Below are 68524 nucleotides of genomic sequence, written 5' to 3'. Positions count from 1 at the left end.
ACGTCTTCACCATGGGCACAACAGCGCTTCCCTTCCGTCTGACAGACGTCTCAGTGCTCTGCTCTAGACCTCTGAAGCGGGGAGACAACCGAGCCCAGCCTCCTTTCCAAGGAGTCCTGCGCCTTCGATTGCACTGAAAGGCAATAGCACGGGGAAGCCTAGGAAGGGGCTGAGTCACGTCGGACACACTTCCTCAGCCTGCTCCTTTCAGGGAAGCAACGCTGGGAGCTAGGAAAGCCTTCTCAAGCTCGGAGAGTGCAAGAGAGATGCAGGCCGCGCACCCGGAAATCTCGGTGCTTGGAGCCAATCTCAGCGTCTCCCAGGGGCAAAGCGAATGCCTCTCTGCCAAATCCAGCTGTGCAGACGCAGGCCGCTAGGCTGCCTCTGCATTGGCGAAGGAAGCTCTCTCCTCCCGCTTCCTACGAAATCTGCTTCTCAGCCTTAGCGAATCTCAGTGGGAACGGTCTTTCCTCTGGGGCCGTTGCTCCTGGGCCTGGGGCTGCCGCAAGGGCACCACCCTCCCAGGGAAAGGCCAAACACACCCCACATGTCTTTGCTCCTCTGGAGAGCTGCAGCCAACCTCAAACTCTCAGGAAGCTTCTGGGCTGAGACGCAGAAGCACTCTGGCTGGGATCTCGCATCCCCTGCCTGGAGGCCCATGGTGCCTGTCTCTCCCTGGGCGTTGCTTCACCAGAGCGGCCAGGCAACCTCTGCCCCATCTACCCTTCTGCTCTTCCCTTCCAGCTGACAGAGTTCTCCCTGCTCTACTCTAGCCCTAGGAAGTTTGGAGACAACCGGGCTCCTCCTCCTGTGCAAGGAGTCCTGGGGCCCAGTTGGAGTGGAAAGGCGAAACCACAGGCAAGCCCAGGAAACTGCTGAGTCATGTCTGACACACTCCCTCAGCCTGCTCCTTCATGGCTAGCGAGGCTGTGAGCTAGGAAAGTCTTTGGAAGCTCAGCAAGTGGCAGCGAGATGCAGGCCCCAACCCAGCAATCCCGGTGCTTGGAGCAGGTCTCACAGCCTCCCAGTGCCAAAGCGAGCTCCTCTCTGCCAAATGCAGCTGTGCACACGCAGGCCGCTCTGCTGCCTCTGCATCCACGAAGGAAGCTCTCTAGGCCCGCTTCCTGCGAAATCTGCTTCAGCCTGAGGGAAAAGCCCTTGGAGAGGTCTTTGCTCAGGGGCAGTTGCTCCTGTGCCTGGGGAAGAGGGAAGGGCACCACACTCACAAGGAAAGGCCAGACACACTCCACACGTCTTTGCTCCTCTGGAGGGCGGCATGGAGCCTCCAACTGGGAGGTCGCTTCTCAGCGGAGACGCAGGGGCATTCTGGCTGTGATCCCGCAGCCCCTGCCTGGAGGCCCACGGTGCCTGTTTCTCTCTGGGCGTTGCTTCCACAGTGCGGCCAAGCAACATCTTCACCATGGGCACAACAGCGCTTCCCTTCCGCCTGACAGACGTCTCAGTGCTCTGCTCTAGACCTCTGAAGTGGGGAGACAACCGAGCCCAGCCTCCTTTCCAAGGAGTCCTGCGCCTTCGATTGCACTGAAAGGCAATAGCACGGGGAAGCCTAGGAAGGGGCTGAGTCACGTCGGACACACTTCCTCAGCCTGCTCCTTTCAAGGAAGCAACGCTGGGAGCTAGGAAAGCCTTCTCAAGCTCGGAGAGTGCAAGAGAGATGCAGGCCGCGCACCCGGAAATCTCGGTGCTTGGAGCCAATCTCAGCGTCTCCCAGGGGCAAAGCGAACGCCTCTCTGCCAAATCCAGCTGTGCAGACGCAGGCCGCTAGGCTGCCTCTGCATTGGCGAAGGAAGCTCTCTCCTCCCGCTTCCTGCGAAATCTGCTTCTCAGCCTCAGCGAATCTCAGTGGGAACGGTCTTTCCTCTGGGGCCGTTGCTCCTGGGCCTGGGGCTGCCGCAAGGGCACCACCCTCCCAGGGAAAGGCCAAACACACCCCACATGTCTTTGCTCCTCTGGAGAGCTGCAGGCAACCTCAAACTCTCAGGAAGCTTCTGGGCTGAGACGCAGAAGCACTCTGGCTGGGATCTCGCATCCCCTGCCTGGAGGCCCATGGTGCCTGTTTCTCCCTGGGCGTTGCTTCACCAGAGCGGCCAGGCAACCTCTGCCCCATCTACCCTTCTGCTCTTCCCTTCCAGCTGACAGAGTTCTCCCTGCTCTACTCTAGCCCTAGGAAGTTTGGAGACAACCGGGCTCCTCCTCCTCTGCAAGGAGTCCCGGGGCCCAGTTGGAGTGGAAAGGCGAAACCACAGGCAAGCCCAGGAAAGTGCTGAGTCATGTCTGACACACTCCCTCAGCCTGCTCCTTCATGGCTAGCGAGGCTGTGAGCTAGGAAAGTCTTTGGAAGCTCAGAAAGTGGCAGCGAGATGCAGGCCCCAACCCAGCAATCCCGGTGCTTGGAGCAGGTCTCACAGCCTCCCAGTGCCAAAGCGAGCTCCTCTCTGCCAAATGCAGCTGTGCACACGCAGGCCGCTCTGCTGCCTCTGCATCCACGAAGGAAGCTCTCTAGGCCCGCTTCCTGCGAAATCTGCTTCAGCCTGAGGGAAAAGCCCTTGGAGAGGTCTTTGCTCAGGGGCAGTTGCTCCTGTGCCTGGGGAAGAGGGAAGGGCACCACACTCCCAAGGAAAGGCCAGACACACTCCACACGTCTTTGCTCCTCTGGAGGGCGGCATGGAGCCTCCAACTGGGAGGTCGCTTCTCAGCGGAGACGCAGGGGCATTCTGGCTGTGATCCCGCAGCCCCTGCCTGGAGGCCCACGGTGCCTGTTTCTCTCTGGGCGTTGCTTCCACAGTGCGGCCAAGCAACGTCTTCACCATGGGCACAACAGCGCTTCCCTTCCGCCTGACAGACGTCTCAGTGCTCTGCTCTAGACCTCTGAAGTGGGGAGACAACCGAGCCCAGCCTCCTTTCCAAGGAGTCCTGCGCCTTCGATTGCACTGAAAGGCAATAGCACGGGGAAGCCTAGGAAGGGGCTGAGTCACGTCGGACACACTTCCTCAGCCTGCTCCTTTCAGGGAAGCCACGCTGGGAGCTAGGAAAGCCTTCTCAAGCTCGGAGAGTGCAAGAGAGATGCAGGCCGCGCACCCGGAAATCTCGGTGCTTGGAGCCAATCTCAGCGTCTCCCAGGGGCAAAGCGAACGCCTCTCTGCCAAATCCAGCTGTGCAGACGCAGGCCGCTAGGCTGCCTCTGCATTGGCGAAGGAAGCTCTCTCCTCCCGCTTCCTGCGAAATCTGCTTCTCAGCCTCAGCGAATCTCAGTGGGAACGGTCTTTCCTCTGGGGCCGTTGCTCCTGGGCCTGGGGCTGCCGCAAGGGCACCACCCTCCCAGGGAAAGGCCAAACACACCCCACATGTCTTTGCTCCTCTGGAGAGCTGCAGGCAACCTCAAACTCTCAGGAAGCTTCTGGGCTGAGACGCAGAAGCACTCTGGCTGGGATCTCGCATCCCCTGCCTGGAGGCCCATGGTGCCTGTTTCTCCCTGGGCGTTGCTTCACCAGAGCGGCCAGGCAACCTCTGCCCCATCTACCCTTCTGCTCTTCCCTTCCAGCTGACAGAGTTCTCCCTGCTCTACTCTAGCCCTAGGAAGTTTGGAGACAACCGGGCTCCTCCTCCTCTGCAAGGAGTCCCGGGGCCCAGTTGGAGTGGAAAGGCGAAACCACAGGCAAGCCCAGGAAAGTGCTGAGTCATGTCTGACACACTCCCTCAGCCTGCTCCTTCATGGCTAGCGAGGCTGTGAGCTAGGAAAGTCTTTGGAAGCTCAGAAAGTGGCAGCGAGATGCAGGCCCCAACCCAGCAATCCCGGTGCTTGGAGCAGGTCTCACAGCCTCCCAGTGCCAAAGCGAGCTCCTCTCTGCCAAATGCAGCTGTGCACACGCAGGCCGCTCTGCTGCCTCTGCATCCACGAAGGAAGCTCTCTAGGCCCGCTTCCTGCGAAATCTGCTTCAGCCTGAGGGAAAAGCCCTTGCAGAGGTCTTTGCTCAGGGGCAGTTGCTCCTGTGCCTGGGGAAGAGGGAAGGGCACCACACTCCCAAGGAAAGGCCAGACACACTCCACAAGTCTTTGCTCCTCTGGAGGGCGGCATGGAGCCTCCAACTGGGAGGTCGCTTCTCAGCGGAGACGCAGGGGCATTCTGGCTGTGATCCCGCAGCCCCTGCCTGGAGGCCCACGGTGCCTGTTTCTCTCTGGGCGTTGCTTCCACAGTGCGGCCAAGCAACGTCTTCACCATGGGCACAACAGCGCTTCCCTTCCGTCTGACAGACGTCTCAGTGCTCTGCTCTAGACCTCTGAAGTGGGGAGACAACCGAGCCCAGCCTCCTTTCCAAGGAGTCCTGCGCCTTCGATTGCACTGAAAGGCAATAGCACGGGGAAGCCTAGGAAGGGGCTGAGTCACGTCGGACACACTTCCTCAGCCTGCTCCTTTCAGGGAAGCAACGCTGGGAGCTAGGAAAGCCTTCTCAAGCTCGGAGAGTGCAAGAGAGATGCAGGCCGCGCACCCGGAAATCTCGGTGCTTGGAGCCAATCTCAGCGTCTCCCAGGGGCAAAGCGAACGCCTCTCTGCCAAATCCAGCTGTGCAGACGCAGGCCGCTAGGCTGCCTCTGCATTGGCGAAGGAAGCTCTCTCCTCCCGCTTCCTGCGAAATCTGCTTCTCAGCCTCAGCGAATCTCAGTGGGAACGGTCTTTCCTCTGGGGCCGTTGCTCCTGGGCCTGGGGCTGCCGCAAGGGCACCACCCTCCCAGGGAAAGGCCAAACACACCCCACATGTCTTTGCTCCTCTGGAGAGCTGCAGGCAACCTCAAACTCTCAGGAAGCTTCTCGGCTGAGACGCAGAAGCACTCTGGCTGGGATCTCGCATCCCCTGCCTGGAGGCCCATGGTGCCTGTTTCTCCCTGGGCGTTGCTTCACCAGAGCGGCCAGGCAACCTCTGCCCCATCTACCCTTCTGCTCTTCCCTTCCAGCTGACAGAGTTCTCCCTGCTCTACTCTAGCCCTAGGAAGTTTGGAGACAACCGGGCTCCTCCTCCTCTGCAAGGAGTCCCGGGGCCCAGTTGGAGTGGAAAGGCGAAACCACAGGCAAGCCCAGGAAAGTGCTGAGTCATGTCTGACACACTCCCTCAGCCTGCTCCTTCATGGCTAGCGAGGCTGTGAGCTAGGAAAGTCTTTGGAAGCTCAGAAAGTGGCAGCGAGATGCAGGCCCCAACCCAGCAATCCCGGTGCTTGGAGCAGGTCTCACAGCCTCCCAGTGCCAAAGCGAGCTCCTCTCTGCCAAATGCAGCTGTGCACACGCAGGCCGCTCTGCTGCCTCTGCATCCACGAAGGAAGCTCTCTAGGCCCGCTTCCTGCGAAATCTGCTTCAGCCTGAGGGAAAAGCCCTTGGAGAGGTCTTTGCTCAGGGGCAGTTGCTCCTGTGCCTGGGGAAGAGGGAAGGGCACCACACTCCCAAGGAAAGGCCAGACACACTCCACACGTCTTTGCTCCTCTGGAGGGCGGCATGGAGCCTCCAACTGGGAGGTCGCTTCTCAGCGGAGACGCAGGGGCATTCTGGCTGTGATCCCGCAGCCCCTGCCTGGAGGCCCACGGTGCCTGTTTCTCTCTGGGCGTTGCTTCCACAGTGCGGCCAAGCAACGTCTTCACCATGGGCACAACAGCGCTTCCCTTCCGTCTGACAGACGTCTCAGTGCTCTGCTCTAGACCTCTGAAGTGGGGAGACAACCGAGCCCAGCCTCCTTTCCAAGGAGTCCTGTGCCTTCGATTGCACTGAAAGGCAATAGCACGGGGAAGCCTAGGAAGGGGCTGAGTCACGTCGGACACACTTCCTCAGCCTGCTCCTTTCAGGGAAGCAACGCTGGGAGCTAGGAAAGCCTTCTCAAGCTCGGAGAGTGCAAGAGAGATGCAGGCCGCGCACCCGGAAATCTCGGTGCTTGGAGCCAATCTCAGCGTCTCCCAGGGGCAAAGCGAACGCCTCTCTGCCAAATCCAGCTGTGCAGACGCAGGCCGCTAGGCTGCCTCTGCATTGGCGAAGGAAGCTCTCTCCTCCCGCTTCCTGCGAAATCTGCTTCTCAGCCTCAGCGAATCTCAGTGGGAACGGTCTTTCCTCTGGGGCCGTTGCTCCTGGGCCTGGGGCTGCCGCAAGGGCACCACCCTCCCAGGGAAAGGCCAAACACACCCCACATGTCTTTGCTCCTCTGGAGAGCTGCAGGCAACCTCAAACTCTCAGGAAGCTTCTGGGCTGAGACGCAGAAACACTCTGGCTGGGATCTCGCATCCCCTGCCTGGAGGCCCATGGTGCCTGTTTCTCCCTGGGCGTTGCTTCACCAGAGCGGCCAGGCAACCTCTGCCCCATCTACCCTTCTGCTCTTCCCTTCCAGCTGACAGAGTTCTCCCTGCTCTACTCTAGCCCTAGGAAGTTTGGAGACAACCGGGCTCCTCCTCCTCTGCAAGGAGTCCCGGGGCCCAGTTGGAGTGGAAAGGCGAAACCACAGGCAAGCCCAGGAAAGTGCTGAGTCATGTCTGACACACTCCCTCAGCCTGCTCCTTCATGGCTAGCGAGGCTGTGAGCTAGGAAAGTCTTTGGAAGCTCAGAAAGTGGCAGCGAGATGCAGGCCCCAACCCAGCAATCCCGGTGCTTGGAGCAGGTCTCACAGCCTCCCAGTGCCAAAGCGAGCTCCTCTCTGCCAAATGCAGCTGTGCACACGCAGGCCGCTCTGCTGCCTCTGCATCCACGAAGGAAGCTCTCTAGGCCCGCTTCCTGCGAAATCTGCTTCAGCCTGAGGGAAAAGCCCTTGGAGAGGTCTTTGCTCAGGGGCAGTTGCTCCTGTGCCTGGGGAAGAGGGAAGGGCACCACACTCCCAAGGAAAGGCCAGACACACTCCACACGTCTTTGCTCCTCTGGAGGGCGGCATGGAGCCTCCAACTGGGAGGTCGCTTCTCAGCGGAGACGCAGGGGCATTCTGGCTGTGATCCCGCAGCCCCTGCCTGGAGGCCCACGGTGCCTGTTTCTCTCTGGGCGTTGCTTCCACCGTGCGGCCAAGCAACGTCTTCACCATGGGCACAACAGCGCTTCCCTTCCGTCTGACAGACGTCTCAGTGCTCTGCTCTAGACCTCTGAAGTGGGGAGACAACCGAGCCCAGCCTCCTTTCCAAGGAGTCCTGCGCCTTCGATTGCACTGAAAGGCAATAGCACGGGGAAGCCTAGGAAGGGACTGAGTCACGTCGGACACACTTCCTCAGCCTTCTCCTTTCAGGGAAGCAACGCTGGGAGCTAGGAAAGCCTTCTCAAGCTCGGAGAGTGCAAGAGAGATGCAGGCCGCGCACCCGGAAATCTCGGTGCTTGGAGCCAATCTCAGCGTCTCCCAGGGGCAAAGCGAACGCCTCTCTGCCAAATCCAGCTTTGCAGACGCAGGCCGCTAGGCTGCCTCTGCATTGGCGAAGGAAGCTCTCTCCTCCCGCTTCCTGCGAAATCTGCTTCTCAGCCTCAGCGAATCTCAGTGGGAACGGTCTTTCCTCTGGGGCCGTTGCTCCTGGGCCTGGGGCTGCCGCAAGGGCACCACCCTCCCAGGGAAAGGCCAAACACACCCGACATGTCTTTGCTCCTCTGGAGAGCTGCAGGCAACCTCAAACTCTCAGGAACCTTCTCGGCTGAGACGCAGAAGCACTCTGGCTGGGATCTCGCATCCCCTGCCTGGAGGCCCATGGTGCCTGTTTCTCCCTGGGCGTTGCTTCACCAGAGCGGCCAGGCAACCTCTGCCCCATCTACCCTTCTGCTCTTCCCTTCCAGCTGACAGAGTTCTCCCTGCTCTACTCTAGCCCTAGGAAGTTTGGAGACAACCGGGCTCCTCCTCCTCTGCAAGGAGTCCCGGGGCCCAGTTGGAGTGGAAAGGCGAAACCACAGGCAAGCCCAGGAAAGTGCTGAGTCATGTCTGACACACTCCCTCAGCCTGCTCCTTCATGGCTAGCGAGGCTGTGAGCTAGGAAAGTCTTTGGAAGCTCAGCAAGTGGCAGCGAGATGCAGGCCCCAACCCAGCAATCCCGGTGCTTGGAGCAGGTCTCACAGCCTCCCAGTGCCAAAGCGAGCTCCTCTCTGCCAAATGCAGCTTTGCACACGCAGGCCGCTCTGCTGCCTCTGCATCCACGAAGGAAGCTCTCTAGGCCCGCTTCCTGCGAAATCTGCTTCAGCCTGAGGGAAAAGCCCTTGGAGAGGTCTTCGCTCAGGGGCAGTTGCTCCTGTGCCTGGGGAAGAGGGAAGGGCACCACACTCCCAAGGAAAGGCCAGACACACTCCACACGTCTTTGCTCCTCTGGAGGGCGGCATGGAGCCTCCAACTGGGAGGTCGCTTCTCAGCGGAGACGCAGGGGCATTCTGGCTGTGATCCCGCAGCCCCTGCCTGGAGGCCCACGGTGCCTGTTTCTCTCTGGGCGTTGCTTCCACAGTGCGGCCAAGCAACATCTTCACCATGGGCACAACAGCGCTTCCCTTCCGTCTGACAGACGTCTCAGTGCTCTGCTCTAGACCTCTGAAGTGGGGAGACAACCGAGCCCAGCCTCCTTTCCAAGGAGTCCTGCGCCTTCGATTGCACTGAAAGGCAATAGCACGGGGAAGCCTAGGAAGGGGCTGAGTCACGTCGGACACACTTCCTCAGCCTGCTCCTTTCAGGGAAGCAACGCTGGGAGCTAGGAAAGCCTTCTCAAGCTCGGAGAGTGCAAGAGAGATGCAGGCCGCGCACCCGGAAATCTCGGTGCTTGGAGCCAATCTCAGCGTCTCCCAGGGGCAAAGCGAACGCCTCTCTGCCAAATCCAGCTTTGCAGACGCAGGCCGCTAGGCTGCCTCTGCATTGGCGAAGGAAGCTCTCTCCTCCCGCTTCCTGCGAAATCTGCTTCTCAGCCTCAGCGAATCTCAGTGGGAACGGTCTTTCCTCTGGGGCCGTTGCTCCTGGGCCTGGGGCTGCCGCAAGGGCACCACGCTCCCAGGGAAAGGCCAAACACACCCGACATGTCTTTGTTCCTCTGGAGAGCTGCAGGCAACCTCAAACTCTCAGGAACCTTCTCGGCTGAGACGCAGAAGCACTCTGGCTGGGATCTCGCATCCCCTGCCTGGAGGCCCATGGTGCCTGTTTCTCCCTGGGCGTTGCTTCACCAGAGCGGCCAGGCAACCTCTGCCCCATCTACCCTTCTGCTCTTCCCTTCCAGCTGACAGAGTTCTCCCTGCTCTACTCTAGCCCTAGGAAGTTTGGAGACAACCGGGCTCCTCCTCCTCTGCAAGGAGTCCCGGGGCCCAGTTGGAGTGGAAAGGCGAAACCACAGGCAAGCCCAGGAAAGTGCTGAGTCATGTCTGACACACTCCCTCAGCCTGCTCCTTCATGGCTAGCGAGGCTGTGAGCTAGGAAAGTCTTTGGAAGCCTAGAAAGTGGCAGCGAGATGCAGGCCCCAACCCAGCAATCCCGGTGCTTGGAGCAGGTCTCACAGCCTCCCAGTGCCAAAGCGAGCTCCTCTCTGCCAAATGCAGCTTTGCACACGCAGGCCGCTCTGCTGCCTCTGCATCCACGAAGGAAGCTCTCTAGGCCCACTTCCTGCGAAATCTGCTTCAGCCTGAGGGAAAAGCCCTTGGAGAGGTCTTCGCTCAGGGGCAGTTGCTCCTGTGCCTGGGGAAGAGGGAAGGGCACCACACTCCCAAGGAAAGGCCAGACACACTCCACACGTCTTTGGTCCTCTGGAGGGCGGCATGGAGCCTCCAACTGGGAGGTCGCTTCTCAGCGGAGACGCAGGGGCATTCTGGCTGTGATCCCGCAGCCCCTGCCTGGAGGCCCACGGTGCCTGTTTCTCTCTGGGCGTTGCTTCCACAGTGCGGCCAAGCAACATCTTCACCATGGGCACAACAGCGCTTCCCTTCCGTCTGACAGACGTCTCAGTGCTCTGCTCTAGACCTCTGAAGTGGGGAGACAACCGAGCCCAGCCTCCTTTCCAAGGAGTCCTGCGCCTTCCATTGCACTGAAAGGCAATAGCACGGGGAAGCCTAGGAAGGGGCTGAGTCACGTCGGACACACTTCCTCAGCCTGCTCCTTTCAGGGAAGCAACGCTGGGAGCTAGGAAAGCCTTCTCCAGCTCGGAGAGTGCAAGAGAGATGCAGGCCGCGCACCCGGAAATCTCGGTGCTTGGAGCCAATCTCAGCGTCTCCCAGGGGCAAAGCGAACGCCTCTCTGCCAAATCCAGCTTTGCAGACGCAGGCCGCTAGGCTGCCTCTGCATTGGCGAAGGAAGCTCTCTCCTCCCGCTTCCTGCGAAATCTGCTTCTCAGCCTCAGCGAATCTCAGTGGGAACGGTCTTTCCTCTGGGGCCGTTGCTCCTGGGCCTGGGGCTGCCACAAGGGCACCACCCTCCCAGGGAAAGGCCAAACACACCCGACATGTCTTTGCTCCTCTGGAGAGCTGCAGGCAACCTCAAACTCTCAGGAACCTTCTCGGCTGAGACGCAGAAGCACTCTGGCTGGGATCTCGCATCCCCTGCCTGGAGGCCCATGGTGCCTGTTTCTCCCTGGGCGTTGCTTCACCAGAGCGGCCAGGCAACCTCTGCCCCATCTACCCTTCTGCTCTTCCCTTCCAGCTGACAGAGTTCTCCCTGCTCTACTCTAGCCCTAGGAAGTTTGGAGACAACCGGGCTCCTCCTCCTCTGCAAGGAGTCCCGGGGCCCAGTTGGAGTGGAAAGGCGAAACCACAGGCAAGCCCAGGAAAGTGCTGAGTCATGTCTGACACACTCCCTCAGCCTGCTCCTTCATGGCTAGCGAGGCTGTGAGCTAGGAAAGTCTTTGGAAGCTCAGCAAGTGGCAGCGAGATGCAGGCCCCAACCCAGCAATCCCGGTGCTTGGAGCAGGTCTCACAGCCTCCCAGTGCCAAAGCGAGCTCCTCTCTGCCAAATGCAGCTTTGCACACGCAGGCCGCTCTGCTGCCTCTGCATCCACGAAGGAAGCTCTCTAGGCCCGCTTCCTGCGAAATCTGCTTCAGCCTGAGGGAAAAGCCCTTGGAGAGGTCTTCGCTCAGGGGCAGTTGCTCCTGTGCCTGGGGAAGAGGGAAGGGCACCACACTCCCAAGGAAAGGCCAGACACACTCCACACGTCTTTGCTCCTCTGGAGGGCGGCATGGAGCCTCCAACTGGGAGGTCGCTTCTCAGCGGAGACGCAGGGGCATTCTGGCTGTGATCCCGCAGCCCCTGCCTGGAGGCCCACGGTGCCTGTTTCTCTCTGGGCGTTGCTTCCACAGTGCGGCCAAGCAACATCTTCACCATGGGCACAACAGCGCTTCCCTTCCGTCTGACAGACGTCTCAGTGCTCTGCTCTAGACCTCTGAAGTGGGGAGACAACCGAGCCCAGCCTCCTTTCCAAGGAGTCCTGCGCCTTCGATTGCACTGAAAGGCAATAGCACGGGGAAGCCTAGGAAGGGGCTGAGTCACGTCGGACACACTTCCTCAGCCTGCTCCTTTCAGGGAAGCAACGCTGGGAGCTAGGAAAGCCTTCTCCAGCTCGGAGAGTGCAAGAGAGATGCAGGCCGCGCACCCGGAAATCTCGGGGCTTGGAGCCAATCTCAGCGTCTCCCAGGGGCAAAGCGAACGCCTCTCTGCCAAATCCAGCTTTGCAGACGCAGGCCGCTAGGCTGCCTCTGCATTGGCGAAGGAAGCTCTCTCCTCCCGCTTCCTGCGAAATCTGCTTCTCAGCCTCAGCGAATCTCAGTGGGAACGGTCTTTCCTCTGGGGCCGTTGCTCCTGGGCCTGGGGCTGCCGCAAGGGCACCACCCTCCCAGGGAAAGGCCAAACACACCCCACATGTCTTTGCTCGTCTGGAGAGCTGCAGGCAACCTCAAACTCTCAGGAAGCTTCTCGGCTGAGACGCAGAAGCACTCTGGCTGGGATCTCGCATCCCCTGCCTGGAGGCCCATGGTGCCTGTTTCTCCCTGGGCGTTGCTTCACCAGAGCGGCCAGGCAACCTCTGCCCCATCTACCCTTCTGCTCTTCCCTTCCAGCTGACAGAGTTCTCCCTGCTCTACTCTAGCCCTAGGAAGTTTGGAGACAACCGGGCTCCTCCTCCTCTGCAAGGAGTCCCGGGGCCCAGTTGGAGTGGAAAGGCGAAACCACAGGCAAGCCCAGGAAAGTGCTGAGTCATGTCTGACACACTCCCTCAGCCTGCTCCTTCATGGCTAGCGAGGCTGTGAGCTAGGAAAGTCTTTGGAAGCTCAGCAAGTGGCAGCGAGATGCAGGCCCCAACCCAGCAATCCCGGTGCTTGGAGCAGGTCTCACAGCCTCCCAGTGCCAAAGCGAGCTCCTCTCTGCCAAATGCAGCTTTGCACACGCAGGCCGCTCTGCTGCCTCTGCATCCACGAAGGAAGCTCTCTAGGCCCGCTTCCTGCGAAATCTGCTTCAGCCTGAGGGAAAAGCCCTTGGAGAGGTCTTCGCTCAGGGGCAGTTGCTCCTGTGCCTGGGGAAGAGGGAAGGGCACCACACTCCCAAGGAAAGGCCAGACACACTCCACACGTCTTTGCTCCTCTGGACGGCGGCATGGAGCCTCCAACTGGGAGGTCGCTTCTCAGCGGAGACGCAGGGGCATTCTGGCTGTGATCCCGCAGCCCCTGCCTGGAGGCCCACGGTGCCTGTTTCTCTCTGGGCGTTGCTTCCACAGTGCGGCCAAGCAACATCTTCACCATGGGCACAACAGCGCTTCCCTTCCGTCTGACAGACGTCTCAGTGCTCTGCTCTAGACCTCTGAAGTGGGGAGACAACCGAGCCCAGCCTCCTTTCCAAGGAGTCCTGCGCCTTCGATTGCACTGAAAGGCAATAGCACGGGGAAGCCTAGGAAGGGGCTGAGTCATGTCGGACACACTTCCTCAGCCTGCTTCTTTCAGGGAAGCAAAGCTGGGAGCTAGGAAAGCCTTCTCAAGCTCGGAGAGTGCAAGAGAGATGCAGGCCGCGCACCCGGAAATCTCGGTGCTTGGAGCCAATCTCAGCGTCTCCCAGGGGCAAAGCGAACGCCTCTCTGCCAAATCCAGCTTTGCAGACGCAGGCCGCTAGGCTGCCTCTGCATTGGCGAAGGAAGCTCTCTCCTCCCGCTTCCTGCGAAATCTGCTTCTCAGCCTCAGCGAATCTCAGTGGGAACGGTCTTTCCTCTGGGGCCGTTGCTCCTGGGCCTGGGGCTGCCGCAAGGGCACCACCCTCCCAGGGAAAGGCCAAACACACCCCACATGTCTTTGCTCCTCTGGAGAGCTGCAGGCAACCTCAAACTCTCAGGAACCTTCTCGGCTGAGACGCAGAAGCACTCTGGCTGGGATCTCGCATCCCCTGCCTGGAGGCCCATGGTGCCTGTTTCTCCCTGGGCGTTGCTTCACCAGAGCGGCCAGGCAACCTCTGCCCCATCTACCCTTCTGCTCTTCCCTTCCAGCTGACAGAGTTCTCCCTGCTCTACTCTAGCCCTAGGAAGTTTGGAGACAACCGGGCTCCTCCTCCTCTGCAAGGAGTCCCGGGGCCCAGTTGGAGTGGAAAGGCGAAACCACAGGCAAGCCCAGGAAAGTGCTGAGTCATGTCTGACACACTCCCTCAGCCTGCTCCTTCATGGCTAGCGAGGCTGTGAGCTAGGAAAGTCTTTGGAAGCTCAGCAAGTGGCAGCGAGATGCAGGCCCCAACCCAGCAATCCCGGTGCTTGGAGCAGGTCTCACAGCCTCCCAGTGCCAAAGCGAGCTCCTCTCTGCCAAATGCAGCTTTGCACACGCAGGCCGCTCTGCTGCCTCTGCATCCACGAAGGAAGCTCTCTAGGCCCGCTTCCTGCGAAATCTGCTTCAGCCTGAGGGAAAAGCCCTTGGAGAGGTCTTGGCTCAGGGGCAGTTGCTCCTGTGCCTGGGGAAGAGGGAAGGGCACCACACTCCCAAGGAAAGGCCAGACACACTCCACACGTCTTTGCTCCTCTGGAGGGCGGCATGGAGCCTCCAACTGGGAGGTCGCTTCTCAGCGGAGACGCAGGGGCATTCTGGCTGTGATCCCGCAGCCCCTGCCTGGAGGCCCACGGTGCCTGTTTCTCTCTGGGCGTTGCTTCCACAGTGCGGCCAAGCAACATCTTCACCATGGGCACAACAGCGCTTCCCTTCCGTCTGACAGACGTCTCAGTGCTCTGCTCTAGACCTCTGAAGTGGGGAGACAACCGAGCCCAGCCTCCTTTCCAAGGAGTCCTGCGCCTTCGATTGCACTGAAAGGCAATAGCACGGGGAAGCCTAGGAAGGGGCTGAGTCACGTCGGACACACTTCCTCAGCCTGCTCCTTTCAGGGAAGCAACGCTGGGAGCTAGGAAAGCCTTCTCAAGCTCGGAGAGTGCAAGAGAGATGCAGGCCGCGCACCCGGAAATCTCGGTGCTTGGAGCCAATCTCAGCGTCTCCCAGGGGCAAAGCGAACGCCTCTCTGCCAAATCCAGCTTTGCAGACGCAGGCCGCTAGGCTGCCTCTGCATTGGCGAAGGAAGCTCTCTCCTCCCGCTTCCTGCGAAATCTGCTTCTCAGCCTCAGCGAATCTCAGTGGGAACGGTCTTTCCTCTGGGGCCGTTGCTCCTGGGCCTGGGGCTGCCGCAAGGGCACCACCCTCCCAGGGAAAGGCCAAACACACCCGACATGTCTTTGTTCCTCTGGAGAGCTGCAGGCAACCTCAAACTCTCAGGAACCTTCTCGGCTGAGACGCAGAAGCACTCTGGCTGGGATCTCGCATCCCCTGCCTGGAGGCCCATGGTGCCTGTTTCTCCCTGGGCGTTGCTTCACCAGAGCGGCCAGGCAACCTCTGCCCCATCTACCCTTCTGCTCTTCCCTTCCAGCTGACAGAGTTCTCCCTGCTCTACTCTAGCCCTAGGAAGTTTGGAGACAACCGGGCTCCTCCTCCTCTGCAAGGAGTCCCGGGGCCCAGTTGGAGTGGAAAGGCGAAACCACAGGCAAGCCCAGGAAAGTGCTGAGTCATGTCTGACACACTCCCTCAGCCTGCTCCTTCATGGCTAGCGAGGCTGTGAGCTAGGAAAGTCTTTGGAAGCCTAGAAAGTGGCAGCGAGATGCAGGCCCCAACCCAGCAATCCCGGTGCTTGGAGCAGGTCTCACAGCCTCCCAGTGCCAAAGCGAGCTCCTCTCTGCCAAATGCAGCTTTGCACACGCAGGCCGCTCTGCTGCCTCTGCATCCACGAAGGAAGCTCTCTAGGCCCGCTTCCTGCGAAATCTGCTTCAGCCTGAGGGAAAAGCCCTTGGAGAGGTCTTGGCTCAGGGGCAGTTGCTCCTGTGCCTGGGGAAGAGGGAAGGGCACCACACTCCCAAGGAAAGGCCAGACACACTCCACACGTCTTTGCTCCTCTGGAGGGCGGCATGGAGCCTCCAACTGGGAGGTCGCTTCTCAGCGGAGACGCAGGGGCATTCTGGCTGTGATCCCGCAGCCCCTGCCTGGAGGCCCACGGTGCCTGTTTCTCTCTGGGCGTTGCTTCCACAGTGCGGCCAAGCAACATCTTCACCATGGGCACAACAGCGCTTCCCTTCCGTCTGACAGACGTCTCAGTGCTCTGCTCTAGACCTCTGAAGTGGGGAGACAACCGAGCCCAGCCTCCTTTCCAAGGAGTCCTGCGCCTTCGATTGCACTGAAAGGCAATAGCACGGGGAAGCCTAGGAAGGGGCTGAGTCACGTCGGACACACTTCCTCAGCCTGCTCCTTTCAGGGAAGCAACGCTGGGAGCTAGGAAAGCCTTCTCCAGCTCGGAGAGTGCAAGAGAGATGCAGGCCGCGCACCCGGAAATCTCGGTGCTTGGAGCCAATCTCAGCGTCTCCCAGGGGCAAAGCGAACGCCTCTCTGCCAAATCCAGCTTTGCAGACGCAGGCCGCTAGGCTGCCTCTGCATTGGCGAAGGAAGCTCTCTCCTCCCGCTTCCTGCGAAATCTGCTTCTCAGCCTCAGCGAATCTCAGTGGGAACGGTCTTTCCTCTGGGGCCGTTGCTCCTGGGCCTGGGGCTGCCGCAAGGGCACCACCCTCCCAGGGAAAGGCCAAACACACCCCACATGTCTTTGCTCGTCTGGAGAGCTGCAGGCAACCTCAAACTCTCAGGAAGCTTCTCGGCTGAGACGCAGAAGCACTCTGGCTGGGATCTCGCATCCCCTGCCTGGAGGCCCATGGTGCCTGTTTCTCCCTGGGCGTTGCTTCACCAGAGCGGCCAGGCAACCTCTGCCCCATCTACCCTTCTGCTCTTCCCTTCCAGCTGACAGAGTTCTCCCTGCTCTACTCTAGCCCTAGGAAGTTTGGAGACAACCGGGCTCCTCCTCCTCTGCAAGGAGTCCCGGGGCCCAGTTGGAGTGGAAAGGCGAAACCACAGGCAAGCCCAGGAAAGTGCTGAGTCATGTCTGACACACTCCCTCAGCCTGCTCCTTCATGGCTAGTGAGGCTGTGAGCTAGGAAAGTCTTTGGAAGCTCAGCAAGTGGCAGCGAGATGCAGGCCCCAACCCAGCAATCCCGGTGCTTGGAGCAGGTCTCACAGCCTCCCAGTGCCAAAGCGAGCTCCTCTCTGCCAAATGCAGCTTTGCACACGCAGGCCGCTCTGCTGCCTCTGCATCCACGAAGGAAGCTCTCTAGGCCCGCTTCCTGCGAAATCTGCTTCAGCCTGAGGGAAAAGCCCTTGGAGAGGTCTTTGCTCAGGGGCAGTTGCTCCTGTGCCTGGGGAAGAGGGAAGGGCACCACACTCCCAAGGAAAGGCCAGACACACTCCACAGTTCTTTGCTCCTCTGGAGGGCGGCATGGAGCCTCCAACTGGGAGGTCGCTTTTCAGCGGAGACGCAGGGGCATTCTGGCTGTGATCCCGCAGCCCCTGCCTGGAGGCCCACGGTGCCTCTTTCTCTCTGGGCGTTGCTTCCACAGTGCGGCCAAGCAACATCTTCACCATGGGCACAACAGCGCTTCCCTTCCATCTGACAGACGTCTCAGTGCTCTGCTCTAGACCTCTGAAGTGGGGAGACAACCGAGCCCAGCCTCCTTTCCAAGGAGTCCTGCGCCTTCGATTGCACTGAAAGGCAATAGCACGGGGAAGCCTAGGAAGGGGCTGAGTCATGTCGGACACACTTCCTCAGCCTGCTCCTTTCAGGGAAGCAACGCTGGGAGCTAGGAAAGCCTTCTCAAGCTCGGAGAGTGCAAGAGAGATGCAGGCCGCGCACCCGGAAATCTCGGTGCTTGGAGCCAATCTCAGCGTCTCCCAGGGGCAAAGCGAACGCCTCTCTGCCAAATCCAGCTTTGCAGACGCAGGCCGCTAGGCTGCCTCTGCATTGGCGAAGGAAGCTCTCTCCTCCCGCTTCCTGCGAAATCTGCTTCTCAGCCTCAGCGAATCTCAGTGGGAACGGTCTTTCCTCTGGGGCCGTTGCTCCTGGGCCTGGGGCTGCCGCAAGGGCACCACCCTCCCAGGGAAAGGCCAAACACACCCCACATGTCTTTGCTCGTCTGGAGAGCTGCAGGCAACCTCAAACTCTCAGGAAGCTTCTCGGCTGAGACGCAGAAGCACTCTGGCTGGGATCTCGCATCCCCTGCCTGGAGGCCCATGGTGCCTGTTTCTCCCTGGGCGTTGCTTCACCAGAGCGGCCAGGAAACCTCTGCCCCATCTACCCTTCTGCTCTTCCCTTCCAGCTGACAGAGTTCTCCCTGCTCTACTCTAGCCCTAGGAAGTTTGGAGACAACCGGGCTCCTCCTCCTCTGCAAGGAGTCCCGGGGCCCAGTTGGAGTGGAAAGGCGAAACCACAGGCAAGCCCAGGAAAGTGCTGAGTCATGTCTGACACACTCCCTCAGCCTGCTCCTTCATGGCTAGCGAGCCTGTCAGCTAGGAAAGTCTTTGGAAGCTCAGCAAGTGGCAGCGAGATGCAGGCCCCAACCCAGCAATCCCGGTGCTTGGAGCAGGTCTCACAGCCTCCCAGTGCCAAAGCGAGCTCCTCTCTGCCAAATGCAGCTTTGCACACGCAGGCCGCTCTGCTGCCTCTGCATCCACGAAGGAAGCTCTCTAGGCCTGCTTCCTGCGAAATCTGCTTCAGCCTGAGGGAAAAGCCCTTGGAGAGGTCTTCGCTCAGGGGCAGTTGCTCCTGTGCCTAGGGAAGAGGGAAGGGCACCACATTCCCAAGGATAGGCCAGACACACTCCACACGTCTTTGCTCCTCTGGACGGCGGCATGGAGCCTCCAACTGGGAGGTCGCTTCTCAGCGGAGACGCAGGGGCATTCTGGTTGTGATCCCGCAGCCCCTGCCTGGAGGCTCACGGTGCCTGTTTCTCTCTGGGCGTTGCTTCCACAGTGCGGCCAAGCAACATCTTCACCATGGGCACAACAGCGCTTCCCTTCCGTCTGACAGACGTCTCAGTGCTCTGCTCTAGACCTCTGAATTGGGGAGACAACCGAGCCCAGCCTCCTTTCCAAGGAGTCCTGCGCCTTCCATTGCACTGAAAGGCAATAGCACGGGGAAGCCTAGGAAGGGGCTGAGTCATGTCGGACACACTTCCTCAGCCTGCTTCTTTCAGGGAAGCAACGCTGGGAGCTAGGAAAGCCTTCTCAAGCTCGGAGAGTGCAAGAGAGATGCAGGCCGCGCACCCGGAAATCTCGGTGCTTGGAGCCAATCTCAGCGTCTCCCAGGGGCAAAGCGAACGCCTCTCTGCCAAATCCAGCTTTGCAGACGCAGGCCGCTAGGCTGCCTCTGCATTGGCGAAGGAAGCTCTCTCCTCCCGCTTCCTGCGAAATCTGCTTCTCAGCCTCAGCGAATCTCAGTGGGAACGGTCTTTCCTCTGGGGCCGTTGCTCCTGGGCCTGGGGCTTCCGCAAGGGCACCACCCTCCCAGGGAAAGGCCAAACACACCCCACATGTCTTTGCTCGTCTGGAGAGCTGCAGGCAACCTCAAACTCTCAGGAAGCTTCTCGGCTGAGACGCAGAAGCACTCTGGCTGGGATCTCGCATCCCCTGCCTGGAGGCCCATGGTGCCTGTTTCTCCCTGGGCGTTGCTTCACCAGAGCGGCCAGGCAACCTCTGCCCCATCTACCCTTCTGCTCTTCCCTTCCAGCTGACAGAGTTCTCCCTGCTCTACTCTAGCCCTAGGAAGTTTGGAGACAACCGGGCTCCTCCTCCTCTGCAAGGAGTCCCGGGGCCCAGTTGGAGTGGAAAGGCGAAACCACAGGCAAGCCCAGGAAAGTGCTGAGTCATGTCTGACACACTCCCTCAGCCTGCTCCTTCATGGCTAGCGAGGCTGTGAGCTAGGAAAGTCTTTGGAAGCTCAGCAAGTGGCAGCGAGATGCAGGCCCCAACCCAGCAATCCCGGTGCTTGGAGCAGGTCTCACAGCCTCCCAGTGCCAAAGCGAGCTCCTCTCTGCCAAATGCAGCTTTGCACACGCAGGCCGCTCTGCTGCCTCTGCATCCACGAAGGAAGCTCTCTAGGCCCGCTTCCTGCGAAATCTGCTTCAGCCTGAGGGAAAAGCCCTTGGAGAGGTCTTCGCTCAGGGGCAGTTGCTCCTGTGCCTGGGGAAGAGGGAAGGGCACCACACTCCCAAGGAAAGGCCAGACACACTCCACACGTCTTTGCTCCTCTGGAGGGCGGCATGGAGCCTCCAACTGGGAGGTCGCTTCTCAGCGGAGACGCAGGGGCATTCTGGCTGTGATCCCGCAGCCCCTGCCTGGAGGCCCACGGTGCCTGTTTCTCTCTGGGCGTTGCTTCCACAGTGCGGCCAAGCAACATCTTCACCATGGGCACAACAGCGCTTCCCTTCCGTCTGACAGACGTCTCAGTGCTCTGCTCTAGACCTCTGAAGTGGGGAGACAACCGAGCCCAGCCTCCTTTCCAAGGAGTCCTGCGCCTTCCATTGCACTGAAAGGCAATAGCACGGGGAAGCCTAGGAAGGGGCTGAGTCACGTCGGACACACTTCCTCAGCCTGCTCCTTTCAGGGAAGCAACGCTGGGAGCTAGGAAAGCCTTCTCAAGCTCGGAGAGTGCAAGAGAGATGCAGGCCGCGCACCCGGAAATCTCGGGGCTTGGAGCCAATCTCAGCGTCTCCCAGGGGCAAAGCGAACGCCTCTCTGCCAAATCCAGCTTTGCAGACGCAGGCCGCTAGGCTGCCTCTGCATTGGCGAAGGAAGCTCTCTCCTCCCGCTTCCTGCGAAATCTGCTTCTCAGCCTCAGCGAATCTCAGTGGGAACGGTCTTTCCTCTGGGGCCGTTGCTCCTGGGCCTGGGGCTGCCGCAAGGGCACCACCCTCCCAGGGAAAGGCCAAACACACCCGACATGTCTTTGCTCCTCTGGAGAGCTGCAGGCAACCTCAAACTCTCAGGAACCTTCTAGGCTGAGACGCAGAAGCACTCTGGCTGGGATCTCGCATCCCCTGCCTGGAGGCCCATGGTGCCTGTTTCTCCCTGGGCGTTGCTTCACCAGAGCGGCCAGGCAACCTCTGCCCCATCTACCCTTCTGCTCTTCCCTTCCAGCTGACAGAGTTCTCCCTGCTCTACTCTAGCCCTAGGAAGTTTGGAGACAACCGGGCTCCTCCTCCTCTGCAAGGAGTCCCGGGGCCCAGTTGGAGTGGAAAGGCGAAACCACAGGCAAGCCCAGGAAAGTGCTGAGTCATGTCTGACACACTCCCTCAGCCTGCTCCTTCATGGCTAGCGAGGCTGTGAGCTAGGAAAGTCTTTGGAAGCTCAGCAAGTGGCAGCGAGATGCAGGCCCCAACCCAGCAATCCCGGTGCTTGGAGCAGGTCTCACAGCCTCCCAGTGCCAAAGCGAGCTCCTCTCTGCCAAATGCAGCTTTGCACACGCAGGCCGCTCTGCTGCCTCTGCATCCACGAAGGAAGCTCTCTAGGCCCGCTTCCTGCGAAATCTGCTTCAGCCTGAGGGAAAAGCCCTTGGAGAGGTCTTGGCTCAGGGGCAGTTGCTCCTGTGCCTGGGGAAGAGGGAAGGGCACCACACTCCCAAGGAAAGGCCAGACACACTCCACACGTCTTTGCTCCTCTGGAGGGCGGCATGGAGCCTCCAACTGGGAGGTCGCTTCTCAGCGGAGACGCAGGGGCATTCTGGCTGTGATCCCGCAGCCCCTGCCTGGAGGTCCACGGTGCCTGTTTCTCTCTGGGCGTTGCTTCCACAGTGCGGCCAAGCAACATCTTCACCATGGGCACAACAGCGCTTCCCTTCCGTCTGACAGACGTCTCAGTGCTCTGCTCTAGACCTCTGAAGTGGGGAGACAACCGAGCCCAGCCTCCTTTCCAAGGAGTCCTGCGCCTTCGATTGCACTGAAAGGCAATAGCACGGGGAAGCCTAGGAAGGGGTTGAGTCACGTCGGACACACTTCCTCAGCCTGCTCCTTTCAGGGAAGCAACGCTGGGAGCTAGGAAAGCCTTATCAAGCTCGGAGAGTGCAAGAGAGATGCAGGCCGCGCACCCGGAAATCTCGGGGCTTGGAGCCAATCTCAGCGTCTCCCAGGGGCAAAGCGAACGCCTCTCTGCCAAATCCAGCTTTGCAGACGCAGGCCGCTAGGCTGTCTCTGCATTGGCGAAGGAAGCTCTCTCCTCCCGCTTCCTGCGAAATCTGCTTCTCAGCCTCAGCGAATCTCAGTGGGAACGGTCTTTCCTCTGGGGCCGTTGCTCCTGGGCCTGGGGCTGCCGCAAGGGCACCACCCTCCCAGGGAAAGGCCAAACACACCCCACATGTCTTTGCTCCTCTGGAGAGCTGCAGGCAACCTCAAACTCTCAGGAAGCTTCTCGGCTGAGACGCAGAAGCACTCTGGCTGGGATCTCGCATCCCCTGCCTGGAGGCCCATGGTCCCTGTTTCTCCCTGGGCATTGCTTCACCAGAGCGGCCAGGCAACCTCTGCCCCATCTACCCTTCTGCTCTTCCCTTCCAGCTGACAGAGTTCTCCCTGCTCTACTCTAGCTCTAGGAAGTTTGGAGACAACCGGGCTCCTCCTCCTCTGCAAGGAGTCCCTGGGCCCAGTTGGAGTGGAAAGGCGAAACGACAGGCAAGCCCAGGAAAGTGCTGAGTCATGTCTGACACACTCCCTCAGCCTGCTCCTTCATGGCTAGCGAGGCTGTGAGCTAGGAAAGTCTTTGGAAGCTCAGCAAGTGGCAGCGAGATGCAGGCCCCAACCCAGCAATCCCGGTGCTTGGAGCAGGTCTCACAGCCTCCCAGTGCCAAAGCGAGCTCCTCTCTGCCAAATGCAGCTTTGCAGACGCAGGCCGCTCTGCTGCCTCTGCATCCACGAAGGAAGCTCTCTAGGCCCGCTTCCTGCGAAATCTGCTTCAGCCTGAGGGAAAAGCCCTTGGAGAGGTCTTCGCTTAGGGGCAGTTGCTCCTGTGCCTGGGGAAGAGGGAAGGGCACCACACTCCCAAGGAAAGGCCAGACACACTCCACACGTCTTTGCTCCTCTGGAGGGCGGCATGGAGCCTCCAACTGGGAGGTCGCTTCTCAGTGGAGACGCAGGGGCATTCTGGCTGTGATCCCGCAGCCCCTGCCTGGAGGCCCACGGGGCCTGTTTCTCTCTGGGCGTTGCTTCCACAGTGCGGCCAAGCAACATCTTCACCATGGGCACAACAGCGCTTCCCTTCCGTCTGACAGACGTCTCAGTGCTCTGCTCTAGACCTCTGAAGTGGGGAGACAACCGAGCCCAGCCTCCTTTCCAAGGAGTCCTGAGCCTTCGATTGCACTGAAAGGCAATAGCACGGGGAAGCCTAGGAAGGGGCTGAGTCACGTCGGACACACTTCCTCAGCCTGCTCCTTTCAGGGAAGCAACGCTGGGAGCTAGGAAAGCCTTCTCAAGCTCGGAGAGTGCAAGAGAGATGCAGGCCGCGCACCCGGAAATCTCGGTGCTTGGAGCCAATCTCAGCGTCTCCCAGGGGCAAAGCGAACGCCTCTCTGCCAAATCCAGCTTTGCAGACGCAGGCCGCTAGGCTGCCTCTGCATTGGCGAAGGAAGCTCTCTCCTCCCGCTTCCTGCGAAATCTGCTTCTCAGCCTCAGCGAATCTCAGTGGGAACGGTCTTTCCTCTGGGGCCGTTGCTCCTGGGCCTGGGGCTGCCGCAAGGGCACCACCCTCCCAGGGAAAGGCCAAACACACCCCACATGTCTTTGCTCGTCTGGAGAGCTGCAGGCAACCTCAAACTCTCAGGAAGCTTCTCGGCTGAGACGCAGAAGCACTCTGGCTGGGATCTCGCATCCCCTGCCTGGAGGCCCATGGTGCCTGTTTCTCCCTGGGCGTTGCTTCACCAGAGCGGCCAGGCAACCTCTGCCCCATCTACCCTTCTGCTCTTCCCTTCCAGCTGACAGAGTTCTCCCTGCTCTACTCTAGCCCTAGGAAGTTTGGAGACAACCGGGCTCCTCCTCCTCTGCAAGGAGTCCCGGGGCCCAGTTGGAGTGGAAAGGCGAAACCACAGGCAAGCCCAGGAAAGTGCTGAGTCATGTCTGACACACTCCCTCAGCCTGCTCCTTCATGGCTAGCGAGGCTGTGAGCTAGGAAAGTCTTTGGAAGCTCAGCAAGTGGCAGCGAGATGCAGGCCCCAACCCAGCAATCCCGGTGCTTGGAGCAGGTCTCACAGCCTCCCAGTGCCAAAGCGAGCTCCTCTCTGCCAAATGCAGCTTTGCACACGCAGGCCGCTCTGCTGCCTCTGCATCCACGAAGGAAGCTCTCTAGGCCCGCTTCCTGCGAAATCTGCTTCAGCCTGAGGGAAAAGCCCTTGGAGAGGTCTTCGCTCAGGGGCAGTTGCTCCTGTGCCTGGGGAAGAGGGAAGGGCACCACACTCCCAAGGAAAGGCCAGACACACTCCACACGTCTTTGCTCCTCTGGAGGGCGGCATGGAGCCTCCAACTGGGAGGTCGCTTCTCAGCGGAGACGCAGGGGCATTCTGGCTGTGATCCCGCAGCCCCTGCCTGGAGGCCCACGGTGCCCGTTTCTCTCTGGGCGTTGCTTCCACAGTGCGGCCAAGCAACATCTTCACCATGGGCACAACAGCGCTTCCCTTCCGTCTGACAGACGTCTCAGTGCTCTGCTCTAGACTTCTGAAGTGGGGAGACAACCGAGCCCAGCCTCCTTTCCAAGGAGTCCTGCGCCTTTGATTGCACTGAAAGGCAATAGCACGGGGAAGCCTAGGAAGGGGCTGAGTCACGTCGGACACACTTCCTCAGCCTGCTCCTTTCAGGGAAGCAACGCTGGGAGCTAGGAAAGCCTTCTCAAGCTCGGAGAGTGCAAGAGAGATGCAGGCCGCGCACCCGGAAATCTCGGGGCTTGGAGCCAATCTCAGCGTCTCCCAGGGGCAAAGCGAACGCCTCTCTGCCAAATCCAGCTTTGCAGACGCAGGCCGCTAGGCTGCCTCTGCATTGGCGAAGGAAGCTCTCTCCTCCCGCTTCCTGCGAAATCTGCTTCTCAGCCTCAGCGAATCTCAGTGGGAACGGTCTTTCCTCTGGGGCCGTTGCTCCTGGGCCTGGGGCTGCCGCAAGGGCACCACCCTCCCAGGGAAAGGCCAAACACACCCCACATGTCTTTGCTCGTCTGGAGAGCTGCAGGCAACCTCAAACTCTCAGGAAGCTTCTTGGCTGAGACGCAGAAGCACTCTGGCTGGGATCTCGCATCCCCTGCCTGGAGGCCCATGGTGCCTGTTTCTCCCTGGGCGTTGCTTCACCAGAGCGGCCAGGCAACCTCTGCCCCATCTACCCTTCTGCTCTTCCCTTCCAGCTGACAGAGTTCTCCCTGCTCTACTCTAGCCCTAGGAAGTTTGGAGACAACCGGGCTCCTCCTCCTCTGCAAGGAGTCCCGGGGCCCAGTTGGAGTGGAAAGGCGAAACCACAGGCAAGCCCAGGAAAGTGCTGAGTCATGTCTGACACACTCCCTCAGCCTGCTCCTTCATGGCTAGCGAGGCTGTGAGCTAGGAAAGTCTTTGGAAGCTCAGCAAGTGGCAGCGAGATGCAGGCCCCAACCCAGCAATCCCGGTGCTTGGAGCAGGTCTCACAGCCTCCCAGTGCCAAAGCGAGCTCCTCTCTGCCAAATGCAGCTTTGCACACGCAGGCCGCTCTGCTGCCTCTGCATCCACGAAGGAAGCTCTCTAGGCCCGCTTCCTGCGAAATCTGCTTCAGCCTGAGGGAAAAGCCCTTGGAGAGGTCTTCGCTCAGGGGCAGTTGCTCCTGTGCCTGGGGAAGAGGGAAGGGCACCACACTCCCAAGGAAAGGCCAGACACACTCCACACGTCTTTGCTCCTCTGGAGGGCGGCATGGAGCCTCCAACTGGGAGGTCGCTTCTCAGCGGAGACGCAGGGGCATTCTGGCTGTGATCCCGCAGCCCCTGCCTGGAGGCCCACGGTGCCTGTTTCTCTCTGGGCGTTGCTTCCACAGTGCGGCCAAGCAACATCTTCACCATGGGCACAACAGCGCTTCCCTTCCGTCTGACAGACGTCTCAGTGCTCTGCTCTAGACCTCTGAAGTGGGGAGACAACCGAGCCCAGCCTCCTTTCCAAGGAGTCCTGCGCCTTCGATTGCACTGAAAGGCAATAGCACGGGGAAGCCTAGGAAGGGGCTGAGTCACGTCGGACACACTTCCTCAGCCTGCTCCTTTCAGGGAAGCAACGCTGGGAGCTAGGAAAGCCTTCTCAAGCTCGGAGAGTGCAAGAGAGATGCAGGCCGCGCACCCGGAAATCTCGGTGCTTGGAGCCAATCTCAGCGTCTCCCAGGGGCAAAGCGAACGCCTCTCTGCCAAATCCAGCTTTGCAGACGCAGGCCGCTAGGCTGCCTCTGCATTGGCGAAGGAAGCTCTCTCCTCCCGCTTCCTGCGAAATCTGCTTCTCAGCCTCAGCGAATCTCAGTGGGAACGGTCTTTCCTCTGGGGCCGTTGCTCCTGGGCCTGGGGCTGCCGCAAGGGCACCACCCTCCCAGGGAAAGGCCAAACACACCCGACATGTCTTTGCTCCTCTGGAGAGCTGCAGGCAACCTCAAACTCTCAGGAACCTTCTAGGCTGAGACGCAGAAGCACTCTGGCTGGGATCTCGCATCCCCTGCCTGGAGGCCCATGGTGCCTGTTTCTCCCTGGGCGTTGCTTCACCAGAGCGGCCAGGCAACCTCTGCCCCATCTACCCTTCTGCTCTTCCCTTCCAGCTGACAGAGTTCTCCCTGCTCTACTCTAGCCCTAGGAAGTTTGGAGACAACCGGGCTCCTCCTCCTCTGCAAGGAGTCCCGGGGCCCAGTTGGAGTGGAAAGGCGAAACCACAGGCAAGCCCAGGAAAGTGCTGAGTCATGTCTGACACACTCCCTCAGCCTGCTCCTTCATGGCTAGCGAGGCTGTGAGCTAGGAAAGTCTTTGGAAGCTCAGCAAGTGGCAGCGAGATGCAGGCCCCAACCCAGCAATCCCGGTGCTTGGAGCAGGTCTCACAGCCTCCCAGTGCCAAAGCGAGCTCCTCTCTGCCAAATGCAGCTTTGCACACGCAGGCCGCTCTGCTGCCTCTGCATCCACGAAGGAAGCTCTCTAGGCCCGCTTCCTGCGAAATCTGCTTCAGCCTGAGGGAAAAGCCCTTGGAGAGGTCTTCGCTCAGGGGCAGTTGCTCCTGTGCCTGGGGAAGAGGGAAGGGCACCACACTCCCAAGGAAAGGCCAGACACACTCCACACGTCTTTGCTCCTCTGGAGGGCGGCATGGAGCCTCCAACTGGGAGGTCGCTTCTCAGCGGAGACGCAGGGGCATTCTGGCTGTGATCCCGCAGCCCCTGCCTGGAGGCCCACGGTGCCTGTTTCTCTCTGGGCGTTGCTTCCACAGTGCGGCCAAGCAACATCTTCACCATGGGCACAACAGCGCTTCCCTTCCGTCTGACAGACGTCTCAGTGCTCTGCTCTAGACCTCTGAAGTGGGGAGACAACCGAGCCCAGCCTCCTTTCCAAGGAGTCCTGCGCCTTCGATTGCACTGAAAGGCAATAGCACGGGGAAGCCTAGGAAGGGGCTGAGTCACGTCGGACACACTTCCTCAGCCTGCTCGTTTCAGGGAAGCAACGCTGGGAGCTAGGAAAGCCTTCTCAAGCTCGGAGAGTGCAAGAGAGATGCAGGCCGCGCACCCGGAAATCTCGGGGCTTGGAGCCAATCTCAGCGTCTCCCAGGGGCAAAGCGAACGCCTCTCTGCCAAATCCAGCTTTGCAGACGCAGGCCGCTAGGCTGCCTCTGCATTGGCGAAGGAAGCTCTCTCCTCCCGCTTCCTGCGAAATCTGCTTCTCAGCCTCAGCGAATCTCAGTGGGAACGGTCTTTCCTCTGGGGCCGTTGCTCCTGGGCCTGGGGCTGCCGCAAGGGCACCACCCTCCCAGGGAAAGGCCAAACATACCCCACATGTCTTTGCTCCTCTGGAGAGCTGCAGGCAACCTCCAACTCTCAGGAAGCTTCTCGGCTGAGACGCAGAAGCACTCTGGCTGGGATCTCGCATCCCCTGCCTGGAGGCCCATGGTGCCTGTTTCTCCCTGGGCGTTGCTTCACCAGAGCGGCCAGGCAACCTCTGCCCCATCTACCCTTCTGCTCTTCCCTTCCAGCTGACAGAGTTCTCCCTGCTCTACTCTAGCCCTAGGAAGTTTGGAGACAACCGGGCTCCTCCTCCTCTGCAAGGAGTCCCGGGGCCCAGTTGGAGTGGAAAGGCGAAACCACAGGCAAGCCCAGGAAAGTGCTGAGTCATGTCTGACACACTCCCTCAGCCTGCTCCTTCATGGCTAGCGAGGCTGTGAGCTAGGAAAGTCTTTGGAAGCTCAGCAAGTGGCAGCGAGATGCAGGCCCCAACCCAGCAATCCCGGTGCTTGGAGCAGGTCTCACAGCCTCCCAGTGCCAAAGCGAGCTCCTCTCTGCCAAATGCAGCTTTGCACACGCAGGCCGCTCTGCTGCCTCTGCATCCACGAAGGAAGCTCTCTAGGCCCGCTTCCTGCGAAATCTGCTTCAGCCTGAGGGAAAAGCCCTTGGAGAGGTCTTCGCTCAGGGGCAGTTGCTCCTGTGCCTGGGGAAGAGGGAAGGGCACCACACTCCCAAGGAAAGGCCAGACACACTCCACACGTCTTTGCTCCTCTGGAGGGCGGCATGGAGCCTCCAACTGGGAGGTCGCTTCTCAGCGGAGACGCAGGGGCATTCTGGCTGTGATCCCGCAGCCCCTGCCTGGAGGCCCACGGTGCCTGTTTCTCTCTGGGCGTTGCTTCCACAGTGCGGCCAAGCAACATCTTCACCATGGGCACAACAGCGCTTCCCTTCCGTCTGACAGACGTCTCAGTGCTCTGCTCTAGACCTCTGAAGTGGGGAGACAACCGAGCCCAGCCTCCTTTCCAAGGAGTCCTGCGCCTTCGATTGCACTGAAAGGCAATAGCACGGGGAAGCCTAGGAAGGGGCTGAGTCACGTCGGACACACTTCCTCAGCCTGCTCGTTTCAGGGAAGCAACGCTGGGAGCTAGGAAAGCCTTCTCAAGCTCGGAGAGTGCAAGAAAGATGCAGGCCGCGCACCCGGAAATCTCGGGGCTTGGAGCCAATCTCAGCGTCTCCCAGGGGCAAAGCGAACGCCTCTCTGCCAAATCCAGCTTTGCAGACGCAGGCCGCTAGGCTGCCTCTGCATTGGCGAAGGAAGCTCTCTCCTCCCGCTTCCTGCGAAATCTGCTTCTCAGCCTCAGCGAATCTCAGTGGGAACGGTCTTTCCTCTGGGGCCGTTGCTCCTGGGCCTGGGGCTGCCGCAAGGGCACCACCCTCCCAGGGAAAGGCCAAACACACCCCACATGTCTTTGCTCGTCTGGAGATCTGCAGGCAACCTCAAACTCTCAGGAAGCTTCTCGGCTGAGACGCAGAAGCACTCTGGCTGGGATCTCGCATCCCCTGCCTGGAGGCCCATGGTGCCTGTTTCTCCCTGGGCGTTGCTTCACCAGAGCGGCCAGGCAACCTCTGCCCCATCTACCCTTCTGCTCTTCCCTTCCAGCTGACAGAGTTCTCCCTGCTCTACTCTAGCCCTAGGAAGTTTGGAGACAACCGGGCTCCTCCTCCTCTGCAAGGAGTCCCGGGGCCCAGTTGGAGTGGAAAGGCGAAACCACAGGCAAGCCCAGGAAAGTGCTGAGTCATGTCTGACACACTCCCTCAGCCTGCTCCTTCATGGCTAGCGAGGCTGTGAGCTAGGAAAGTCTTTGGAAGCTCAGCAAGTGGCAGCGAGATGCAGGCCCCAACCCAGCAATCCCGGTGCTTGGAGCAGGTCTCACAGCCTCCCAGTGCCAAAGCGAGCTCCTCTCTGCCAAATGCAGCTTTGCACACGCAGGCCGCTCTGCTGCCTCTGCATCCACGAAGGAAGCTCTCTAGGCCCGCTCTCTGCGAAATCTGTTTCAGCCTGAGGGAAAAGCCCTTGGAGAGGTCTTTGCTCAGGGGCAGTTGCTCCTGTGCCTGGGGAAGAGGGAAGGGCACCACACTCCCAAGGAAAGGCCAGACACACTCCACACGTCTTTGCTCCTCTGGAGGGCGGCATGGAGCCTCCAACTGGGAGGTCACTTCTCAGCGGAGACGCAGGGGCATTCTGGCTGTGATCCCGCAGCCCCTGCCTGGAGGCCCACGGTGCCTGTTTCTCTCTGGGCGTTGCTTCCACAGTGCGGCCAAGCAACATCTTCACCATGGGCACAACAGCGCTTCCCTTCCGTCTGACAGACGTCTCAGTGCTCTGCTCTAGACCTCTGAAGTGGGGAGACAACCGAGCCCAGCCTCCTTTCCAAGGAGTCCTGCGCCTTCCATTGCACTGAAAGGCAATAGCACGGGGAAGCCTAGGAAGGGGCTGAGTCATGTCGGACACACTTCCTCAGCCTGCTCCTTTCAGGGAAGCAACGCTGGGAGCTAGGAAAGCCTTCTCAAGCTCGGAGAGTGCAAGAGAGATGCAGGCCGCGCACCCGGAAATCTCGGTGCTTGGAGCCAATCTCAGCGTCTCCCAGGGGCAAAGCGAACGCCTCTCTGCCAAATCCAGCTTTGCAGACGCAGGCCGCTAGGCTGCCTCTGCATTGGCGAAGGAAGCTCTCTCCTCCCGCTTCCTGCGAAATCTGCTTCTCAGCCTCAGCGAATCTCAGTGGGAACGGTCTTTCCTCTGGGGCCGTTGCTCCTGGGCCTGGGGCTGCCGCAAGGGCACCACCCTCCCAGGGAAAGGCCAAACACAACCCACATGTCTTTGCTCCTCTGGAGAGCTGCAGGCAACCTCAAACTCTCAGGAAGCTTCTCGGCTGAGACGCAGAAGCACTCTGGCTGGGATCTCGCATCCCCTGCCTGGAGGCCCATGGTGCCTGTTTCTCCCTGGGCGTTGCTTCACCAGAGCGGCCAGGCAACCTCTGCCCCATCTACCCTTCTGCTCTTCCCTTCCAGCTGACAGAGTTCTCCCTGCTCTACTCTAGCCCTAGGAAGTTTGGAGACAACCGGGCTCCTCCTCCTGTGCAAGGAGTCCCGGGGCCCAGTTGGAGTGGAAAGGCGAAACCACAGGCAAGCCCAGGAAAGTGCTGAGTCATGTCTGACACACTCCCTCAGCCTGCTCCTTCATGGCTAGCGAGGCTGTGAGCTAGGAAAGTCTTTGGAAGCTCAGCAAGTAGCAGCGAGATGCAGGCCCCAACCCAGCAATCCCGGTGCTTGGAGCAGGTCTCACAGCCTCCCAGTGCCAAAGCGAGCTCCTCTCTGCCAAATGCAGCTTTGCACACGCAGGCCGCTCTGCTGCCTCTGCATCCACGAAGGAAGCTCTCTAGGCCCGCTTCCTGCGAAATCTGCTTCAGCCTGAGGGAAAAGCCCTTGGAGAGGTCTTTGCTCAGGGGCAGTTGCTCCTGTGCCTGGGGAAGAGGGAAGGGCACCACACTCCCAAGGAAAGGCCAGACACACTCCACACGTCTTTGCTCCTCTGGAGGGCGGCATGGAGCCTCCAACTGGGAGGTCGCTTCTCAGCGGAGTCGCAGGGGCATTCTGGCTGTGATCCCGCAGCCCCTGCCTGGAGGCCCACGGTGCCTGTTTCTCTCTGGGCGTTGCTTCCACAGTGCGGCCAAGCAACATCTTCACCATGGGCACAACAGCGCTTCCCTTCCGTCTGACAGACGTCTCAGTGCTCTGCTCTAGACCTCTGAAGTGGGGAGACAACCGAGCCCAGCCTCCTTTCCAAGGAGTCCTGAGCCTTCGATTGCACTGAAAGGCAATATCTCGGGGAAGCTTAGGAAGGGGCTGAGTCATGTCGGACACACTTCCTCAGCCTGCTCCTTTCAGGGAAGCAACGCTGGGAGCTAGGAAAGCCTTCTCAAGCTCGGAGAGTGCAAGAGAGATGCAGGCCGCGCACCCGGAAATCTCGGTGCTTGGAGCCAATCTCAGCGTCTCCCAGGGGCAAAGCGAACGCCTCTCTGCCAAATCCAGCTTTGCAGACGCAGGCCTCTAGGCTGCCTCTGCATTGGCGAAGGAAGCTCTCTCCTCCCGCTTCCTGCGAAATCTGCTTCAGCCTGAGGGAAAAGCCCTTGGAGAGGTCTTTGCTCAGGGGCAGTTGCTCCTGTGCCTGGGGAAAAGGAAAGGCACCACACTCCAAAGGAAAGGCCAGACACACTCCACACGTCTTTGCTCCTCTGGAGGGCGGCATGGAGCCTCCAACTGGGAGGTCGCTTCTCAGCGGAGACGCAGGGGCATTCTGGCTGTGATCCCGCAGCCCCTGCCTGGAGGCCCACGGTGCCTGTTTCTCTCTGGGCGTTGCTTCCACAGTGCGGCCAAGCAACATCTTCACCATGGGCACAACAGCGCTTCCCTTCCGTCTGACAGATGTCTCAGTGCTCTGCTCTAGACCTCTGAAGTGGGGAGACAACCGAGCCCAGCCTCCTTTCCAAGGAGTCCTGCGCCTTAGATTGCACTGAAAGGCAATAGCACGGGGAAACCTAGGAAGGGGCTGAGTCATGTCGGACACACTTCCTCAGCCTGCTCCTTTCAGGGAAGCAACGCTGGGAGCTAGGAAAGCCTTCTCAAGCTCGGAGAGTGCAAGAGAGATGCAGGCCGCGCACCCGGAAATCTCGGTGCTTGGAGCCAATCTCAGCGTCTCCCAGGGGCAAAGCGAACGCCTCTCTGCCAAATCCAGCTTTGCAGACGCAGGCCGCTAGGCTGCCTCTGCATTGGCGAAGGAAGCTCTCTCCTCCCGCTTCCTGCGAAATCTGCTTCTCAGCCTCAGCGAATCTCAGTGGGAACGGTCTTTCCTCTGGGGCCGTTGCTCCTGGGCCTGGGGCTGCCGCAAGGGCACCACCCTCCCAGGGAAAGGCCAAACACACCCCACATGTCTTTGCTCCTCTGGAGAGCTGCAGGCAACCTCAAACTCTCAGGAAGCTTCTCGGCTGAGACGCAGAAGCACTCTGGCTGGGATCTCGCATCCCCTGCCTGGAGGCCCATGGTGCCTGTTTCTCCCTGGGCGTTGCTTCACCAGAGCGGCCAGGCAACCTCTGCCCCATCTACCCTTCTGCTCTTCCCTTCCAGCTGACAGAGTTCTCCCTGCTCTACTCTAGCCCTAGGAAGTTTGGAGACAACCGGGCTCCTCCTCCTCTGCAAGGAGTCCCGGGGCCCAGTTGGAGTGGAAAGGCGAAACCACAGGCAAGCCCAGGAAAGTGCTGAGTCATGTCTGACACACTCCCTCAGCCTGCTCCTTCATGGCTAGCGAGGCTGTGAGCTAGGAAAGATTTTGGAAGCTCAGAAAGTGGCAGCGAGATGCAGCCCCAACCCAGCAATCCCGGTGCTTGGAGCAGGTCTCACAGCCTCCCAGTGCCAAAGCGAGCTCCTCTCTGCCAAATGCAGCTTTGCACACGCAGGCCGCTCTGCTGCCTCTGCATCCACGAAGGAAGCTCTCTAGGCCCGCTTCCTGCGAAATCTGCTTCAGCCTGAGGGAAAAGCCCTTGGAGAGGTCTTTGCTCAGGGTCAGTTGCTCCTGTGCCTGGGGAAGAGGGAAGGGCACCACACTCCCAAGGAAAGGCCAGACACACTCCACACGTCTTTGCTCCTCTGGAGGGCGGCATGGAGCCTCCAACTGGGAGGTCGCTTCTCAGCGGAGACGCAGGGGCATTCTGGCTGTGATCCCGCAGCCCCTGAATGGAGGCCCACGGTGCCTGTTTCTCTCTGGGCGTTGCTTCCACAGTGCGGCCAAGCAACATCTTCACCATGGGCACAACAGCGCTTCCCTTCCGTCTGACAGATGTCTCAGTGCTCTGCTCTAGACCTCTGAAGTGGGGAGACAACCGAGCCCAGCCTCCTTTCCAAGGAGTCCTGCGCCTTAGATTGCACTGAAAGGCAATAGCACGGGGAAGCCTAGGAAGGGGCTGAGTCATGTCGGACACACTTCCTCAGCCTGCTCTTTTCAGGGAAGCAACGCTGGGAGCTAGGAAAGCCTTCTCAAGCTCGGAGAGTGCAAGAGAGATGCAGGCCGCGCACCCGGAAATCTCGGTGCTTGGAGCCAATCTCAGCGTCTCCCAGGGGCAAAGCGAACGCCTCTCTGCCAAATCCAGCTTTGCAGACGCAGGCCGCTAGGCTGCCTCTGCATTGGCGAAGGAAGCTCTCTCCTCCCGCTTCCTGCGAAATCTGCTTCTCAGCCTCAGCGAATCTCAGTGGGAACGGTCTTTCCTCTGGGGCCGTTGCTCCTGGGCCTGGGGCTGCCGCAAGGGCACCACCCTCCCAGGGAAAGGCCAAACACACCCCACATGTCTTTGCTCCTCTGGAGAGCTGCAGGCAACCTCAAACTCTCAGGAAGCTTCTCGGCTGAGACGCAGAAGCACTCTGGCTGGGATCTCGCATCCCCTGCCTGGAGGCCCATGGTGCCTGTTTCTCCCTGGGCGTTGCTTCACCAGAGCGGCCAGGCAACCTCTGCCCCATCTACCCTTCTGCTCTTCCCTTCCAGCTGACAGAGTTCTCCCTGCTCTACTCTAGCCCTAGGAAGTTTGGAGACAACCGGGCTCCTCCTCCTGTGCAAGGAGTCCCGGGGCCCAGTTGGAGTGGAAAGGCGAAACCACAGGCAAGCCCAGGAAAGTGCTGAGTCATGTCTGACACACTCCCTCAGCCTGCTCCTTCATGGCTAGCGAGGCTGTGAGCTAGGAAAGATTTTGGAAGCTCAGAAAGTGGCAGCGAGATGCAGCCCCAACCCAGCAATCCCGGTGCTTGGAGCAGGTCTCACAGCCTCCCAGTGCCAAAGCGAGCTCCTCTCTGCCAAATGCAGCTTTGCACACGCAGGCCGCTCTGCTGCCTCTGCATCCACGAAGGAAGCTCTCTAGGCCCGCTTCCTGCGAAATCTGCTTCAGCCTGAGGGAAAAGCCCTTGGAGAGGTCTTTGCTCAGGGGCAGTTGCTCCTGTGCCTGGGGAAGAGGGAAGGGCACCACACTCCCAAGGAAAGGCCAGACACACTCCACACGTCTTTGCTCCTCTGGAGGGCGGCATGGAGCCTCCAACTGGGAGGTCGCTTCTCAGCGGAGACGCAGGGGCATTCTGGCTGTGATCCCGCAGCCCCTGCCTGGAGGCCCACGGTGCCTGTTTCTCTCTGGGCGTTGCTTCCACAGTGCGGCCAAGCAACATTTTCACCATGGGCACAACAGCGCTTCCCTTCCGTCTGACAGACGTCTCAGTGCTCTGCTCTAGACCTCTGAAGTGGGGAGACAACCGAGCCCAGCCTCCTTTCCAAGGAGTCCTGCGCCTTCCATTGCACTGAAAGGCAATAGCACGGGGAAGCCTAGGAAGGGGCTGAGTCACGTCGGACACACTTCCTCAGCCTGCTCCTTTCAGGGAAGCAACGCTGGGAGCTAGGAAAGCCTTCTCAAGCTCGGAGAGTGCAAGAGAGATGCAGGCCGCGCACCCGGAAATCTCGGTGCTTGGAGCCAATCTCAGCGTCTCCCAGGGGCAAAGCGAACGCCTCTCTGCCAAATCCAGCTGTGCAGACGCAGGCCGCTAGGCTGCCTCTGCATTGGCGAAGGAGGCTCTCTCCTCCCGCTTCCTGCGAAATCTGCTTCTCAGCCTCAGCGAATCTCAGTGGGAACGGTCTTTCCTCTGGGGCCGTTGCTCCTGGGCCTGGGGCTGCCGCAAGGGCACCACCCTCCCAGGGAAAGGCCAAACACACCCCACATGTCTTTGCTCCTCTGGAGAGCTGCAGGCAACCTCAAACTCTCAGGAAGCTTCTCGGCTGAGACGCAGAAGCACTCTGGCTGGGATCTCGCATCCCCTGCCTGGAGGCCCATGGTGCCTGTTTCTCCCTGGGCGTTGCTTCACCAGAGCGGCCAGGCAACCTCTGCCCCATCTACCCTTCTGCTCTTCCCTTCCAGCTGACAGAGTTCTCCCTGCTCTACTCTAGCCCTAGGAAGTTTGGAGACAACCGGGCTCCTCCTCCTCTGCAAGGAGTCCCGGGGCCCAGTTGGAGTGGAAAGGCGAAACCACAGGCAAGCCCAGGAAAGTGCTGAGTCATGTCTGACACACTCCCTCAGCCTGCTCCTTCATGGCTAGCGAGGCTGTGAGCTAGGAAAGATTTTGGAAGCTCAGAAAGTGGCAGCGAGATGCAGCCCCAACCCAGCAATCCCGGTGCTTGGAGCAGGTCTCACAGCCTCCCAGTGCCAAAGCGAGCTCCTCTCTGCCAAATGCAGCTTTGCACACGCAGGCCGCTCTGATGCCTCTGCATCCACGAAGGAAGCTCTCTAGGCCCGCTTCCTGCGAAATCTGCTTCAGCCTGAGGGAAAAGCCCTTGGAGAGGTCTTCGCTCAGGGGCAGTTGCTCCTGTGCCTGGGGAAGAGGGAAGGGCACCACACTCCCAAGGAAAGGCCAGACACACTCCACACGTCTTTGCTCCTCTGGAGGGCGGCATGGAGCCTCCAACTGGGAGGTCGCTTCTCAGCGGAGACGCAGGGGCATTCTGGCTGTGATCCCGCAGCCCCTGCCTGGAGGCCCACGGTGCCTGTTTCTCTCTGGGCGTTGCTTCCACAGTGCGGCCAAGCAACATCTTCACCATGGGCACAACAGCGCTTCCCTTCCGTCTGACAGACGTCTCAGTGCTCTGCTCTAGACCTCTGAAGTGGGGAGACAACCGAGCCCAGCCTCCTTTCCAAGGAGTCCTGCGCCTTCCATTGCACTGAAAGGCAATAGCACGGGGAAGCCTAGGAAGGGGCTGAGTCACGTCGGACACACTTCCTCAGCCTGCTCCTTTCAGGGAAGCAACGCTGGGAGCTAGGAAAGCCTTCTCCAGCTCGGAGAGTGCAAGAGAGATGCAGGCCGCGCACCCGGAAATCTCGGTGCTTGGAGCCAATCTCAGCGTCTCCCAGGGGCAAAGCGAACGCCTCTCTGCCAAATCCAGCTTTGCAGACGCAGGCCGCTAGGCTGCCTCTGCATTGGCGAAGGAAGCTCTCTCCTCCCGCTTCCTGCGAAATCTGCTTCTCAGCCTCAGCGAATCTCAGTGGGAACGGTCTTTCCTCTGGGGCCGTTGCTCCTGGGCCTGGGGCTGCCGCAAGGGCACCACCCTCCCAGGGAAAGGCCAAACACACCCCACATATCTTTGCTCGTCTGGAGAGCTGCAGGCAACCTCAAACTCTCAGGAAGCTTCTCGGCTGAGACGCAGAAGCACTCTGGCTGGGATCTCGCATCCCCTGCCTGGAGGCCCATGGTGCCTGTTTCTCCCTGGGCGTTGCTTCACCAGAGCGGCCAGGCAACCTCTGCCCCATCTACCCTTCTGCTCTTCCCTTCCAGCGGACAGAGTTCTCCCTGCTCTACTCTAGCCCTAGGAAGTTTGGAGACAACCGGGCTCCTCCTCCTCTGCAAGGAGTCCCGGGGCCCAGTTGGAGTGGAAAGGCGAAACCACAGGCAAGCCCAGGAAAGTGCTGAGTCATGTCTGACACACTCCCTCAGCCTGCTCCTTCATGGCTAGCGAGGCTGTGAGCTAGGAAAGTCTTTGGAAGCTCAGAAAGTGGCAGCGAGATGCAGGCCCCAACCCAGCAATCCCGGTGCTTGGAGCAGGTCTCACAGCCTCCCAGTGCCAAAGCGAGCTCCTCTCTGCCAAATGCAGCTTTGCAGACGCAGGCCGCTCTGCTGCCTCTGCATCCACGAAGGAAGCTCTCTAGGCCCGCTTCCTGCGAAATCTGCTTCAGCCTGAGGGAAAAGCCCTTGGAGAGGTCTTCGCTCAGGGGCAGTTGCTCCTGTGCCTGGGGAAGAGGGAAGGGCACCACACTCCCAAGGAAAGGCCAGACACACTCCACACGTCTTTGCTCCTCTGGAGGGCGGCATGGAGCCTCCAACTGGGAGGTCGCTTCTCAGCGGAGACGCAGGGGCATTCTGGCTGTGATCCCGCAGCCCCTGCCTGGAGGCCCACGGTGCCTGTTTCTCTCTGGGCGTTGCTTCCACAGTGCGGCCAAGCAACATCTTCACCATGGGCACAACAGCGCTTCCCTTCCGTCTGACAGACGTCTCAGTGCTCTGCTCTAGACCTCTGAAGTGGGGACAGAACCGAGCCCAGCCTCCTTTCGAAGGAGTCCTGCGCCTTCGATTGCACTGAAAGGCAATAGCACGGGGAAGCCTAGGAAGGGGCTGAGTCACGTCGGACACACTTCCTCAGCCTGCTCCTTTCAGGGAAGCAACGCTGGGAGCTAGGAAAGCCTTCTCAAGCTCGGAGAGTGCAAGAGAGATGCAGGCCGCGCACCCGGAAATCTCGGTGCTTGGAGCCAATCTCAGCGTCTCCCAGGGGCAAAGCGAACGCCTCTCTGCCAAATCCAGCTTTGCAGACGCAGGCCGCTAGGCTGCCTCTGCATTGGCGAAGGAAGCTCTCTCCTCCCGCTTCCTGCGAAATCTGCTTCTCAGCCTCAGCGAATCTCAGTGGGAACGGTCTTTCCTCTGGGGCCGTTGCTCCTGGGCCTGGGGCTGCCGCAAGGGCACCACCCTCCCAGGGAAAGGCCAAACACACCCCACATGTCTTTGCTCCTCTGGAGAGCTGCAGGCAACCTCAAACTCTCAGGAAACTTCTCGGCTGAGACGCAGAAGCACTCTGGCTGGGATCTCGCATCCAATGCCTGGAGGCCCATGGTGCCTGTTTCTCCCTGGGCGTTGCTTCACCAGAGCGGCCAGGCAACCTCTGCCCCATCTACCCTTCTGCTCTTCCCTTCCAGCTGACAGAGTTCTCCCTGCTCTACTCTAGCCCTAGGAAGTTTGGAGACAACCGGGCTCCTCCTCCTCTGCAAGGAGTCCCGGGGCCCAGTTGGAGTGGAAAGGTGAAACCACAGGCAAGCCCAGGAAAGTGCTGAGTCATGTCTGACACACTCCCTCAGCCTGCTCCTTCATGGCTAGCGAGGCTGTGAGCTAGGAAAGTCTTTGGAAGCTCAGAAAGTGGCAGCGAGATGCAGGCCCCAACCCAGCAATCCCGGTGCTTGGAGCAGGTCTCACAGCCTCCCAGTGCCAAAGCGAGCTCCTCTCTGCCAAATGCAGCTTTGCAGACGCAGGCCGCTCTGCTGCCTCTGCATCCACGAAGGAAGCTCTCTAGGCCCGCTTCCTGCGAAATCTGCTTCAGCCTGAGGGAAAAGCCCTTGGACAGGTCTTCGCTCAGGGGCAGTTGCTCCTGGGCCTGGGGAAGAGGGAAGGGCACCACACTCCCAAGGAAAGGCCAGACACACTCCACACGTCTTTGCTCCTCTGGAGGGCGGCATGGAGCCTCCAACTGGGAGGTCGCTTCTCAGCGGAGACGCAGGGGCATTCTGGCTGTGATCCCGCAGCCCCTGCCTGGAGGCCCACGGTGCCTGTTTCTCTCTGGGCCTTGCTTCCACAGTGCGGCCAAGCAACATCTTCACCATGGGCACAACAGCGCTTCCCTTCCGTCTGACAGACGTCTCAGTGCTCTGCTCTAGACCTCTGAAGTGGGGACAGAACCGAGCCCAGCCTCCTTTCGAAGGAGTCCTGCGCCTTCCATTGCACTGAAAGGCAATAGCACGGGGAAGCCTAGGAAGGGGCTGAGTCACGTCGGACACACTTCCTCAGCCTGCTCCTTTCAGGGAAGCAACGCTGGGAGCTAGGAAAGCCTTCTCAAGCTCGGAGAGTGCAAGAGAGATGCAGGCCGCGCACCCGGAAATCTCGGGGCTTGGAGCCAATCTCAGCGTCTCCCAGGGGCAAAGCGAACGCCTCTCTGCCAAATCCAGCTTTGCAGACGCAGGCCGCTAGGCTGCCTCTGCATTGGCGAAGGAAGCTCTCTCCTCCCGCTTCCTGCGAAATCTGCTTCTCAGCCTCAGCGAATCTCAGTGGGAACGGTCTTTCCTCTGGGGCCGTTGCTCCTGGGCCTGGGGCTGCCGCAAGGGCACCACCCTCCCAGGGAAAGGCCAAACACACCCCACATGTCTTTGCTCCTCTGGAGAGCTGCAGGCAACCTCAATCTCTCAGGAAGCTTCTCGGCTGAGACGCAGAAGCACTCTGGCTGGGATCTCGCATCCCCTGCCTGGACGCCCATGGTGCCTGTTTCTCCCTGGGCGTTGCTTCACCAGAGCGGCCAGGCAACCTCTGCCCCATCTACCCCTCTGCTCTTCGCTTCCAGCTGACAGAGTTCTCCCTGCTCTACTCTAGCCCTAGGAAGTTTGGAGACAACCGGGCTCCTCCTCCTCTGCAAGGAGTCCCGGGGCCCAGTTGGAGTGGAAAGGCGAAACCACAGGCAAGCCCAGGAAAGTGCTGAGTCATGTCTGACACACTCCCTCAGCCTGCTCCTTCATGGCAAGCGAGGCTGTGAGCTAGGAAAGTCTTTGGAAGCTCAGAAAGTGGCAGCGAGATGCAGGCCCCAACCCAGCAATCCCGGTGCTTGGAGCAGGTCTCACAGCCTCCCAGTGCCAAAGCGAGCTCCTCTCTGCCAAATGCAGCTTTGCAGACGCAGGCCGCTCTGCTGCCTCTGCATCCACGAAGGAAGCTCTCTAGGCCCGCTTCCTGCGAAATCTGCTTCAGCCTGAGGGAAAAGCCCTTGGAGAGGTCTTCGCTCAGGGGCAGTTGCTCCTGTGCCTGGGGAAGAGGGAAGGGCACCACACTCCCAAGGAAAGGCCAGACACACTCCACACGTCTTTGCTCCTCTGGAGGGCGGCATGGAGCCTCCAACTGGGAGGTCGCTTCTCAGCGGAGACGCAGGGGCATTCTGGCTGTGATCCCGCAGGCCCTGCCTGGAGGCCCACGGTGCCTGTTTCTCTCTGGGCGTTGCTTCCACAGTGCGGCCAAGCAACATCTTCACCATGGGCACAACAGCGCTTCCCTTCCGTCTGACAGACGTCTCAGTGCTCTGTTCTAGACCTCTGAAGTGGGGAGACAACCGAGCCCAGCCTCCTTTCCAAGGAGTCCTGCGCCTTCCATTGCACTGAAAGGCAATAGCACGGGGAAGCCTAGGAAGGGGCTGAGTCACGTCGGACACACTTCCTCAGCCTGCTCCTTTCAGGGAAGCAACGCTGGGAGCTAGGAAAGCCTTCTCAAGCTCGGAGAGTGAAAGAGAGATGCAGGCCGCGCACCCGGAAATCTCGGGGCTTGGAGCCAATCTCAGCGTCTCCCAGGGGCAAAGCGAACGCCTCTCTGCCAAATCCAGCTTTGCAGACGCAGGCCGCTAGGCTACCTCTGCATTGGCGAAGGAAGCTCTCTCCTCCCGCTTCCTGCGAAATCTGCTTCTCAGCCTCAGCGAATCTCAGTGGGAACGGTCTTTCCTCTGGGGCCGTTGCTCCTGGGCCTGGGGCTGCCGCAAGGGCACCACCCTCCCAGGGAAAGGCCAAACACACCCCACATGTCTTTGCTCGTCTGGAGAGCTGCAGGCAACCTCAAACTCTCAGGAAGCTTCTCGGCTGAGACGCAGAAGCACTCTGGCTGGGATCTCGCATCCCCTGCCTGGAGGCCCATGGTGCCTGTTTCTCCCTGGGCGTTGCTTCACCAGAGCGGCCAGGCAACCTCTGCCCCATCTACCCTTCTGCTCTTCCCTTCCAGCTGACAGAGTTCTCCCTGCTCTACTCTAGCCCTAGGAAGTTTGGAGACAACCGGGCTCCTCCTCCTCTGCAAGGAGTCCCGGGGCCCAGTTGGAGTGGAAAGGCGAAACCACAGGCAAGCCCAGGAAAGTGCTGAGTCATGTCTGACACACTCCCTCAGCCTGCTCCTTCATGGCTAGCGAGGCTGTGAGCTAGGAAAGTCTTTGGAAGCTCAGCAAGTGGCAGCGAGATGCAGGCCCCAACCCAGCAATCCCGGTGCTTGGAGCAGGTCTCACAGCCTCCCAGTGCCAAAGCGAGCTCCTCTCTGCCAAATGCAGCTTTGCACACGCAGGCCGCTCTGCTGCCTCTGCATCCACGAAGGAAGCTCTCTAGGCCCGCTTCCTGCGAAATCTGCTTCAGCCTGAGGGAAAAGCCCTTGGAGAGGTCTTCGCTCAGGGGCAGTTGCTCCTGTGCCTGGGGAAGAGGGAAGGGCACCACACTCCCAAGGAAAGGCCAGACACACTCCACACGTCTTTGCTCCTCTGGAGGGCGGCATGGAGCCTCCAACTGGGAGGTCGCTTCTCAGCGGAGACGCAGGGGCATTCTGGCTGTGATCCCGCAGCCCCTGCCTGGAGGCCCACGGTGCCTGTTTCTCTCTGGGCGTTGCTTCCACAGTGCGGCCAAGCAACATCTTCACCATGGGCACAACAGCGCTTCCCTTCCGTCTGACAGACGTCTCAGTGCTCTGCTCTAGACCTCTGAAGTGGGGACAGAACCGAGCCCAGCCTCCTTTCGAAGGAGTCCTGCGCCTTCGATTGCACTGAAAGGCAATAGCACGGGGAAGCCTAGGAAGGGGCTGAGTCACGTCGGACACACTTCCTCAGCCTGCTCGTTTCAGGGAAGCAACGCTGGGAGCTAGGAAAGCCTTCTCAAGCTCGGAGAGTGCAAGAGAGATGCAGGCCGCGCACCCGGAAATCTCGGGGCTTGGAGCCAATCTCAGCGTCTCCCAGGGGCAAAGCGAACGCCTCTCTGCCAAATCCAGCTTTGCAGACGCAGGCCGCTAGGCTGCCTCTGCATTGGCGAAGGAAGCTCTCTCCTCCCGCTTCCTGCGAAATCTGCTTCTCAGCCTCAGCGAATCTCAGTGGGAACGGTCTTTCCTCTGGGGCCGTTGCTCCTGGGCCTGGGGCTGCCGCAAGGGCACCACCCTCCCAGGGAAAGGCCAAACACACCCCACATGTCTTTGCTCCTCTGGAGAGCTGCAGGCAACCTCAAACTCTCAGGAAGCTTCTCGGCTGAGACGCAGAAGCACTCTGGCTGGGATCTCGCATCCCCTGCCTGGAGGCCCATGGTGCCTGTTTCTCCCTGGGCGTTGCTTCACCAGAGCGGCCAGGCAACCTCTGCCCCATCTACCCTTCTGCTCTTCCCTTCCAGCTGACAGAGTTCTCCCTGCTCTACTCTAGCCCTAGGAAGTTTGGAGACAACCGGGCTCCTCCTCCTCTGCAAGGAGTCCCGGGGCCCAGTTGGAGTGGAAAGGCGAAACCACAGGCAAGCCCAGGAAAGTGCTGAGTCATGTCTGACACACTCCCTCAGCCTGCTCCTTCATGGCTAGCGAGGCTGTGAGCTAGGAAAGTCTTTGGAAGCTCAGCAAGTGGCAGCGAGATGCAGGCCCCAACCCAGCAATCCCGGTGCTTGGAGCAGGTCTCACAGCCTCCCAGTGCCAAAGCGAGCTCCTCTCTGCCAAATGCAGCTGTGCACACGCAGGCCGCTCTGCTGCCTCTGCATCCACGAAGGAAGCTCTCTAGGCCCGCTTCCTGCGAAATCTGCTTCAGCCTGAGGGAAAAGCCCTTGGAGAGGTCTTGGCTCAGGGGCAGTTGCTCCTGTGCCTGGGGAAGAGGGAAGGGCACCACACTCCCAAGGAAAGGCCAGACACACTCCACACGTCTTTGCTCCTCTGGAGGGCGGCATGGAGCCTCCAACTGGGAGGTCGCTTCTCAGGGGAGACGCAGGGGCATTCTGGCTGTGATCCCGCAGCCCCTGCCTGGAGGCCCACGGTGCCTGTTTCTCTCTGGGCGTTGCTTCCACAGTGCGGCCAAGCAACATCTTCACCATGGGCACAACAGCGCTTCCCTTCCGTCTGACAGACGTCTCAGTGCTCTGCTCTAGACCTCTGAAGTGGGGAGACAACCGAGCCCAGCCTCCTTTCCAAGGAGTCCTGCGCCTTCCATTGCACTGAAAGGCAATAGCACGGGGAAGCCTAGGAAGGGGCTGAGTCACGTCGGACACACTTCCTCAGCCTGCTCCTTTCAGGGAAGCAACGCTGGGAGCTAGGAAAGCCTTCTCAAGCTCGGAGAGTGCAAGAGAGATGCAGGCCGCGCACCCGGAAATCTCGGGGCTTGGAGCCAATCTCAGCGTCTCCCAGGGGCAAAGCGAACGCCTCTCTGCCAAATCCAGCTTTGCAGACGCAGGCCGCTAGGCTGCCTCTGCATTGGCGAAGGAAGCTCTCTCCTCCCGCTTCCTGCGAAATCTGCTTCTCAGCCTCAGCGAATCTCAGTGGGAACGGTCTTTCCTCTGGGGCCGTTGCTCCTGGGCCTGGGGCTGCCGCAAGGGCACCACCCTCCCAGGGAAAGGCCAAACACACCCCACATGTCTTTGCTCCTCTGGAGAGCTGCAGGCAACCTCAAACTCTCAGGAAACTTCTCGGCTGAGACGCAGAAGCACTCTGGCTGGGATCTCGCATCCCCTGCCTGGAGGCCCATGGTGCCTGTTTCTCCCTGGGCGTTGCTTCACCAGAGCGGCCAGGCAACCTCTGCCCCATCTACCCTTCTGCTCTTCCCTTCCAGCTGACAGAGTTCTCCCTGCTCTACTCTAGCCCTAGGAAGTTTGGAGACAACCGGGCTCCTCCTCCTCTGCAAGGAGTCCCGGGGCCCAGTTGGAGTGGAAAGGTGAAACCACAGGCAAGCCCAGGAAAGTGCTGAGTCATGTCTGACACACTCCCTCAGCCTGCTCCTTCATGGCTAGCGAGGCTGTGAGCTAGGAAAGTCTTTGGAAGCTCAGAAAGTGGCAGCGAGATGCAGTTCCCAACCCAGCAATCCCGGTGCTTGGAGCAGGTCTCACAGCCTCCCAGTGCCAAAGCGAGCTCCTCTCTGCCAAATGCAGCTTTGCACACGCAGGCCGCTCTGCTGCCTCTGCATCCACGAAGGAAGCTCTCTAGGCCCGCTTCCTGCGAAATCTGCTTCAGCCTGAGGGAAAAGCCCTTGGAGAGGTCTTCGCTCAGGGGCAGTTGCTCCTGTGCCTGGGGAAGAGGGAAGGGCACCACACTCCCAAGGAAAGGCCAGACACACTCCACACGTCTTTGCTCCTCTGGAGGGCGGCATGGAGCCTCCAACTGGGAGGTCGCTTCTCAGCGGAGACGCAGGGGCATTCTGGCTGTGATCCCGCAGCCCCTGCCTGGAGGCCCACGGTGCCTGTTTCTCTCTGGGCGTTGCTTCCACAGTGCGGCCAAGCAACATCTTCACCATGGGCACAACAGCGCTTCCCTTCCGTCTGACAGACGTCTCAGTGCTCTGCTCTAGACCTCTGAAGTGGGGAGACAACCGAGCCCAGCCTCCTTTCCAAGGAGTCCTGCGCCTTCGATTGCACTGAAAGGCAATAGCACGGGGAAGCCTAGGAAGGGGCTGAGTCACGTCGGACACACTTCCTCAGCCTGCTCCTTTCAGGGAAGCAACGCTGGGAGCTAGGAAAGCCTTCTCAAGCTCGGAGAGTGCAAGAGAGATGCAGGCCGCGCACCCGGAAATCTCGGTGCTTGGAGCCAATCTCAGCGTCTCCCAGGGGCAAAGCGAACGCCTCTCTGCCAAATCCAGCTTTGCAGACGCAGGCCGCTAGGCTGCCTCTGCATTGGCGAAGGAAGCTCTCTCCTGCCGCTTCCTGCGAAATCTGCTTCTCAGCCTCAGCGAATCTCAGTGGGAACGGTCTTTCCTCTGGGGCCGTTGCTCCTGGGCCTGGGGCTGCCGCAAGGGCACCACCCTCCCAGGGAAAGGCCAAACACACCCCACATGTCTTTGCTCCTCTGGAGAGCTGCAGGCAACCTCAAACTCTCAGGAAGCTTCTCGGCTGAGACGCAGAAGCACTCTGGCTGGGATCTCGCATCCCCTGCCTGGAGGCCCATGGTGCCTGTTTCTCCCTGGGCGTTGCTTCACCAGAGCGGCCAGGCAACCTCTGCCCCATCTACCCTTCTGCTCTTCTCTTCCAGCTGACAGAGTTCTCCCTGCTCTACTCTAGCCCTAGGAAGTTTGGAGACAACCGGGCTCCTCCTCCTCTGCAAGGAGTCCCGGGGCCCAGTTGGAGTGGAAAGGCAAAACCACAGGCAAGCCCAGGAAAGTGCTGAGTCATGTCTGACACACTCCCTCAGCCTGCTCCTTCATGGCTAGCGAGGCTGTGAGCTAGGAAAGTCTTTGGAAGCTCAGCAAGTGGCAGCGAGATGCAGGCCCCAACCCAGCAATCCCGGTGCTTGGAGCAGGTCTCACAGCCTCCCAGTGCCAAAGCGAGCTCCTCTCTGCCAAATGCAGCTTTGCAGACGCAGGCCGCTCTGCTGCCTCTGCATCCACGAAGGAAGCTCTCTAGGCCCGCTTCCTGCGAAATCTGCTTCAGCCTGAGGGAAAAGCCCTTGGAGAGGTCTTCGCTCAGGGGCAGTTGCTCCTGTGCCTGGGGAAGAGGGAAGGGCACCACACTCCCAAGGAAAGGCCAGACACACTCCACACGTCTTTGCTCCTCTGGAGGGCGGCATGGAGCCTCCAACTGGGAGGTCGCTTCTCAGCGGAGACGCAGGGGCATTCTGGCTGTGATCCCGCAGCCCCTGCCTGGAGGCCCACGGTGCCTGTTTCTCTCTGGGCGTTGCTTCCACAGTGCGGCCAAGCAACATCTTCACCATGGGCACAACAGCGCTTCCCTTCCGTCTGACAGACGTCTCAGTGCTCTGCTCTAGACCTCTGAAGTGGGGAGACAACCGAGCCCAGCCTCCTTTCCAAGGAGTCCTGCGCCTTCGATTGCACTGAAAGGCAATAGCACGGGGAAGCCTAGGAAGGGGCTGAGTCATGTCGGACACACTTCCTCAGCCTGCTCCTTTCAGGGAAGCAACGCTGGGAGCTAGGAAAGCCTTCTCAAGCTCGGAGAGTGCAAGAGAGATGCAGGCCGCGCACCCGGAAATCTCGGTGCTTGGAGCCAATCTCAGCGTCTCCCAGGGGCAAAGCGAACGCCTCTCTGCCAAATCCAGCTTTGCAGACGCAGGCCGCTAGGCTGCCTCTGCATTGGCGAAGGAAGCTCTCTCCTCCCGCTTCCTGCGAAATCTGCTTCTCAGCCTCAGCGAATCTCAGTGGGAACGGTCTTTCCTCTGGGGCCGTTGCTCCTGGGCCTGGGGCTGCCGCAAGGGCACCACCCTCCCAGGGAAAGGCCAAACACACCCCACATGTCTTTGCTCCACTGGAGAGCTGCAGGCAACCTCAATCTCTCAGGAAGCTTCTCGGCTGAGACGCAGAAGCACTCTGGCTGGGATCTCGCATCCCCTGCCTGGACGCCCATGGTGCCTGTTTCTCCCTGGGCGTTGCTTCACCAGAGCGGCCAGGCAACCTCTGCCCCATCTACCCTTCTGCTCTTCGCTTCCAGCTAACAGAGTTCTCCCTGCTCTACTCTAGCCCTAGGAAGTTTGGAGACAACCGGGCTCCTCCTCCTCTGCAAGGAGTCCCGGGGCCCAGTTGGAGTGGAAAGGCGAAACAACAGGCAAGCCCAGGAAAGTGCTGAGTCATGTCTGACACACTCCCTCAGCCTGCTCCTTCATGGCAAGCGAGGCTGTGAGCTAGGAAAGTCTTTGGAAGCTCAGAAAGTGGCAGCGAGATGCAGGCCCCAACCCAGCAATCCCGGTGCTTGGAGCAGGTCTCACAGCCTCCCAGTGCCAAAGCGAGCTCCTCTCTGCCAAATGCAGCTTTGCACACGCAAGCCGCTCTGCTGCCTCTGCATCCACGAAGGAAGCTCTCTAGGCCCGCTTCCTGCGAAATCTGCTTCAGCCTGAGGGAAAAGCCCTTGGAGAGGTCTTCGCTCAGGGGCAGTTGCTCCTGTGCCTGGGGAAGAGGGAAGGGCACCACACTCCCAAGGAAAGGCCAGACACACTCCACACGTCTTTGCTCCTCTGGAGGGCGGCATGGAGCCTCCAACTGGGAGGTCGCTTCTCAGCGGAGACGCAGGGGCATTCTGGCTGTGATCCCGCAGCCCCTGCCTGGAGGCCCACGGTGCCTGTTTCTCTCTGGGCGTTGCTTCCACAGTGCGGCCAAGCAACATCTTCACCATGGGCACAACAGCGCTTCCCTTCCGTCTGACAGACGTCTCAGTGCTCTGCTCTAGACCTCTGAAGTGGGGAGACAACCGAGCCCAGCCTCCTTTCCAAGGAGTCCTGCGCCTTCCATTGCACTGAAAGGCAATAGCACGGGGAAGCCTAGGAAGGGGCTGAGTCATGTCGGACACACTTCCTCAGCCTGCTCCTTTCAGGGAAGCAACGCTGGGAGCTAGGAAAGCCTTCTCAAGCTCGGAGAGTGCAAGAGAGATGCAGGCCGCGCACCCGGAAATCTCGGTGCTTGGAGCCAATCTCAGCGTCTCCCAGGGGCAAAGCGAACGCCTCTCTGCCAAATCCAGCTTTGCAGACGCAGGCCGCTAGGCTGCCTCTGCATTGGCGAAGGAAGCTCTCTCCTCCCGCTTCCTGCGAAATCTGCTTCTCAGCCTCAGCGAATCTCAGTGGGAACGGTCTTTCCTCTGGGGCCGTTGCTCCTGGGCCTGGGGCTGCCGCAAGGGCACCACCCTCCCAGGGAAAGGCCAAACACACCCCACATGTCTTTGCTCGTCTGGAGAGCTGCAGGCAACCTCAAACTCTCAGGAAGCTTCTCGGCTGAGACGCAGAAGCACTCTGGCTGGGATCTCGCATCCCCTGCCTGGAGGCCCATGGTGCCTGTTTCTCCCTGGGCGTTGCTTCACCAGAGCGGCCAGGCAACCTCTGCCCCATCTACCCTTCTGCTCTTCCCTTCCAGCTGACAGAGTTCTCCCTGCTCTACTCTAGCCCTAGGAAGTTTGGAGACAACCGGGCTCCTGCTCCTCTGCAAGGAGTCCCGAGGCCCAGTTGTAGTGGAAAGGCAAAACCACAGGCAAGCCCAGGAAAGTGCTGAGTCATGTCTGACACACTCCCTCAGCCTGCTCCTTCATGGCTAGCGAGGCTGTGAGCTAGGAAAGTCTTTGGAAGCTCAGCAAGTGGCAGCGAGATGCAGGCCCCAACCCAGCAATCCCGGTGCTTGGAGCAGGTCTCACAGCCTCCCAGTGCCAAACCGAGGTCCTCTCTGCCAAATGCAGCTTTGCACACGCAGGCCGCTCTGCTGCCTCTGCATCCACGAAGGAAGCTCTCTAGGCCCGCTTCCTGCGAAATCTGCTTCAGCCTGAGGGAAAAGCCCTTGGAGAGGTCTTCGCTCAGGGGCAGTTGCTCCTGTGCCTGGGGAAGAGGGAAGGGCACCACACTCCCAAGGAAAGGCCAGACACACTCCACACGTCTTTGCTCCTCTGGAGGGCGGCATGGAGCCTCCAACTGGGAGGTCGCTTCTCAGCGGAGACGCAGGGGCATTCTGGCTGTGATCCCGCAGCCCCTGCCTGGAGGCCCACGGTGCCTGTTTCTCTCTGGGCGTTGCTTCCACAGTGCGGCCAAGCAACATCTTCACCATGGGCACAACAGCGCTTCCCTTCCGTCTGACAGACGTCTCAGTGCTCTGCTCTAGACCTCTGAAGTGGGGAGACAACCGAGCCCAGCCTCCTTTCCAAGGAGTCCTGCGCCTTCCATTGCACTGAAAGGCAATAGCACGGGGAAGCCTAGGAAGGGGCTGAGTCACGTCGGACACACTTCCTCAGCCTGCTCCTTTCAGGGAAGCAACGCTGGGAGCTAGGAAAGCCTTCTCAAGCTCGGAGAGTGCAAGAGAGATGCAGGCCGCGCACCCGGAAATCTCGGGGCTTGGAGCCAATCTCAGCGTCTCCCAGGGGCAAAGCGAACGCCTCTCTGCCAAATCCAGCTTTGCAGACGCAGGCCGCTAGGCTGCCTCTGCATTGGCGAAGGAAGCTCTCTCCTCCCGCTTCCTGCGAAATCTGCTTCTCAGCCTCAGCGAATCTCAGTGGGAACGGTCTTTCCTCTGGGGCCGTTGCTCCTGGGCCTGGGGCTGCCGCAAGGGCACCACCCTCCCAGGGAAAGGCCAAACACACCCCACATGTCTTTGCTCGTCTGGAGAGCTGCAGGCAACCTCAAACTCTCAGGAAGCTTCTCGGCTGAGACGCAGAAGCACTCTGGCTGGGATCTCGCATCCCCTGCCTGGAGGCCCATGGTGCCTGTTTCTCCCTGGGCGTTGCTTCACCAGAGCGGCCAGGCAACCTCTGCCCCATCTACCCTTCTGCTCTTCCCTTCCAGCTGACAGAGTTCTCCCTGCTCTACTCTAGCCCTAGGAAGTTTGGAGACAACCGGGCTCCTCCTCCTCTGCAAGGAGTCCCGGGGCCCAGTTGGAGTGGAAAGGCGAAACCACAGGCAAGCCCAGGAAAGTGCTGAGTCATGTCTGACACACTCCCTCAGCCTGCTCCTTCATGGCTAGCGAGGCTGTGAGCTAGGAAAGTCTTTGGAAGCTCAGCAAGTGGCAGCGAGATGCAGGCCCCAACCCAGCAATCCCGGTGCTTGGAGCAGGTCTCACAGCCTCCCAGTGCCAAAGCGAGCTCCTCTCTGCCAAATGCAGCTTTGCACACGCAGGCCGCTCTGCTGCCTCTGCATCCACGAAGGAAGCTCTCTAGGCCCGCTTCCTGCGAAATCTGCTTCAGCCTGAGGGAAAAGCCCTTGGAGAGGTCTTCGCTCAGGGGCAGTTGATCCTGTGCCTGGGGAAGAGGGAAGGGCACCACACTCCCAAGGAAAGGCCAGACACACTCCACACGTCTTTGCTCCTCTGGAGGGCGGCATGGAGCCTCCAACTGGGAGGTCGCTTCTCAGCGGAGACGCAGGGGCATTCTGGCTGTGATCCCGCAGCCCCTGCCTGGAGGCCCACGGTGCCTGTTTCTCTCTGGGCGTTGCTTCCACAGTGCGGCCAAGCAACATCTTCACCATGGGCACAACAGCGCTTCCCTTCCGTCTGACAGACGTCTCAGTGCTCTGCTCTAGACCTCTGAAGTGGGGAGACAACCGAGCCCAGCCTCCTTTCCAAGGAGTCCTGCGCCTTCCATTGCACTGAAAGGCAATAGCACGGGGAAGCCTAGGAAGGGGCTGAGTCATGTCGGACACACTTCCTCAGCCTGCTCCTTTCAGGGAAGCAACGCTGGGAGCTAGGAAAGCCTTCTCAAGCTCGGAGAGTGCAAGAGAGATGCAGGCCGCGCACCCGGAAATCTCGGTGCTTGGAGCCAATCTCAGCGTCTCCCAGGGGCAAAGCGAACGCCTCTCTGCCAAATCCAGCTTTGCAGACGCAGGCCGCTAGGCTGCCTCTGCATTGGCGAAGGAAGCTCTCTCCTACCGCTTCCTGCGAAATCTGCTTCTCAGCCTCAGCGAATCTCAGTGGGAACGGTCTTTCCTCTGGTGCCGTTGCTCCTGGGCCTGGGGCTGCCGCAAGGGCACCACCCTCCCAGGGAAAGGCCGAAAACACCCCACATGTCTTTGCTCCTCTGGAGAGCTGCAGGCAACCTCAATCTCTCAGGAAGCTTCTCGGCTGAGACGCAGAAGCACTCTGGCTGGGATCTCGCATCCCCTGCCTGGACGCCCATGGTGCCTGTTTCTCCCTGGGCGTTGCTTCACCAGAGCGGCCAGGCAACCTCTGCCCCATCTACCCCTCTGCTCTTCGCTTCCAGCTGACAGAGTTCTCCCTGCTCTACTCTAGCCCTAGGAAGTTTGGAGACAACCGGGCTCCTCCTCCTCTGCAAGGAGTCCCGGGGCCCAGTTGGAGTGGAAAGGCGAAACCACAGGCAAGCCCAGGAAAGTGCTGAGTCATGTCTGACACACTCCCTCAGCCTGCTCCTTCATGGCAAGCGAGGCTGTGAGCTAGGAAAGTCTTTGGAAGCTCAGAAAGTGGCAGCGAGATGCAGGCCCCAACCCAGCAATCCCGGTGCTTGGAGCAGGTCTCACAGCCTCCCAGTGCCAAAGCGAGCTCCTCTCTGCCAAATGCAGCTTTGCAGACGCAGGCCGCTCTGCTGCCTCTGCATCCACGAAGGAAGCTCTCTAGGCCCGCTTCCTGCGAAATCTGCTTCAGCCTGAGGGAAAAGCCCTTGGAGAGGTCTTCGCTCAGGGGCAGTTGCTCCTGTGCCTGGGGAAGAGGGAAGGGCACCACACTCCCAAGGAAAGGCCAGACACACTCCACACGTCTTTGCTCCTCTGGAGGGCGGCATGGAGCCTCCAACTGGGAGGTCGCTTCTCAGCGGAGACGCAGGGGCATTCTGGCTGTGATCCCGCAGCCCCTGCCTGGAGGCCCACGGTGCCTGTTTCTCTCTGGGCGTTGCTTCCACAGTGCGGCCAAGCAACATCTTCACCATGGGCACAACAGCGCTTCCCTTCCGTCTGACAGACGTCTCAGTGCTCTGCTCTAGACCTCTGAAGTGGGGAGACAACCGAGCCCAGCCTCCTTTCCAAGGAGTCCTGCGCCTTCCATTGCACTGAAAGGCAATAGCACGGGGAAGCCTAGGAAGGGGCTGAGTCACGTCGGACACACTTCCTCAGCCTGCTCCTTTCAGGGAAGCAACGCTGGGAGCTAGGAAAGCCTTCTCAAGCTCGGAGAGTGCAAGAGAGATGCAGGCCGCGCACCCGGAAATCTCGGTGCTTGGAGCCAATCTCAGCGTCTCCCAGGGGCAAAGCGAACGCCTCTCTGCCAAATCCAGCTTTGCAGACGCAGGCCGCTAGGCTGCCTCTGCATTGGCGAAGGAAGCTCTCTCCTCCCGCTTCCTGCGAAATCTGCTTCTCAGCCTCAGCGAATCTCAGTGGGAACGGTCTTTCCTCTGGGGCCGTTGCTCCTGGGCCTGGGGCTGCCGCAAGGGCACCACCCTCCCAGGGAAAGGCCAAACACACCCCACATGTCTTTGCTCGTCTGGAGAGCTGCAGGCAACCTCAAACTCTCAGGAAGCTTCTCGGCTGAGACGCAGAAGCACTCTGGCTGGGATCTCGCATCCCCTGCCTGGAGGCCCATGGTGCCTGTTTCTCCCTGGGCGTTGCTTCACCAGAGCGGCCAGGCAACCTCTGCCCCATCTACCCTTCTGCTCTTCCCTTCCAGCTGACAGAGTTCTCCCTGCTCTACTCTAGCCCTAGGAAGTTTGGAGACAACCGGGCTCCTCCTCCTCTGCAAGGAGTCCCGGGGCCCAGTTGGAGTGGAAAGGCGAAACCACAGGCAAGCCCAGGAAAGTGCTGAGTCATGTCTGACACACTCCCTCAGCCTGCTCCTTCATGGCTAGCGAGGCTGTGAGCTAGGAAAGTCTTTGGAAGCTCAGCAAGTGGCAGCGAGATGCAGGCCCCAACCCAGCAATCCCGGTGCTTGGAGCAGGTCTCACAGCCTCCCAGTGCCAAAGCGAGCTCCTCTCTGCCAAATGCAGCTTTGCACACGCAGGCCGCTCTGCTGCCTCTGCATCCACGAAGGAAGCTCTCTAGGCCCGCTTCCTGCGAAATCTGCTTCAGCCTGAGGGAAAAGCCCTTGGAGAGGTCTTCGCTCAGGGGCAGTTGCTCCTGTGCCTGGGGAAGAGGGAAGGGCACCACACTCCCAAGGAAAGGCCAGACACACTCCACACGTCTTTGCTCCTCTGGAGGGCGGCATGGAGCCTCCAACTGGGAGGTCGCTTCTCAGCGGAGACGCAGGGGCATTCTGGCTGTGATCCCGCAGCCCCTGCCTGGAGGCCCACGGTGCCTGTTTCTCTCTGGGCGTTGCTTCCACAGTGCGGCCAAGCAACATCTTCACCATGGGCACAACAGCGCTTCCCTTCCGTCTGACAGACGTCTCAGTGCTCTGCTCTAGACCTCTGAAGTGGGGAGACAACCGAGCCCAGCCTCCTTTCCAAGGAGTCCTGCGCCTTCCATTGCACTGAAAGGCAATAGCACGGGGAAGCCTAGGAAGGGGCTGAGTCATGTCGGACACATTTCCTCAGCCTGCTCCTTTCAGGGAAGCAACGCTGGGAGCTAGGAAAGCCTTCTCAAGCTCGGAGAGTGCAAGAGAGATGCAGGCCGCGCACCCGGAAATCTCGGGGCTTGGAGCCAATCTCAGCGTCTCCCAGGGGCAAAGCGAACGCCTCTCTGCCAAATCCAGCTTTGCAGACGCAGGCCGCTAGGCTGCCTCTGCATTGGCGAAGGAAGCTCTCTCCTCCCGCTTCCTGCGAAATCTGCTTCTCAGCCTCAGCGAATCTCAGTGGGAATGGTCTTTCCTCTGGGGCCGTTGCTCCTGGGCCTGGGGCTGCCGCAAGGGCACCACCCTCCCAGGGAAAGGCCAAAAACACCCCACATGTCTTTGCTCGTCTGGAGAGCTGCAGGCAACCTCAATCTCTCAGGAAGCTTCTCGGCTGAGACGCAGAAGCACTCTGGCTGGGATCTCGCATCCCCTGCCTGGACGCCCATGGTGCCTGTTTCTTCCTGGGCGTTGCTTCACCAGAGCGGCCAGGCAACCTCTGCCCCATCTACCCCTCTGCTCTTCGCTTCCAGCTGACAGAGTTCTCCCTGCTCTACTCTAGCCCTAGGAAGTTTGGAGACAACCGGGCTCCTCCTCCTCTGCAAGGAGTCCCGGGGCCCAGTTGGAGTGGAAAGGCGAAACCACAGGCAAGCCCAGGAAAGTGCTGAGTCATGTCTGACACACTCCCTCAGCCTGCTCCTTCATGGCAAGCGAGGCTGTGAGCTAGGAAAGTCTTTGGAAGCTCAGCAAGTGGCAGCGAGATGCAGGCCCCAACCCAGCAATCCCGGTGCTTGGAGCAGGTCTCACAGCCTCCCAGTGCCAAAGCGAGCTCCTCTCTGCCAAATGCAGCTTTGCACACGGAGGCCGCTCTGCTGCCTCTGCATCCACGAAGGAAGCTCTCTAGGCCCGCTTCCTGCGAAATCTGCTTCAGCCTGAGGGAAAAGCCCTTGGAGAGGTCTTTGCTCAGGGGCAGTTGCTCCTGTGCCTGGGGAAGAGGGAAGGGCACCACACTCCCAAGGAAAGGCCAGACACACTCCACACGTCTTTGCTCCTCTGGAGGGCGGCATGGAGCCTCCAACTGGGAGGTCGCTTCTCAGCGGAGACGCAGGGGCATTCTGGCTGTGATCCCGCAGCCCCTGCCTGGAGGCCCACGGTGCCTGTTTCTCTCTGGGCGTTGCTTCCACAGTGCGGCCAAGCAACATCTTCACCATGGGCACAACAGCGCTTCCCTTCCGTCTGACAGACATCTCAGTGCTCTGCTCTAGACCTCTGAAGTGGGGAGACAACCGAGCCCAGCCTCCTTTCCAAGGAGTCCTGCGCCTTCGATTGCACTGAAAGGCAATAGCACGGGGAAGCCAAGGAAAGGGCTGAGTCATGTCGGACACACTTCCTCAGCCTGCTCCTCTCAGGGAAGCAACGCTGGGAGCTAGGAAAGCCTTCTCAAGCTCGGAGAGTGCAAGAGAGATGCAGGCCGCGCACCCGGAAATCTCGGGGCTTGGAGCCAATCTCAGCGTCTCCCAGGGGCAAAGCGAACGCCTCTCTGCCAAATCCAGCTTTGCAGACGCAGGCCGCTAGGCTGCCTCTGCATTGGCGAAGGAAGCTCTCTCCTCCCTCTTCCTGCGAAATCTGCTTCTCAGCCTCAGCGAATCTCAGTGGGAACGGTCTTTCCTCTGGGGCCGTTGCTCCTGGGCCTGGGGCTGCCGCAAGGGCACCACCCTCCCAGGGAAAGGCCAAACACACCCCACATGTCTTTGCTCCTCTGGAGAGCTGCAGGCAACCTCAAACTCTCAGGAAGCTTCTCGGCTGAGACGCAGAAGCACTCTGGCTGGGATCTCGCATCCCCTGCCTGGAGGCCCATGGTGCCTGTTTCTCCCTGGGCGTTGCTTCACCAGAGCGGCCAGGCAACCTCTGCCCCATCTACCCTTCTGCTCTTCCCTTCCAGCTGACAGAGTTCTCCCTGCTCTACTCTAGCCCTAGGAAGTTTGGAGACAACCGGGCTCCTCCTCCTCTGCAAGGAGTCCCGGGGCCCAGTTGGAGTGGAAAGGCGAAACCACAGGCAAGCCCAGGAAAGTGCTGAGTCATGTCTGACACACTCCCTCAGCCTGCTCCTTCATGGCTAGCGAGGCTGTGAGCTAGGAAAGTCTTTGGAAGCTCAGCAAGTGGCAGCGAGATGCAGGCCCCAACCCAGCAATCCCGGTGCTTGGAGCAGGTCTCACAGCCTCCCAGTGCCAAAGCGAGCTCCTCTCTGCCAAATGCAGCTTTGCACACGCAGGCCGCTCTGCTGCCTCTGCATCCACGAAGGAAGCTCTCTAGGCCCGCTCTCTGCGAAATCTGCTTCAGCCTGAGGGAAAACCCCTTGGAGAGGTCTTTGCTCAGGGGCAGTTGCTCCTGTGCCTGGGGAAGAGGGAAGGGCACCACACTCCCAAGGAAAGGCCAGACACACTCCTCACGTCTTTGCTCCTCTGGAGGGCGGCATGGAGCCTCCAACTGGGAGGTCGCTTCTCAGCGGAGACACAGGGGCATTCTGGCTGTGATCCCGCAGCCCCTGCCTGGAGGCCCACGGTGCCTGTTTCTCTCTGGGCGTTGCTTCCACAGTGCGGCCAAGCAACATCTTCACCATGGGCACAACAGCGCTTCCCTTCCGTCTGACAGACGTCTCAGTGCTCTGCTCTAGACCTCTGAAGTGGGGAGACAACCGAGCCCAGCCTCCTTTCCAAGGAGTCCTGCGCCTTCGATTGCACTGAAAGGCAATAGCACGGGGAAGCCTAGGAAAGGGCTGAGTCATGTCGGACACACTTCCTCAGCCTGCTCCTCTCAGGGAAGCAACGCTGGGAGCTAGTAAAGCCTTCTCAAGCTCGGAGAGTGCAAGAGAGATGCAGGCCGCGCACCCGGAAATCTCGGTGCTTGGAGCCAATCTCAGCGTCTCCCAGGGGCAAAGCGAACGCCTCTCTGCCAAATCCAGCTTTGCAGACGCAGGCCGCTAGGCTGCCTCTGCATTGGCGAAGGAAGCTCTCTCCTCCCGCTTCCTGCGAAATCTGCTTCTCAGCCTCAGCGAATCTCAGTGGGAACGGTCTTTCCTCTGGGGCCGTTGCTCCTGGGCCTGGGGCTGCCGCAAGGGCACCACCCTCCCAGGGAAAGGCCAAACATACCCCACATGTCTTTGCTCCTCTGGAGAGCTGCAGGCAACCTCCAACTCTCAGGAAGCTTCTCGGCTTAGACGCAGAAGCACTCTGGCTGGGATCTCGCATCCCCTGCCTGGAGGCCCATGGTGCCTGTTTCTCCCTGGGCGTTGCTTCACCAGAGCGGCCAGGCAACCTCTGCCCCATCTACCCTTCTGCTCTTCCCTTCCAGCTGACAGAGTTCTCCCTGCTCTACTCTAGCCCTAGGAAGTTTGGAGACAACCGGGCTCCTCCTCCTCTGCAAGGAGTCCCGGGGCCCAGTTGGAGTGGAAAGGCAAAACCACAGGCAAGCCCAGGAAAGTGCTGAGTCATGTCTGACACACTCCCTCAGCCTGCTCCTTCATGGCTAGCGAGGCTGTGAGCTAGGAAAGTCTTTGGAAGCTCAGCAAGTGGCAGCGAGATGCAGGCCCCAACCCAGCAATCCCGGTGCTTGGAGCAGGTCTCACAGCCTCCCAGTGCCAAAGCGAGCTCCTCTCTGCCAAATGCAGCTTTGCACACGCAGGCCGCTCTGCTGCCTCTGCATCCACGAAGGAAGCTCTCTAGGCCCGCTTCCTGCGAAATCTGCTTCAGCCTGAGGGAAAAGCCCTTGGAGAGGTCTTCGCTCAGGGGCAGTTGCTCCTGTGCCTGGGGAAGAGGGAAGGGCACCACACTCCCAAGGAAAGGCCAGACACACTCCACACGTCTTTGCTCCTCTGGAGGGCGGCATGGAGCCTCCAACTGGGAGGTCGCTTCTCAGCGGAGACGCAGGGGCATTCTGGCTGTGATCCCGCAGCCCCTGCCTGGAGGCCCACGGTGCCTGTTTCTCTCTGGGCGTTGCTTCCACAGTGCGGCCAAGCAACATCTTCACCATGGGCACAACAGCGCTTCCCTTCCGTCTGACAGACGTCTCAGTGCTCTGCTCTAGACCTCTGAAGTGGGGAGACAACCGAGCCCAGCCTCCTTTCCAAGGAGTCCTGCGCCTTCGATTGCACTGAAAGGCAATAGCACGGGGAAGCCAAGGAAAGGGCTGAGTCATGTCGGACACACTTCCTCAGCCTGCTCCTCTCAGGGAAGCAACGCTGGGAGCTAGGAAAGCCTTCTCAAGCTCGGAGAGTGCAAGAGAGATGCAGGCCGCGCACCCGGAAATCTCGGGGCTTGGAGCCAATCTCAGCGTCTCCCAGGGGCAAAGCGAACGCCTCTCTGCCAAATCCAGCTTTGCAGACGCAGGCCGCTAGGCTGCCTCTGCATTGGCGAAGGAAGCTCTCTCCTCCCTCTTCCTGCGAAATCTGCTTCTCAGCCTCAGCGAATCTCAGTGGGAACGGTCTTTCCTCTGGGGCCGTTGCTCCTGGTCCTGGGGCTGCCGCAAGGGCACCACCCTCCCAGGGAAAGGCCAAACACACCCCACATGTCTTTGCTCCTCTGGAGAGCTGCAGGCAACCTCAAACTCTCAGGAAGCTTCTCGGCTGAGACGCAGAAGCACTCTGGCTGGGATCTCGCATCCCCTGCCTGGAGGCCCATGGTGCCTGTTTCTCCCTGGGCGTTGCTTCACCAGAGCGGCCAGGCAACCTCTGCCCCATCTACCCTTCTGCTCTTCCCTTCCAGCTGACAGAGTTCTCCCTGCTCTACTCTAGCCCTAGGAAGTTTGGAGACAACCGGGCTCCTCCTCCTCTGCAAGGAGTCCCGGGGCCCAGTTGGAGTGGAAAGGCGAAACCACAGGCAAGCCCAGGAAAGTGCTGAGTCATGTCTGACACACTCCCTCAGCCTGCTCCTTCATGGCTAGCGAGGCTGTGAGCTAGGAAAGTCTTTGGAAGCTCAGCAAGTGGCAGCGAGATGCAGGCCCCAACCCAGCAATCCCGGTGCTTGGAGCAGGTCTCACAGCCTCCCAGTGCCAAAGCGAGCTCCTCTCTGCCAAATGCAGCTTTGCACACGCAGGCCGCTCTGCTGCCTCTGCATCCACGAAGGAAGCTCTCTAGGCCCGCTCTCTGCGAAATCTGCTTCAGCCTGAGGGAAAAGCACTTGGAGAGGTCTTTGCTCAGGGGCAGTTGCTCCTGTGCCTGGGGAAGAGGGAAGGGCACCACACTCCCAAGGAAAGGCCAGACACACTCCTCACGTCTTTGCTCCTCTGGAGGGCGGCATGGAGCCTCCAACTGGGAGGTCGCTTCTCAGCGGAGACGCAGGGGCATTCTGGCTGTGATCCCGCAGCCCCTTCCTGGAGGCCCATGGTGCCTGTTTCTCTCTGGGCGTTGCTTCCACAGTGCGGCCAAGCAACATCTTCACCATGGGCACAACAGCGCTTCCCTTCCATCTGACAGACGTCTCAGTGCTCTGCTCTAGACCTCTGAAGTGGGGAGACAACCGAGCCCAGCCTCCTTTCCAAGGAGTCCTGCGCCTTCCATTGCACTGAAAGGCAATAGCACGGGGAAGCCTAGGAAGGGGCTGAGTCATGTCGGACACACTTCCTCAGCCTGCTCCTTTCAGGGAAGCAACGCTGGGAGCTAGGAAAGCCTTCTCAAGCTCGGAGAGTGCAAGAGAGATGCAGGCCGCGCACCCGGAAATCTCGGTGCTTGGAGCCAATCTCAGCGTCTCCCAGGGGCAAAGCGAACGCCTCTCTGCCAAATCCAGCTTTGCAGACGCAGGCCGCTAGGCTGCCTCTGCATTGGCGAAGGAAGCTCTCTCCTCCCGCTTCCTGCGAAATCTGCTTCTCAGCCTCAGCGAATCTCAGTGGGAACGGTCTTTCCTCTGGGGCCGTTGCTCCTGGTCCTGGGGCTTCCGCAAGGGCACCACCCTCCCAGGGAAAGGACAAACACACCCCACATGTCTTTGCTCGTCTGGAGAGCTGCAGGCAACCTCAAACTCTCAGGAAGCTTCTCGGCTGAGACGCAGAAGCACTCTGGCTGGGATCTCGCATCCCCTGCCTGGAGGCCCATGGTGCCTGTTTCTCCCTGGGCGTTGCTTCACCAGAGCGGCCAGGCAACCTCTGCCCCATCTACCCTTCTGCTCTTCCCTTCCAGCTGACAGAGTTCTCCCTGCTCTACTCTAGCCCTAGGAAGTTTGGAGACAACCGGGCTCCTCCTCCTCTGCAAGGAGTCCCGGGGCCCAGTTGGAGTGGAAAGGCGAAACCACAGGCAAGCCCAGGAAAGTGCTGAGTCATGTCTGACACACTCCCTCAGCCTGCTCCTTCATGGCTAGCGAGGCTGTGAGCTAGGAAAGTCTTTGGAAGCTCAGCAAGTGGCAGCGAGATGCAGGCCCCAACGCAGCAATCCCGGTGCTTGGAGCAGGTCTCACAGCCTCCCAGTGCCAAAGCGAGCTCCTCTCTGCCAAATGCAGCTTTGCACACGCAGGCCGCTCTGCTGCCTCTGCATCCACGAAGGAAGCTCTCTAGGCCCGCTTCCTGCGAAATCTGCTTCAGCCTGAGGGAAAAGCCCTTGGAGAGGTCTTTGCTCAGGGGCAGTTGCTCCTGTGCCTGGGGAAGAGGGAAGGGCACCACACTCCCAAGGAAAGGCCAGACACACTCCACACGTCTTTGCTCCTCTGGAGGGCGGCATGGAGCCTCCAACTGGGAGGTCGCTTCTCAGCGGAGACGCAGGGGCATTCTGGCTGTGATCCCGCAGCCCCTGCCTGGAGGCCCACGGTGCCTGTTTCTCTCTGGGCGTTGCTTCCACAGTGCGGCCAAGCAACATCTTCACCATGGGCACAACAGCGCTTCCCTTCCGTCTGACAGACGTCTCAGTGCTCTGCTCTAGACCTCTGAAGTGGGGAGACAACCGAGCCCAGCCTCCTTTCCAAGGAGTCCTGCGCCTTCGATTGCACTGAAAGGCAATAGCACGGGGAAGCCTAGGAAGGGGCTGAGTCATGTCGGACACACTTCCTCAGCCTGCTCCTCTCAGGGAAGCAACGCTGGGAGCTAGGAAAGCCTTCTCAAGCTCGGAGAGTGCAAGAGAGATGCAGGCCGCGCACCCGGAAATTTCGGTGCTTGGAGCCAATCTCAGCGTCTCCCAGGGGCAAAGCGAACGCCTCTCTGCCAAATCCAGCTTTGCAGACGCAGGCCGCTAGGCTGCCTCTGCATTGGCGAAGGAAGCTCTCTCCTCCCGCTTCCTGCGAAATCTGCTTCTCAGCCTCAGCGAATCTCAGTGGGAACGGTCTTTCCTCTGGGGCCGTTGCTCCTGGGCCTGGGGCTGCCGCAAGGGCACCACCCTCCCAGGGAAAGGCCAAACACACCCCACATGTCTTTGCTCCTCTGGAGAGCTGCAGGCAACCTCCAACTCTCAGGAACCTTCTCGGCTGAGACGCAGAAGCACTCTGGCTGGGATCTCGCATCCCCTGCCTGGAGGCCCATGGTGCCTGTTTCTCCCTGGGCGTTGCTTCACCAGAGCGGCCAGGCAACCTCTGCCCCATCTACCCTTCTGCTCTTCCCTTCCAGCTGACAGAGTTCTCCCTGCTCTACTCTAGCCCTAGGAAGTTTGGAGACAACCGGGCTCCTCCTCCTCTGCAAGGAGTCCCGGGGCCCAGTTGGAGTGGAAAGGCGAAACCACAGGCAAGCCCAGGAAAGTGCTGAGTCATGTCTGACACACTCCCTCAGCCTGCTCCTTCATGGCTAGCGAGGCTGTGAGCTAGGAAAGTCTTTGGAAGCTCAGCAAGTGGCAGCGAGATGCAGGCCCCAACCCAGCAATCCCGGTGCTTGGAGCAGGTCTCACAGCCTCCCAGTGCCAAAGCGAGCTCCTCTCTGCCAAATGCAGCTTTGCACACGCAGGCCGCTCTGCTGCCTCTGCATCCACGAAGGAAGCTCTCTAGGCCCGCTTCCTGCGAAATCTGCTTCAGCCTGAGGGAAAAGCCCTTGGAGAGGTCTTCGCTCAGGGGCAGTTGCTCCTGTGCCTGGGGAAGAGGGAAGGGCACCACACTCCCAAGGAAAGGCCAGACACACTCCACACGTCTTTGCTCCTCTGGAGGGCGGCATGGAGCCTCCAACTGGGAGGTCGCTTCTCAGCGGAGACTCAGGGGCATTCTGGCTGTGATCCCGCAGCCCCTGCCTGGAGGCCCACGGTGCCTGTTTCTCTCTGGGCGTTGCTTCCACAGTGCGGCCAAGCAACATCTTCACCATGGGCACAACAGCGCTTCCCTTCCGTCTGACAGACGTCTCAGTGCTCTGCTCTAGACCTCTGAAGTGGGGAGACAACCGAGCCCAGCCTCCTTTCCAAGGAGTCCTGCGCCTTCGATTGCACTGAAAGGCAATAGCACGGGGAAGCCTAGGAAGGGGCTGAGTCACGTCGGACACACTTCCTCAGCCTGCTCGTTTCAGGGAAGCAACGCTGGGAGCTAGGAAAGCCTTCTCAAGCTCGGAGAGTGCAAGAGAGATGCAGGCCGCGCACCCGGAAATCTCGGGGCTTGGAGCCAATCTCAGCGTCTCCCAGGGGCAAAGCGAACGCCTCTCTGCCAAATCCAGCTTTGCAGACGCAGGCCGCTAGGCTGCCTCTGCATTGGCGAAGGAAGCTCTCTCCTCCCGCTTCCTGCGAAATCTGCTTCTCAGCCTCAGCGAATCTCAGTGGGAACGGTCTTTCCTCTGGGGCCGTTGCTCCTGGGCCTGGGGCTGCCGCAAGGGCACCACCCTCCCAGGGAAAGGCCAAACACACCCCACATGTCTTTGCTCGTCTGGAGAGCTGCAGGCAACCTCAAACTCTCAGGAAGCTTCTCGGCTGAGACGCAGAAGCACTCTGGCTGGGATCTCGCATCCCCTGCCTGGAGGCCCATGGTGCCTGTTTCTCCCTGGGCGTTGCTTCACCAGAGCGGCCAGGCAACCTCTGCCCCATCTACCCTTCTGCTCTTCCCTTCCAGCTGACAGAGTTCTCCCTGCTCTACTCTAGCCCTAGGAAGTTTGGAGACAACCGGGCTCCTCCTCCTCTGCAAGGAATCCCGGGGCCCAGTTGGAGTGGAAAGGCGAAACCACAGGCAAGCCCAGGAAAGTGCTGAGTCATGTCTGACACACTCCCTCAGCCTGCTCCTTCATGGCTAGCGAGGCTGTGAGCTAGGAAGGTCTTTGGAAGCTCAGCAAGTGGCAGCGAGATGCAGGCCCCAACGCAGCAATCCCGGTGCTTGGAGCAGGTCTCACAGCCTCCCAGTGCCAAAGCGAGCTCCTCTCTGCCAAATGCAGCTTTGCACACGCAGGCCGCTCTGCTGCCTCTGCATCCACGAAGGAAGCTCTCTAGGCCCGCTTCCTGCGAAATCTGCTTCAGCCTGAGGGAAAAGCCCTTGGAGAGGTCTTTGCTCAGGGGCAGTTTCTCCTGTGCCTGGGAAAGAGGGAAGGGCACCACACTCCCAAGGAAAGGCCAGACACACTCCACACGTCTTTGCTCCTCTGGAGGGCGGCATGGAGCCTCCAACTGGGAGGTCGCTTCTCAGCGGAGACGCAGGGGCATTCTGGCTGTGATCCCGCAGCCCCTGCCTGGAGGCCCACGGTGCCTGTTTCTCTCTGGGCGTTGCTTCCACAGTGCGGCCAAGCAACATTTTCACCATGGGCACAACAGCGCTTCCCTTCCGTCTGACAGACGTCTCAGTGCTCTGCTCTAGACCTCTGAAGTGGGGAGACAACCGAGCCCAGCCTCCTTTCCAAGGAGTCCTGCGCCTTCCATTGCACTGAAAGGCAATAGCACGGGGAAGCCTAGGAAGGGGCTGAGTCACGTCGGACACACTTCCTCAGCCTGCTCCTTTCAGGGAAGCAACGCTGGGAGCTAGGAAAGCCTTCTCAAGCTCGGAGAGTGCAAGAGAGATGCAGGCCGCGCACCCGGAAATCTCGGTGCTTGGAGCCAATCTCAGCGTCTCCCAGGGGCAAAGCGAACGCCTCTCTGCCAAATCCAGCTGTGCAGACGCAGGCCGCTAGGCTGCCTCTGCATTGGCGAAGGAGGCTCTCTCCTCCCGCTTCCTGCGAAATCTGCTTCTCAGCCTCAGCGAATCTCAGTGGGAACGGTCTTTCCTCTGGGGCCGTTGCTCCTGGGCCTGGGGCTGCCGCAAGGGCACCACCCTCCCAGGGAAAGGCCAAACACACCCCACATGTCTTTGCTCCTCTGGAGAGCTGCAGGCAACCTCAAACTCTCAGGAAGCTTCTCGGCTGAGACGCAGAAGCACTCTGGCTGGGATCTCGCATCCCCTGCCTGGAGGCCCATGGTGCCTGTTTCTCCCTGGGCGTTGCTTCACCAGAGCGGCCAGGCAACCTCTGCCCCATCTACCCTTCTGCTCTTCCCTTCCAGCTGACAGAGTTCTCCCTGCTCTACTCTAGCCCTAGGAAGTTTGGAGACAACCGGGCTCCTCCTCCTCTGCAAGGAGTCCCGGGGCCCATTTGGAGTGGAAAGGCGAAACCACAGGCAAGCCCAGGAAAGTGCTGAGTCATGTCTGACACACTCCCTCAGCCTGCTCCTTCATGGCTAGCGAGGCTGTGAGCTAGGAAAGTCTTTGGAAGCTCAGCAAGTGGCAGCGAGATGCAGGCCCCAACCCAGCAATCCCGGTGCTTGGAGCAGGTCTCACAGCCTCCCAGTGCCAAAGCGAGCTCCTCTCTGCCAAATGCAGCTTTGCAGACGCAGGCCGCTCTGCTGCCTCTGCATCCACGAAGGAAGCTCTCTAGGCCCGCTTCCTGCGAAATCTGCTTCAGCCTGAGGGAAAAGCCCTTGGAGAGGTCTTCGCTCAGGGGCAGTTGCTCCTGTGCCTGGGGAAGAGGGAAGGGCACCACACTCCCAAGGAAAGGCCAGACACACTCCACACGTCTTTGCTCCTCTGGAGGGCGGCATGGAGCCTCCAACTGGGAGGTCGCTTCTCAGCGGAGACGCAGGGGCATTCTGGCTGTGATCCCGCAGCCCCTGCCTGGAGGCCCACGGTGCCTGTTTCTCTCTGGGCGTTGCTTCCACAGTGCGGCCAAGCAACATCTTCACCATGGGCACAACAGCGCTTCCCTTCCGTCTGACAGACGTCTCAGTGCTCTGCTCTAGACCTCTGAAGTGGGGAGACAACCGAGCCCAGCCTCCTTTCCAAGGAGTCCTGCGCCTTCCATTGCACTGAAAGGCAATAGCACGGGGAAGCCTAGGAAGGGGCTGAGTCACGTCGGACACACTTCCTCAGCCTGCTCCTTTCAGGGAAGCAACGCTGGGAGCTAGGAAAGCCTTCTCAAGCTCGGAGAGTGCAAGAGAGATGCAGGCCGCGCACCCGGAAATCTCGGTGCTTGGAGCCAATCTCAGCGTCTCCCAGGGGCAAAGCGAACGCCTCTCTGCCAAATCCAGCTTTGCAGACGCAGGCCGCTAGGCTGCCTCTGCATTGGCGAAGGAAGCTCTCTCCTCCCGCTTCCTGCGAAATCTGCTTCTCAGCCTCAGCGAATCTCAGTGGGAACGGTCTTTCCTCTGGGGCCGTTGCTCCTGGGCCTGGGGCTGCCGCAAGGGCACCACCCTCCCAGGGAAAGGCCAAAAACACCCCACATGTCTTTGCTCCTCTGGAGAGCTGCAGGCAACCTCAATCTCTCAGGAAGCTTCTCGGCTGAGACGCAGAAGCACTCTGGCTGGGATCTCGCATCCCCTGCCTGGAGGACCATGGTGCCTGTTTCTCCCTGGGCGTTGCTTCACCAGAGCGGCCAGGCAACCTCTGCCCCATCTACCCCTCTGCTCTTCGCTTCCAGCTGACAGAGTTCTCCCTGCTCTACTCTAGCCCTAGGAAGTTTGGAGACAACCGGGCTCCTCCTCCTCTGCAAGGAGTCCCGGGGCCCAGTTGGAGTGGAAAGGCGAAACCACAGGCAAGCCCAGGAAAGTGCTGAGTCATGTCTGACACACTCCCTCAGCCTGCTCCTTCATGGCAAGCGAGGCTGTGAGCTAGGAAAGTCTTTGGAAGCTCAGAAAGTGGCAGCGAGATGCAGGCCCCAACCCAGCAATCCCGGTGCTTGGAGCAGGTCTCACAGCCTCCCAGTGCCAAAGCGAGCTCCTCTCTGCCAAATGCAGCTTTGCACACGCAGGCCGCTCTGCTGCCTCTGCATCCACGAAGGAAGCTCTCTAGGCCCGCTTCCTGCGAAATCTGCTTCAGCCTGAGGGAAAAGCCCTTGGAGAGGTCTTGGCTCAGGGGCAGTTGCTCCTGTGCCTGGGGAAGAGGGAAGGGCACCACACTCCCAAGGAAAGGCCAGACACACTCCACACGTCTTTGCTCCTCTGGAGGGCGGCATGGAGCCTCCAACTGGGAGGTCGCTTCTCAGCGGAGACGCAGGGGCATTCTGGCTGTGATCCCGCAGCCCCTGCCTGGAGGCCCACGGTGCCTGTTTCTCTCTGGGCGTTGCTTCCACAGTGCGGCCAAGCAACATCTTCACCATGGGCACAACAGCGCTTCCCTTCCGTCTGACAGACGTCTCAGTGCTCTGCTCTAGACCTCTGAAGTGGGGAGACAACCGAGCCCAGCCTCCTTTCCAAGGAGTCCTGCGCCTTCCATTGCACTGAAAGGCAATAGCACGGGGAAGCCTAGGAAGGGGCTGAGTCACGTCGGACACACTTCCTCAGCCTGCTCCTTTCAGGGAAGCAACGCTGGGAGCTAGGAAAGCCTTCTCAAGCTCGGAGAGGGCAAGAGAGATGCAGGCCGCGCACCCGGAAATCTCGGTGCTTGGAGCCAATCTCAGCGTCTCCCAGGGGCAAAGCGAACGCCTCTCTGCCAAATCCAGCTTTGCAGACGCAGGCCGCTAGGCTGCCTCTGCATTGGCGAAGGAAGCTCTCTCCTCCCGCTTCCTGCGAAATCTGCTTCTCAGACTCAGCGAATCTCAGTGGGAACGGTCTTTCCTCTGGGGCCGTTGCTCCTGGGCCTGGGGCTGCCGCAAGGGCACCACCCTCCCAGGGAAAGGCCAAACACACCCCACATGTCTTTGCTCGTCTGGAGAGCTGCAGGCAACCTCAAACTCTCAGGAAGCTTCTCGGCTGAGACGCAGAAGCACTCTGGCTGGGATCTCGCATCCCCTGCCTGGAGGCCCATGGTGCCTGTTTCTCCCTGGGCGTTGCTTCACCAGAGCGGCCAGGCAACCTCTGCCGCATCTACCCTTCTGCTCTTCCCTTCCAGCTGACAGAGTTCTCCCTGCTCTACTCTAGCCCTAGGAAGTTTGGAGACAACCGGGCTCCTCCTCCTCTGCAAGGAGTCCCGGGGCCCAGTTGGAGTGGAAAGGCGAAACCACAGGCAAGCCCAGGAAAGTGCTGAGTCATGTCTGACACACTCCCTCAGCCTGCTCCTTCATGGCTAGCGAGGCTGTGAGCTAGGAAAGTCTTTGGAAGCTCAGCAAGTGGCAGCGAGATGCAGGCCCCAACCCAGCAATCCCGGTCCTGGAGCAGGTCTCACAGCCTCCCAGTGCCAAAGCGAGCTCCTCTCTGCCAAATGCAGCTTTGCACACGCAGGCCGCTCTGCTGCCTCTGCATCCACGAAGGAAGCTCTCTAGGCCCGCTTCCTGCGAAATCTGCTTCAGCCTGAGGGAAAAGCCCTTGGAGAGGTCTTCGCTCAGGGGCAGTTGCTCCTGTGCCTGGGGAAGAGGGAAGGGCACCACACTCCCAAGGAAAGGCCAGACACACTCCACACGTCTTTGCTCCTCTGGAGGGCGGCATGGAGCCTCCAACTGGGAGGTCGCTTCTCAGCGGAGACGCAGGGGCATTCTGGCTGTGATCCCGCAGCCCCTGCCTGGAGGCCCACGGTGCCTGTTTCTCTCTGGGCGTTGCTTCCACAGTGCGGCCAAGCAACATCTTCACCATGGGCACAACAGCGCTTCCCTTCCGTCTGACAGACGTCTCAGTGCTCTGCTCTAGACCTCTGAAGTGGGGAGACAACCGAGCCCAGCCTCCTTTCCAAGGAGTCCTGCGCCTTCCATTGCACTGAAAGGCAATAGCACGGGGAAGCCTAGGAAGGGGCTGAGTCACGTCGGACACACTTCCTCAGCCTGCTCCTTTCAGGGAAGCAACGCTGGGAGCTAGGAAAGCCTTCTCCAGCTCGGAGAGTGCAAGAGAGATGCAGGCCGCGCACCCGGAAATCTCGGTGCTTGGAGCCAATCTCAGCGTCTCCCAGGGGCAAAGCGAACGCCTCTCTGCCAAATCCAGCTTTGCAGACGCAGGCCGCTAGGCTGCCTCTGCATTGGCGAAGGAAGCTCTCTCCTCCCGCTTCCTGCGAAATCTGCTTCTCAGCCTGAGCGAATCTCAGTGGGAACGGTCTTTCCTCTGGGGCCGTTGCTCCTGGGCCTGGGGCTGCCGCAAGGGCACCACCCTCCCAGGGAAAGGCCAAACACACCCGACATGTCTTTGCTCCTCTGGAGAGCTGCAGGCAACCTCAAACTCTCAGGAACCTTCTAGGCTGAGACGCAGAAGCACTCTGGCTGGGATCTCGCATCCCCTGCCTGGAGGCCCATGGTGCCTGTTTCTCCCTGGGCGTTGCTTCACCAGAGCGGCCAGGCAACCTCTGCCCCATCTACCCCTCTGCTCTTCGCTTCCAGCTGACAGAGTTCTCCCTGCTCTACTCTAGCCCTAGGAAGTTTGGAGACAACCGGGCTCCTCCTCCTCTGCAAGGAGTCCCGGGGCCCAGTTGGAGTGGAAAGGCGAAACCACAGGCAAGCCCAGGAAAGTGCTGAGTCATGTCTGACACACTCCCTCAGCCTGCTCCTTCATGGCAAGCGAGGCTGTGAGCTAGGAAAGTCTTTGGAAGCTCAGCAAGTGGCAGCGAGATGCAGGCCCCAACCCAGCAATCCCGGTGCTTGGAGCAGGTCTCACAGCCTCCCAGTGCCAAAGCGAGCTCCTCTCTGCCAAATGCAGCTTTGCACACGCAGGCCGCTCTGCTGCCTCTGCATCCACGAAGGAAGCTCTCTAGGCCCGCTTCCTGCGAAATCTGCTTCAGCCTGAGGGAAAAGCCCTTGGAGAGGTCTTCGCTCAGGTGCAGTTGCTCCTGTGCCTGGGGAAGAGGGAAGGGCACCACACTCCCAAGGAAAGGCCAGACACACTCCACACGTCTTTGCTCCTCTGGAGGGCGGCATGGAGCCTCCAACGGGGAGGTCGCTTCTCAGCGGAGACGCAGGGGCATTCTGGCTGTGATCCCGCAGCCCCTGCCTGGAGGCCCACGGTGCCTGTTTCTCTCTGGGCGTTGCTTCCACAGTGCGGCCAAGCAACATCTTCACCATGGGCACAACAGCGCTTCCCTTCCGCCTGACAGACGTCTCAGTGCTCTGCTCTAGACCTCTGAAGTGGGGAGACAACCGAGCCCAGCCTCCTTTCCAAGGAGTCCTGCGCCTTCCATTGCACTGAAAGGCAATAGCACGGGGAAGCCTCGGAAGGGGCTGAGTCACGTCGGACACACTTCC

This window comes from Moschus berezovskii, chromosome 3 (assembly GCF_049115385.1).
Source record: "Moschus berezovskii isolate FMDL1 chromosome 3, NW_MosBer_1.0, whole genome shotgun sequence".
NCBI lineage: Eukaryota > Metazoa > Chordata > Mammalia > Artiodactyla > Moschidae > Moschus > Moschus berezovskii.
The sequence above is the reverse complement of the archived record's forward strand: the minus strand, read 5'-3'. Positions refer to the sequence as shown.